The 69,800-nt window shown below is 56.4% G+C and overlaps 2 protein-coding genes across 4 annotated transcripts; both read right to left on the reverse strand.

Moving 5' to 3' along the window:
• Positions 1-8,996: 8,996 nt before the first annotated feature.
• On the reverse strand, positions 8,997-31,082 carry CPZ (carboxypeptidase Z). 3 transcript variants are annotated; one of them, XM_032333702.1, is made up of 11 exons: positions 30,867-31,082; positions 26,242-26,274; positions 24,452-24,856; positions 22,137-22,346; positions 19,189-19,385; positions 18,458-18,619; positions 17,865-18,023; positions 14,847-14,982; positions 12,707-12,846; positions 9,762-9,861; positions 8,997-9,467 (listed from the first exon to the last, which is right to left on the reverse strand). In XM_032333702.1, exons 1-11 carry the CDS (start codon positions 30,961-30,963, stop codon positions 9,100-9,102), a joined length of 2,007 nt encoding a protein of 668 aa, XP_032189593.1. In that variant the 5' UTR covers positions 30,964-31,082; the 3' UTR covers positions 8,997-9,099. The 3 variants fall into 3 exon arrangements, with proteins under 3 accessions (XP_032189593.1, XP_032189594.1, XP_032189592.1); XM_032333703.1 differs by having other exon boundaries at positions 22,137-22,349; positions 24,452-24,826; positions 30,867-31,081; XM_032333701.1 differs by having other exon boundaries at positions 22,137-22,349; positions 30,867-31,081.
• Positions 31,083-35,207: 4,125 nt separating this feature from the next.
• Positions 35,208-39,336, reverse strand: GPR78 (G protein-coupled receptor 78). Its single transcript, XM_032329868.1, is given in 5 exon segments — positions 35,208-35,368; positions 36,027-36,036; positions 38,895-39,050; positions 39,149-39,198; positions 39,201-39,336. Coding segments are annotated over 5 exon segments (513 nt in total).
• Positions 39,337-69,800: the final 30,464 nt, after the last annotated feature.

Consider the following 69,800-nt stretch of genomic DNA (forward strand, 5'->3'; position numbering starts at 1 on the left):
CTGCCTCTGTCCAGGATTGGATGTCTACTAGCATGATAGGATAAGACCTCAGACTGCACGGTGCCACTGGGCCCCAGGTCCTGGGGAAAAGATATGTTCCATATGCCCACACTCACAGAAGTCAGCTGGGCCCCAGTGCCCCAGCTCACTGTTGAAGACTGTCCATACTTTCCTGCATTTAACCCAGTGAAGGAGCATTTTCTCATCGTCCCATTTTCCAGATGAGTAACTGGAGGCTGGAGAGTGTTTAAGTAACTTGCCACAACTGCTTGAGTCAGAGGTGAGGAAGCTGGATTCCCACTCAGGGGTCTGAGTCAGATGGAGACATGTCCTCTGTCCATCACAGGGCTTCTCATTCAGCAGGACCCCAGGAGCCCTGCCAGCCCCTCCACTCTGATCCAGTATGGCTGCTTCATTGGGTGTTTCTCTCCCTGCAGTGTGCCGGCATCCTTGGGAACGTCCGGGGAAGCCGCCATCTTGGGGTGACAGCAGACAGACAACAGACAGACTTCTGGGTGCAGAAGTCCCAGACAGAGTAGGGGGTGTAGGGTTGCTGCAGATGTGGTTAGAATGAGGTCACACTGGAGCAGGGTGGGCCCTGAGTCCAGTAGGACTGGCGCCTTTCTAAGAAGAGACAGAGAGGGAAGACCACAAGGGGCCACCAGGAGCTGGAAAGGTGGGGAGGATCCTCCCCTAGAGCCTTCTTGGGGAATGCAGCTCTGCCCGCCCTTGTTCTCAGCCTTCTAGCCTCCAGACAGCGAGAGAGGATGTCTGTGTCATTAAGTCCCCTGTTGGTTTTGTTGAGACAGACATGAGAAACTAATACAGACCCCACAACCCGGAAGGTCTCTTTGGCATTGTGTGATACCTAACTTTCTGTTTTTCAGCATCCCATATTTCCTGATCCTGAGATTGCCAGTGTTGAGAATGGGTTGAAGCCTCACCTACTCCCCCCTCTTCCTATTCCCTCCTCCACCTACTCCCCCACCCCCAACTCTGCTCACACACTATTCCCACCCCTACCAGGAGCCATAGAAATCCCCCAGCCTGAGGAAGGGGGCCAGGCAGGCTGGATTAAAGGAAGCTCTAATGAATGCCGGTGGGGGGGGGGGGTTGTTCCCTTTCACAAGCTGGTCACAGGCCGTATGGCACAGTGAGGGACCAAGACCCAGGGGCAGCAGGTACTGGGTCAGGCTGGGATTTCCCACAGTGGTCTCTCCAGGTCCTCTGGCAGACAGCGACAATCTGAGTGTGGACACCTGAAAGCCCACAGCAAATGCCCACATGCCTGCCTGTCGCTTATGGGGTAAGTTGAATGCAGAAAACGGCTGCACCTGGAAACTACGAGCTGTGGCTCGTGGCGACAGACCCCCTTGGCTTCATCTCCCCTTGTCACCATAGGATCCCTGGAAAGGCAAAGGCAGGGGTGTGGTATGGGGTCTTCTGCTGTCCACCACCAAGGATCTCACAGGGCAGGTCCTCCTCTGTCCCCAAGATGCCCCCAGGCACCCCCCACCGTGGGGCCAGTGACCCAGTGGGATCCCTCATTTTCTCATCTTTGGACAGGTGTTCACCATCCCTCCTTTCTCTCTATAGGCCTCGGGAGGGGAGTGGGGTGGTAAGTGTTTAGAAATGTCTTTTAAGGAAATGAGTCCTCTCCAGAGGGAGCTGCGAAGTTGGCTTCCTAGAGGTGAGTCTCCCAGAGCCCAGATGGAGAAGGACAGCCTGAGCCTCTGGACCCAGAACAAGGCCTAAAGATAGCATCTTATGTTTCTTGAATGGTCTCTGTTGAGAGTCAGATGGCTCCTCAGACCTTCTCATAGGCTCTCGTAGTGGCTTCTCACGATGACTAGTTGGGTAAGAACCTGAGAGTCAACTCAGTAATTCAACCTTCGTCTAACCGCTAGACCTACTAAGTGCCCCAGGCAGAGGAGCACTGAGGTTGTAGGGGTGCTGCCAAAGCAGAGCTCCGAGTGTGTGCACATGCTGGTGTGCTGCGTTTCCCTTGTTATTCCTTAAAGGACTCAAGACTGTGCCCCCCACAGGGGCCACCAGTGCAGGAAACAAAAGCCTGCAGCAGGGCAAGGTCAGCCCACTCAGGTGCCAAACATCCACAGCCCAGGAGGGAAGGTGAAGAAGCCTTCATGGCTGGCAGGGCTCCTCCATGTGACACTCGTAGCCCTGGGGGTGACCCTCCCTCCAGGGAGAGAGGTGGGAAGTGTGCTGGGTCCCAGCACAGAAGAGTAGACGACAAGAAGAAAAGTCACAAGGGAGACAGAGAAGCAGCAGAGAGGTCATTGGGAAGATGGTGCCCAGAGGCCCCTGGGGAGGCCGACCCAAGCAGGCCCTGTTATGCAAGACCAGGAGGGACCAGACTGGCCCATTTCTACCTGGCTGGCAATGAAGGGCTCTGTGACTCAATGAGCAGGAAAGCCTGGGTGGGGATGCCAGGTGGCAGGGGTGGGGGATGGGCAGGCCCAGAGCAGCCCTGCCCTCCCTCCTGATCCATGAGGACTGCAACCCACTGGCCTCTGTACCCAGGCCAAGTCCCCCAGCAGCCTTGGGGGATGCGGTGACATTGTCCCCCAGGGGACATCGAGCCCTAGGCTCCCAGCCTGGCATTCCTGGTCAGCGAAGCCAACCACTGTAGGTATGGGGTCCCCCTCCCAGTCACCCCAAGGACGCAGGGACAAGAGGACCACCACCAGCATCATCATTAGTGTTTGCTGGGCCCGGAGTTGGGGACTTCCTTGTTTCTGACCCAGGAGTGTGATGTCTGGTGCCAGTAGTAAGCTGAGGTGTTACTTTGTAATAAGGCAAACTCCCAGACCCTGCCCCCTAGGCGGTAAGAAGGCGGGGCCATGCCTGAGGATGCCGCCTGCATTGGCACTGTGCTTCCCAGCTCTCCTCTGAGACAGGAGCAGAACGGAGGTCCCAGGGGAAGAGAGGCTGGTTCTGACTGGATGCTGGTGAAGCTATGGGACAGCACAGAAGGTGCACGGGGTCCTGAAGGACAGGCGGAAGTTTCAAAGGCCTCTTCTCCCTACCAAATGTTCTCCAGGAGTCCCACCCTGGGGGCGCACACGGCCAGCCTGCAGATCGCCCCCGAGCTCCCCGCACCGGCCTAGCGCAATCGGGCTCTCAGGGATCTGCTCTGCCTATGTGGAGAGAAGCACAGCCCAGGGGGTACCCGAGGCCCGGATGGCCAGTGCACAGGGAGGCTGGCGGTGCCCCTGCCCTGCGGGAAAACATCGACATCCTGCTGTCTTGGTCAAATGGCGCAGTTGGGTCTTGGCTGAGAGACGCAGACCGGCTGCCACAGGCCCCGGGTCTCTTTATTGAATTGGGCAGGCGATATTGGATTTATGGGACTCAACTTTCTGATGACAAAAATTATCTGTATGGCCAAATAAAGACGAACGAGGCTCAGAGCCAACTAAGAAGGCAATTTCAGCCACTAATCCACCTCCCGGGCAGCTTATCACGCCCTGGGATGCTGTCATCTTCTAGGGTTGGCATACAAAGTGCCCTTTTGGATTTTTCTTAAGCCGACATTAGAAAATGGTGTATAAATTTAATCTCAGCTAAAAGGTAAAGATAGTCCACAGCCAAAGGGCAAGGCCTCATCACACAGGAACTGCTGTGCTTTATGTCCAATCAGACGCAAAATAACCAGGAGAAAATACGGTCCTCTCATCTAATCAATTACATTTGAGTAATTGATCGTATATTATTATTGATGAAAGCCCATATGATGTGAGTCAGAAGGGACTAGGTTCTCAAAAGATTAGATTTGGATACGAAAATGGAAGGAAAAACACGACTCTCATAAAATCATTTGAAAGTGGTTTATGGTTTAATGTGTGATGGGACATGGAGGCTGGGCCCAAATGGCTTCTCTTGTCTGCCCTTGTGTGGCCGAACTGCGTGGGAGGAAGGGTCACACTCGTTTAGCAGAGAGGACAGTCATGAGCCCACAGGAGCTGTCATGGGGAAGGGAGAGGAGACACCTGGCAAGGTGGCCTCAGACGGCCACAGCCAAGGGACAGTTGAAAGAAGGGAGGGGTCCCATTGAAGGAAGCGCTTTGTTGTGAAAGGAAGTATTGGGATGGTCGTGGCTTCTTGGGGGGCAGCCGGGGACACCCTCATCTCCAGCGACACTGGCTACTCCACACTCCCGTCCTTGACAAGCCTGCCACTTGCATACCACCCAGATCAGAGGCCCACTTCACTCGTCCCCTTCCTCACCATTCACTCTTTCTCACTCGCCCACGGAGCACCGAGGACTTCACAAGGACCTTTGTGCTGCGTTGTGGCGAGCTGGGTGGATGGCAGACCTCGTGCGGCTCACGTGTGTGTCCACAGGGACCACAGATGAGGGGAGGCTGAGCCCAGGGAAGTGTGACAGCATCCCGCCACTGCGGACAGATGAGGGGCTCCAGGCGCTCATAACCCCACACCTGTAGCCTGGAAATCCTCTGAGCCCTGAGGTCCCCGCAGACCCACACCTGAGGTCCCTCAACTCAGCCGTGGGCGCTCCTTCTACCGAGCCTTCTTTCCGACCTGTTTTTTTTTTTTTTTAATTGAGGTAAAATTCACATAACATCAAATTCGCCATTTTAAGCATCTTAAAGTACACAATTCACTGGGTTCCAGCAGACTCACAGAGCCACACGGCCATCACCACTGTCTGATTTCAGAATATTCCCATCACCCGGAAGGACCCCTTCCCTCCCGTCAGCAGGCACCCAGCAGCCTCCCTCTGCTTGGCAACAGTGGCACATCCATTCTGGGGCACACAAGGTCTCTCCAAGTAAGGAGTTTCCTTCACGTTTAATTTTCATCATACACATTTGCATTTCTCTATCTTATATATTGAATTTAGTTTTTCTGGGGAACTACCTCTTTTCCTCTAGGCCTTCAATTTTATGGCCATAGAATTCATTTAAAATTCTTTTAAAGGGGAGCCTGGGTGGCTCACTCTTTGAGCGTCTGCCTTCAGCTCAGGTCATGATCCCGGGATCCTGGGATCGAGCCCCACATCTAGTTCCCTGCTCTGAGGGCAGCCTGCTTCTCCCCCTCTCACTCCCCCTGCTTGTGCTCCTTCTCTCAATGTCTCTCTCTCTCTCTCTCTCTCTGTCAAATAAATAAATAAATAAATAAGATCTTTAAAAAAATAATAAAATAAAATTCTTTTAAAGATATTTTTAAATCTCCTCCAGTTTTTAGTTGAGTCTCTTGTCTCATATTTATTTTATGTGCTTTCTTTGTTTACTAATCGAGTTTATAAGAGTTTTGTCTCTTCCTTTGGTCATTTTAAAGAACCAGCTCTGGGGTCCCTGGGTGGCTCTGTCTGTTAGGCAGCAACCTTCAGCTCAGCTCATGATCTCAGGGTCCTGAGATGGAGTCCCACATCAGACTTCCTGCTCAAGAGGGAGCCTGCTGCTCCCCCTGGTCATGCTCAGTCTCTCTCATTCTCTCTCTCTGTCTCCCTCTCTCTCAAATAAATAAATAAAATCTGTTAACAAAATAAAGAACCCGTCTTGGGGCCTAATAATACTTTGTTTTGGTCCGTTTGCTATTTACTGACTTTCATTTTTGTCTCTAACAGTCTCCTCTTCTTAACTTGTGGGCTTTATTAAAGGTAATGGGTCAGTTCCTTGCTTCTCTGCCTGCCCCATCAGTGGCTGTGTACCTGCCTCACCTGCTTCTGGGTACATACCAGCCACCATGAGGACCTATCCTCATCTCCTCTCCCTGGTTAGCCTCTTTCTTTTCCACTCCAGCAATGTCATGCAGAACATCTCTGTCTTCCAAAATCCATCCTCCCCTTTTGCGATGGTAACTTAGGGAGCCCCCCATTTTCAGGGAATGCCCTCCCACCCAGGACAAAAACTACAACTCCCAGCATTCTTTGAGGCACACCTGCCCATGTGACTGAGCTCTGGCTAGAAGTGACAGGGGCGGGGGGCGGGGAGGGGGGCGCGCATTGAGGGGAGGGCTCACCCCAGGATGGTGGATCAGCAAGTGGGTGGAGCTTGGGATCTCCTAAAACATCCTGCTGTCTGGCCACGCCTAGCCCAGTCTTGTGTCCTGGAAACTCACTTCCACCATGTTAACCCATCCCATGTTGTTTCCGCCATATAGCTAAATCTAAATGGTTCAGGGGGCTTTTAAGGGGGGCCGGGGGAGCTGTCAATTTTTCCTTAATTACTTGTAGTTTGTCTAGGCCATGGCCAGAGAGAATCTCCACCTTTTAAACTCTGCTTAGGGTGTTCTTTGAGATGCAGCACATTATCAATTTTTATAAATGCTCAGCAGGTCTTGGGAAGGACGAGACTCTCCACCTGAAGTAAGCGATGCCTCGCACACACTCATTAAACTGAGTTTGCTGGTTCAGGGACTCCATTTCTCCAAAACCTGGCCAACTGGCTGAGCCACGGGACCAGTCTGATTCTGAAAACGGCACATCACATTTCCTATTGGAATTCTGCTTGTATTTTTAAATGATGTGGCTTTACATCGTCAGCTGCTAAGTTGATTAGTGCCTAGCACAGACTTATTATTTTATCTTAGTCGTAAATTGTTTGCTCCTTTGTCTTTCTCTCCCGTTTCCTGTATTTGAGCCTCAGGCCCGTGTCCTCTGCTACAGGTAAAGCCCTCATCACCCTGATGTCTGCATTTCTCGGCTTCACCTCACGTCCTGTGTCACTTGCTTTCAAGCATGCTTTCCTGAAGTACACACAGCCGTGTGTGTGTGTGTGTGTGTGTGTGTGTGTGTGTGTGTGTGTGTGTGAGATGCAGTGGTCTCTGCATTCTTAGCAGAGGATTTAGCTCATGTGTGTGGCTGGCGGTCTGCATTTTATTCCTTCCATGTTCTCGTGCTTTCATTCTGTCTTCCTCGCTGTGAGTTGGTTGGTTGGTTGGTTGGTTTTGCCTTTTGCTACTTCTGCTGTGGCTCATGATGCTGTTCGTCCTCCTGTTCTCCGCGGGGTTATCTGAGAGCAACACTGGGCCACCTTCCCTTACCCTACCTCCCCATTCAACTGCCAGCTCTTTCCTAATGATGTCCGTGCCAGCATGCTCCCTTTGGAACCCCGTCCTGCCACTGTGCAGAGAGCCGGCCCCCTGGAGGAGAGCTGCATGGCAGGCCCTGGGGGGTCCCCGCTTCTCACTGAATCCCAAGCCCCACTGTTCTGACATCCTCTTCAGTCTCACGGTGAGCCCAGCAGATGGCTCCCTGCTTTTCATCTCCTCCATATGGGGGTCAGTCCTAAGTTCCATCCAAAGAAGAGATCATAGGAGCTACCAAAATGGTCTCTAGCTGGTCGGAAATAGGGAGCCCATCCTGTCCCCACCTGACCCTCCCACTGCCCACAGCCACCCTCACGCCTCTCATGTCACCTCTCTCCCCACCGTGTCACCAGGGCCCAAGCCTCCATTCTGAGAATGAAAAGGATGGCCCACTGAGCTCTTGGCCTTCAAGCCCACTCTAGGGTCTTCTCCGGACGGCTGTGGACAGCAGGAGCCTCACATAGCCCTCCTGCAGGAGGGACTCAACAGCCAGCAACACACTCCGAGGTCCCAGGCAAGCTGCGCAAACTCTCTGGGCTGCACCCACAACTGTAAGGCAGGAAGAGCAGTCTGTTCCATGTAGACCTGGGACACAGTGGAGCCAAATACATGCTGACCTTCAGGACCACTGAACATGGGGCAGAGGTGGGATCAAGAGCCAGGAGGATGTCTGATGAACACTCCAGATCAGGACCGATATCTACATGCCAGCTTTGTGACCCACCATGTCCAGAGCAGACAGGATGTGAGGATGCCCACGCCCCTGCTCCATAGAGCGGAACCCTGCAGAGGGCTCCAGAGAGCCCCCCTGGGGCTGGGCGCACACCTGCTTCTCTTGGCTTGCCCTTGAAGCTTCCTGAGATGACACCGGCCAGGGGCAGCCATCAGATATGCTGATATGGGGTGGGGATCATGGTGGTGTTCAGTGGGGGTCAAGGCAGCACAGTTCACGTGGGAGTCCCCCCTGCCCCGCATGGTGGGGTCTAGTGGCATAGCCAGGAGCAGCCAGGAAGCTGCCGCATTCCAGACAAACCTTCTGTGATAAGTTCAACTGCGTTCCCCCAGAAGGTATATGTCGAATTCACCTCCAGCATCTGTGACCCTGACTGTATGTGGAGACGGGGGTCTTCCTAGAAGTGATCGAACTAAGATGAAGCCATTAGAGTAGACCAGATCTGATGGGATGGTTGCCCTTATGAGCGGGAAAGGGGGACAGAAAGGCAGACAGGCATAGACAGAAGATGGCTCGAGGATGCGGGGAGAACCGGCTGTCTATGAGCCAAGGATCCTTCCTTGGAGTCTCGAGAGAACCACCTCCATCCACACCTTGACCTTGGGTGTCCAGCCTCCAGGGCTGTGTGCCTCCCTGTGTGCCTCCCTGAGATTCTACAACCCCCATACCTGCCTGACCATAGAGAGATGGACCAGGAGCAGTCCTGGGGGCCTGGCGGTGGGTCTCGGGACCTGAGTTGGTGGCATCGTAAGGATGAGAAAGGAGACAAGGGAGATGCTTCCTGCTGGAGTTAGGACCCCATCAAAGCCTGGGAGCCTCCAAGGGTGACCCTTGGGTGATGCTACGGTCCCAGAGCTCTCGACAGCTCCCTTGCCCTTAAGGTCACCTGCTGCCCAGCCTCCGCTCCTCACAGACAGGCTCTCCCGACCTTCCTCCTTTCATCCCACCTCCACAGACTCGCAAACTCTCTGCTCCTGATTGGCCCTGCACTCCCCTCCACCGTGGGCCACCTCCTCAGGAGACTCGGTGCCCCCCTCAGTAAGGCAGAGGACCCCTCCTGCTTCAAGGCCTCGGGCTCCAGCCCCCTCCAGACCGCCTGTGGGACAGCAGGGGCACCTGCCCTTGGGACCATCCAGGCGGACGAGGTCAGCATGCCTCACGCCCCAAGTCTCTCACCATGGCCGACAGTGTATAAAGTGACTTTAATAAAACAGAAACAGCTTTACAGGGTGTCTTCAGAAGACAAAGTCAAGAGCCTGGAGCCTCTGGGCGGGAGAGGGGTGGGGGTGCAGCTAGTACTTGAGAAGCCAGCGAGGCTTGTGCTCACTCAGGGACGTGAAGTAAGACCACCACCACGGCTTGCTCCCGCCCACAGAGGGCTGCCTCCGCCCCCCGAGGGGCTCCTGGCCAGGCTCCTCGGGCTCCCCATACCGGCTGGCACCTCCTAGTGGGTCTCGGAGCCCAGACCCACTTCTCCGTGGCCCAAGGAGGAGCTGCTTGGGTCTGGTGCCAAGAGGCTGGAGAATGAAGTCCACGCGGCCGGCCCTCTTCATCCGGGCAGGGATGGTGACCTTCTTGATGACCTTGGAGTAGCCAGGCGCCTGAGCTATGACGATGTGGGACCCCGGAGGCAGCAGTCTCCAGTAGTCACCATCTGGGGCTGCGAACACACAGAACAGAAGCAATTCTCAGACAGAGGTTCCCATTCGGGCTTGGGGTGCCGAGATGTGCAGGCCCAAGGGGCATCAGCCTGGAGGGCAAGTGGACCCCAGATTTGCATTTGCCTCTGTCCTGGCCTGGAGCACCCTTTCCACCCGCTTCCTCAGCCAAACTCCTATTCATCCCTCAAAGCCCATGAAGGCAGAGTGGAGCAGCCTCTTGGGGCACCAGGACAAGGGACAGCTTGCCCGAGGGAGCCAGCCACCACAGCTCAGGCCCCCAAAAAAGGGCTCACCTGTGGTGATGTCATGGCGGATGCCCTTGACCACAATCCGGGCGTTTTTGACCGGCTTGCCGAATTTGTCCATCACCACACCTTTGATGCCCCGGTGCACCTGAAAAAGAGGAGAGGGAGGGCATGGGTATATGGTGTGTGCTCTCCAGAGGACAGAGCGGCCCAGCCCAGCCAGCTCCTGTCCGTCTGTCCTCAGAGCCCCGCTCTGGGTTCACGCCTGACCCTGCAGTTCTGCTCGAGGGTCCACTGACCCACTCTCCTGGGCCAGGGGTGCTGAGCAGAGAAACCTGGAGCTCATCTCAGCTCCCCTTTCACATGCAGAGTGGGTTGGTGCGGACACTCCTTCTTGAGTGCGGGCACCATGAGGACAGAGGCCCTCGTGTCGGTCCCAGCCAAGGCACCAACCGCTGTTTGGTCTTGGACAAGTTACCCTGCATCTCAGCACTGTCTCCCCCCATCTGTAAAATGAGCCGCTGGTGTTGCTGGGGAACGTGCATCCACACCCATGAAGGCCCATGGCAGAGCCGGGATGCGGGACCTGCCCACCATCCGTACAGACCGGTCCCCAAGCCACACGTTCGAGTGAATGCCTTCTGGTGAGGAAGCTACACCCCATGCAGGTCCCCGTTAGAGCTGCCTGGGCCTGTTCACACTCCTCCTAAAAATGTCGACAATAAACAAGCCAACCCACCCTTGCTCTATGGGACCGCAAACAACTTAGGGCCCACAGGTCATGTCAAATGAGGCCAAGGGGACTGGGTGGGAGGGCAGCGAGACCCTACCCTTCTCTCCCAGGAGGCTGCCCCCCACACCTGCATGGCCACTCCAGGCCTCCAACCCCCACCCCCATCCTGTCCCTCCTTTGTTCGGAACCAGCCAATTCCTCTCCCCCACGTTCCTCTTCTTCCAGGAAGCCCTCCTTGATAACCGGTCACATCAGGGCCTTCCTCCGGGGTCCCCAGTTCCAGGCTTCCACACTCCCAGCCCTGATCTCACTGTAATGTTACGATCTGTCCTCCTCTCCCCAGCCTAGAGCACAGACCAGACACATAGTAGGGTGTCAGTTCATGTCAGCTTGAGCAGGCTAAGCGAGTCACCTTCGGGCTGAGGAGTCACCTTCTGGCCCACCCAGGCACCAGGAGCCCTCCGGCAGGGACAGAGACGTGGTGTGTACGCCCCTCCCCACCCCTCCCGCCCCTGGGAGAAGCAGACACCCACCCGAGGCCTGGTCAGCATCACTGTGAGGAAGGCCTCCATGGGCCATGACAGCCTCGATCCTTATCAGAAGACCCAGCACGGCCTTCCTGGGGCGTCGTCCTCAGGGTCCAGCCACGCCCGGCTGCATGACAGGCCTGCCACCCTTCCGAGCTCATTACTAAATCTTCATACCCTAAAACCTCACATACAATATCCACAGAGCAATCCCAGTCCCACTTAAGGCTCCTTAAAACTAATTTCCACCAGACAGCCGTAAAATGAAATGAGCGAGGGGTCTAGCCCAGACCTATTACTGAAGGGTGACCTGCCCCACGCCGAGAGAGGTCTCGGGCTCAGCCATAAAACAGAAACTCGAACAACACTAAAAATGTCCAGCTCTTATCTGGGCTTTGCTTTCTGTTCTACAGCAGCAGCCGCAGATCCGGAAGGCTCTGCTTGGTTCTTGCCTAGAGGAAGGTCCCTGATCTTTCTAGAAAGGATTCATTGACACGACTGAGGTTCAGGGCAGGCAGATCCGAGTATAAGCTCTGGACAGTTTCTGGGCAACCCTGGGCAGGCGCTGTGCTGTCTGACCCTCTGTCTCCTCCTCTGGTTTTCTTGTGGCAGCTGAGAGCCAGGCTGGGGAGCCCACACGTGACCGAGGAGCCCCAGGCCAGTGCTGTCCTTCCCAGGCACCTGTCCCTCACCCCACAAAATGGGGCAGCCCCTTCAAACACCCAGGACTGGTGTCAGGACTGAATGCCATAGGTAGGAATGCCAAGTGTCCCTTGTTATGCATGTACATCCCATCACCGTCCCCTTTGGGCAACCCTGTGTCTCCCTCAGGGCCTGCTCCTCCTGGGGACATGGTGCCAATGTGTGAGTCACCTGAGTCTTGAGAGTGCTCAGAAGAAAAGTCACTGAGGCGTCTGCAAAACTACACTGGGTTCTGCCCTCCCTCCCCCCACCCCGCCGTGTGCCTGACCCACGGGGTTACTGCCCTCTGACACCCCCCCACCACACCCCTCAGCTGTGAGCCAGGCCAGCAGGCAGGACTGGGAGAGCACAGGACGCGGTTGCCCAGATGCTGGGGGACCGCCTCCGGGATCCACTGATGATTGTTCTAGACACGTTCCGCTTGACTTCTGCTCAGCACCACCACCTACTTCTGGATGAACGTGGCCCCCCACAGACAGCATTTAGCCCTCCCTCCCCCTGCCCCACCCCTCCTCCAGCAGCCAGTGTCTCTGAGCCTGAGAGACAGACATGTTCCAGGCCCTGCCACCCAGAGCAGCACCTGAGGCCAGCCTGTCACCCAGTGCACAGTCCACTCCTGTGTCCACACTCCTCGCTGTGGCCTGGGGACCCTCCCATGCCGTCCCCCTGCCTGAGCTCTCTCATTACCTCGTTCCCCTACTTCTTCACAATGCAGCCCGGTTGTCACCTCCTCCAGGAAGCACCTATGATCTCCGAGGCTGGGTCAGGTGCCATCCCTGGGCCGCCTTGGTCCCTGCCTCCTCCCAGTCCGGTGCTATCCCTTTAGGCCATGAAAGCCTCACTATCCTAGGTCCCCAATGCATGGCCCTGGAGGTCCCAAGTGGCCCCAGGGCTGGCTGACAGGAGGCGGCCAGTGGACAGCCAGAGGGCTAACAGATAAACAAGTGAGGGGCAGTTGTGCCTGCAGTCTCCCCACCAGGCCAGGCCGCGCTAGCTGGCGGAGCTAAGCCGGTGGGTGGGGGTTGGCTCACCGTCTCCATGAAGTTCAGGAGCGGCTCCTTGTTGTGCTGCCAGAGCGTGTAGAGGGCCTCCTCCGGGGGGAACTTTATGCAGCCCAGCTCCACCGTGATCTCGAAGCAGTTGCTATGCAGGTAGTTGAAGTCGGACATGCCTGCGGCACAGGGGGTGGCCTGAGCGTGAGCCCATGCTCTGGACATCCATGCGCCCACACTCGACACCCACGTGCCCACAATCGACACCCACATGCCCCACACCCATGTGCCCGCACTCCCATACCCACGAACCCGCCCTTGACACCCACGTGCCCATGCTCCACACCCACACGCCCACACTCTGGACATTCACGTGCTTGCACTCGACACCCACGTGCCCACCCTCGACATTCACACGCGCCCGCCCTCGACACTCGCACGCCCACGCTCTCAACATCCACGTGCACGCGCTCGACACCCACACACCTGCACTCTCGACACCCATGTGCCCATGTTCAACATCCACGCGCTCGCCACTCCCCACTTCCGGCCTGGTGCGTGGGAGGCTACTGCCCTTATCCCCACTTTACGGATGAAAAGACTGAGGCACAGGGCACTGGCAGCTCTGACCCAGATCTCAAGGGGGAAAGGGGCAGGGTTGGAGTTGCACTTTGAATCCAAAGTGCGTTCTGGCACCTAAGTGCTCAGGCTTAAGCTCCATCCTGTGTGCCCCTCGGTGGGTAAGAAATGAGCCCGCCGAACCAGGCGCCTGGCCTGCTCCTGGCCTGGACCCAGGTGACAACAGTGTCCGTGTGCCTAGCCGGGCCCAAGAATAGCCCGGGGAGGAAGGTTCCCAGCCCCCACTTCTGGGGAGAGCACAGGCTTTGCAAAGCTGGACAACCAGCCAATCCAGCCACACAGAGAGGCTCTCAACCACGCAGCCACTCCTGCCTCTTCTGTCCATCTGCTGTTGGGAGCAGAAGCCACCCCTGCCCTTCAGAAGGCTGCAGCAGCTACAACCAACTTAACCTTCATCCAGGCTCCAATCCATGCGGCCCCCTGTCCTTGGCCACTGGCCCCTGTGTCTTCCCTGGGTCTGTGCCCCTGTGTCCACGAGTCCAGCTGCTCTCCTAGGCTCAGACCCACCTCTTGGGTCCCTTGCAGACCCTGGACATGGGGTTATGCTCAAGACTCAGAGTCAGGGACCCAGGCACCTGGGCTCTAGGAAGGAGAAAAGGTGCCCTGTGCTCCTGGGAAAGGCTCACTCAGGTCCATCTCAGGGCAGTAGGGGCAAGGTGGCCAAGCAGGGGTGTGAGTTGGCTTCAGTGCAGGAGCTGAAGGGGTTGTCCTCTCTGCCCACAGCCCCACCACCTGTGGCACGGATGCCGACAGGCCCTTGTCTTGCCAAAGCCCGGTTTCCTCATCTGCCAAATGTCCCAAATACTGAGTGTCACGCCAGGATGGGGGGAGGGGCAGAGAATAGGAGCAGGTGGGCCTGGCCCAGCAGGTGCTCTCAGGCACACAGGGTCTCACGCACCCCGCTTTGCTTCGTGTGATGTCTACCCGGACACCCGGTTAACGTGGAACTTCAGAAAAAACAGTGAATAGAGTTTTAGTGTAAGTATATCCCATGGAGTATTTGGGACGTACTTATACAGTACCAAAAATGCTTCATGATTTTTCTGAAATTCAGGTTTCACTGGAGTCCTTCATTCCCTCCGGCACCCCTCTTACACTGCCAAGGGGCGGGAAAAATTGGTCACAAGTAGGGTCACACAAGGTCAGAGCTCACGAAGTCCCCAGCAGAATGGGCATGGGGGCTGGCATAGAGCTCTGCCACACCTGTCACCTAGAACCTGAAGGCAGCAGCAGAACCGAAGCCAGACCACGCCCTCACGGGGCTGTGATGCCCCTATGCCCCTCCCCCACCTTCCAGAACTCCCAGAATCCAGCTCCCAGAAAGAGCTGTGGAGAGGAGATGCAGGCCTCCCCACTTCAAGCCCCTCCCCAACCTCTATCTCCCCGCCACTCTCCCAAACCCCTCCCCTACCCATCCCACCTCAGCCCCTCCCAACCTCCCCCTCCCTTCTCACTGCCTCCCTCCCTCCACTCTCTCCTCCCTCCTCCTGCCCAGTCCCTCCCCACCCCCACCCCAGCCCAGCCCCCACTCTGCCCGCACCTCCAGTGAAGCTGTACCAGTCTGCCCCATTGATGATGCTGCCCCTCTTCAGGAAGTTGCCACCACACCTGTTCTCTGACCTGTCCATCATCATGGGGTGCACATCAGCATAGGCCCTGGCCAGCAACTTGAACATCTGGAAGGGAGACCAAGGGATAGGTTTCTCATGAGACCAAGGCCAGAAGGTGGGGCGCCCTGCAAGGCACCCTAAGTGCTGAGGCCAATGGGTTGAGGAGGGGTCTGCAGGACAGATAAGGAAGGGGGGTGCTGTCCTTGCAGATGGCACAGCACATGCAAAGGCCTGGAGGCACAAGAGCCAGAGCTCATGGGAACCTGGCACATTGTGAAGCCCCTGCCCACCTGGCTGGGGAGGGTGGGCTTTCTCCCAGGAAGGGGGTGCACTGAAGGAACGCAGGCAGGGCTCCCCGAGGTCAGCTTTGCAACTTCCCAGGCCCTTCCTACAGAGGGCAAGCCTTGGGATAGGCAAGAGACTGGGGCAGGCCTCATTTTCACTGACGTCACCACTGACTACTCTATGATAACCATCACCCCATGTTCCCCGGGGCACAACCTGTGCCTGTGGGAGCCCCCACCTGTCACCACACGTGTGCAGCGTCCACTGTGGTGGGTGGAGGGGTGCATCTGAGTGCATCCACGGCCCCTGCCCCCAGCGCAGTCCTCCCCCCATGCTGCCCCCACACCAGGCAGGGGCACTGGTCGCCCTATGCCTGTGTCCCAGCACCAGACATGGGGTCTGCTCAGGTGGCAGCTCCTAAGCTGGGGTCATGTGGATAATGGGGCCTAGCGGACTATCCTTGCCAGAGCCCCGTGACCCTGGGAGAAGTCTGTCCTGGCCGGGGACCCCTCTGCAAAAAGTGGCAGGCTGGGCGGGTGGGGTCAGGCCAGAGCAAGGGTCTCTCCGGTGGGGTACCAGGGACATACAAGCCACAGGCTCCGTTGGGAACAGGCCCGACCCGGCAGGCAGGTGCAGGACAAGGATGCCAGGAGAACAGCTGGCTGTAAATGAGCTAGGGGCGGTGGGGGGGGTGCTTTCTCTGCAGGAGCTCAAGCCAGAGGCCACGGGGAGGACTGGCCTGCCCAGCTCTGCTGCCTGGGACCCCGCTGACGCTCTCGCTCCTTCTAGCTGGCAGTAGGCTGGGTGGGGAGGGTTTAAGGGGGAGGACAGAGCTTGAACTGAGCTTGGGAGAAAGATTTTGGCAGAAGGGACAGGTATAGGGGAATAGATGGCCCGAATACCACCAAGAGGTGCTGGCTCTTCTCCACAGGGCACCACGAGAATTTGGGGGAAGAGACGTGGGACACCCTGGCTAGCCCCTCCTCCCACGCCCCTGCCCCGCAGGCCCCCTCCTGGGACCCTGGTTTCCACAGAGACCACTGCTGGCTGTGAGCCTGAGCGTGATCGATCCGTGATTGATGGCTGGTGGGGAGGACTCTGGGTTTTCTGACTCTGGTGGGACTCATTGAGGCGAACTCCTCGCCCCCCCACCCCCGCCAGGACATCTTCACGCATCTGCCTCCGGATTCAGACACTGGGCCTCGCACCAAGGGCTCCTGCTGCTGAGGGGACACAGGCCGTGTCCCACTGTCAGCCCTGCCCTCTGACAGCATAGCGGTCAGGGGCAGGCCCACAGTGGACACCACCCAGCCTGGGGCACATGCTGGGCTCTGAGCATGGACTATGCTAGCTGCAGGGGCGCGTGGTGGGGAGGGAGTGAAGGGATGAAGCAGTGCAAGGAGGAAGGGGCACAGAAGCAAGCAGCCCAGGGGACCCAAAAGTTGCCTTCCCCGCTGTCCTGGAGGCAGAGCCCTCTGCCTGCTGTCCCTGTTCCGCCTCCTGGTCCCTGCTGGGTGCCTGTGGGAAATCACCTTCTCCTCTAGGGCAGCCCTCCTGAAGGCCAGGGCTGGGCTGGGGCTTCACCCTGCACACCTGCATGCGCACACAGAGATACACCCCATCCCGTCCCTGGCCTCCTGGCAACCCTCCATCCCAGTCCAGCCCGCTTCTGGCTCTGCCTCCTGACCTGGACCAGGACCCTCCGTGCGAGGGCCAGTCCTGCTTGACACAGGCCAGCAGTACAGGGTGTGGGGAGCAGGGGGAGGCTGAGCTGACCTGCGTGGCTGAGGGAGGGGAATGGGCACTTGTCCCCAGAGCCCCCTGCTCCCCGCCCTGCCCCGAAGCAGAGAGCAGGACTGGCTCCCCATCAGCCCTGGGACACAGGGGGGGCCTGCTGGATGACCGAGCAGAGAGCGAGGACCTTTCCAAGCCAAGATGGAAAGTGATCAACTCCCACCTCCCAGAAGACCAGCCTGCGTGAGCTCCAGGATCAGGCCTGGGGAGGAGCCCAGTCAGGGCGGGGTATTGGGCGGGGGTGGGGGGGTACTGCAGGCAGCTAGTCCCTAAGGGAATAATGGGGTGGAGAAGGATCTCGCCATGATCACATCCCCTGCCCTGCTGGTCTGACCAGTGAGGGAAACTGAGGCCTGAACAGGGCAAAGACCTCTTCAGACCCAAGGGAACTCCAGGGTCAGAATTTCTTCTCCGATCCTGTGGCAGCCGGGTTCCCATGGAGCTGGTCTGGCCCTGGGGACCCTCAGCAAACCTGCAAGGCCCTGGAGAAGCCCTGAGGCGGCCAGGGTCAGGCGGACACCATGCATGCTGCAGCACTGCCCTCTGCCGGCCTCGCCTGGAACCCCACCCTCTCCCTGTGCCAGCAGGGAGGGCACTGGGCTAAGGTTCTCACCCCAGGGGCTCCCAGTTGGGGACACAGATGGAAGGTGGGACGTGGCCCAAGGAAGGATGAGATGCTCCCAGATGCCTGGAAGGCTTCCTGGAGGAAGAACCTTTAGAGCTGGGCCTGGAAGGCTCCTCCTGCTTCTGTGACTGCGTGCGTCTCACTGAGCTCGAAAAGGGACAAGGCCAGGCCAGCGCCTAGGCCGCCTGGGCCCCGCTCCCCCTGTAGCCTCCCCTGCACACACAGCAGGCCCGCCCCCTCTCACCTTCTCATCGGGCGTGGGAGAAAACATCTTTTCTTCCTGGGGGTGCTTGGAGAAGTCAAAGGGGTAGGACACCACAAGGTCGCCCCCGTGGAGGCTGGCTGAGAGCACAAACGGGGTGGTCCGCATCCACTTCATTATCGCTTTGGTCTCCGGCGCCACCTGCCCAGCACGGGCAAGGCCATGGTCAGGACCAGACACACCCCTGCTGGTTGCCTCCAGCCATCTCTGGGCCCACCCTCCCTGCCACAAGGCCCTGGCTCGGCCCCCACCCAGCCCTCAAGCATCCCTTCAGATGCCACCAGCCTCTCCCACTGGCCCACACCCCTGCCTGAGACTCACTTCCCCACCACCCCGGGCGGTCACTTCCTCTAGGCAGTCGGCCCAGGGAGCCGTCTCTGAGTACCCGCCAGGCCCAGGGTGTTTTCCACACGTCTTCTCTGAACCCCAACAACCCCATGTCCCAGGCAGGAAGCAGAGCTTCAGAGGCTCAGACTCCCCTGCCCTGGGGAGACTGGGCCTGTGGTCCCGGAATAACGAGAGACCCCTTGAACGCAGGACGATGCGCGGGGGGCAGGCTCAGGGACGGCTCCTACCTTACCCCACCAGTAGTGCTGCGGGATGGGGATGTGGTCACTGCGCACGCTGCGGGACTCAGCCAGCCGGTAATACTCGGACGTCAGGTCAGGGAAGTTGCGGTTCAGATCCAAGTTCTGCGCATTCTGCCTCCCGCTTGTCCACCCATTGTAGCCGGCTCCCTGGAAGCACAGGCCACCCCCACCTGGGGGTCAGCACACCCCACCCCAACCGTTTCTGTAGGGAGGCCACGGGGCCAGACTGGGTCGGAGGCCAGGGCTGCTTTGTGTTGTGAACTTGGGAGCACGTCCAGCCAAGCTGTCCTTTAGCTCCTCTGCCATCCATCCGGCTCCTCCATCCAGCCTCCTAAGTCTCCAGCCTCAGGGCCTTGCCCTGGCCGTTCCCCTGCCTGAATCCCCCCAGTAGTTACGTATACTGCTTGCTCCCCACCCCTGCTGGGGCTCTGCTCCAAGTCACATGGGTGAGCGTCCGGGCCTCCAGCTACTGTGAGATCTCCCCTGCCCCACCTTTCCAACAGATCTCTCTAGAGCATATCCTCTCATTCCCACACCTCAGAGTTATGGGTGCCTGCCCCTGATCCCAAGTAGGATTGTGCCGATGCTGATGTCTGCTGAATGCCTGTCACCCAGAACGGCGGGTGCACACAGACCTCTGATCACTGCTAGTGAAGGAGCAGATGGGAGGCTGTCTAAGGCAGTAGCCCATGGGATCTGGTATAGAGGACACTCACCTCAGCAGCCGCCACCTCGTACCCGTCGGGGTTCATGGAGGGCAGCAGGTGAATGCGCGTGGTGTTGAGCAGGCGCTGGATGCGGGCACTGCCCAACAGGTACTCGGTGCACAGGTACTGGGCCAGGTAGATGAGCATCTCCCGCCCCGCCACCTCATTTCCATGGATGTTGCCGATGAGCTTCACCTCGGGCTCCACTTGGGGGAGATATGGGGACCTGAGCGGTCGTCTCAAATCCTAGGGTCCCCAGAGACTTGAGGGCCCACGTGGCAAGGCTGGCTGGATGCTTTGGGACCTAGTCATTCTTGTTTTGACCCCAACATCTCGGTGACTCATGAGGTCTCATCAAAGTCACGACTTACTAAGCTCATTCCTTAAGTTTAGCCACAATTATTAGCGAAACACGTCAAGGGTATTAATAACAATGTAGGTTATCATTGCTCAGTGTGAATTTTATTCGTGGCCACTTTCTATATTTGTGTAGTAAATTAAGGTGTACACTGGTGCTTAGATGGGAAGACGGGCCTCAAATGGAAGGAAGGAAGGAAGGAATCTAGGAAGGGAGGATAGCTGAAAGGATGGATTAATAGGTGAAAGGACGGAAGATGGATAGAGGGTTGGATAGGTGGGTAGGTAGATGAGTGGTTACATATTTCAGTAGAAGAGTGGAAGGATGGATGGATGGAAGGATGGATGGATGGATGGAAGTATGTATGTATGTATGGATGGATGGATGGATGGATGAATGGATGGAAGGATGGATGGATGGATGGATGGAAGGATGGATGGATGGATGGATGGATGGAAGGAAGGATGGATGGATGGAAGGATGGATGGATGGATGGATGGAAGGAAGGATGGATGGATGGATGGATGGAAGGAAGGATGGATGGATGGAAGGATGGATGGATGGATGGATGGATATTTGGATATTTGAACAGAAGGATGGATGGGTGAGAGATGGAAGGATGGATAGTGGGATAGAAAGATGGGTGGAAGGATGGGTAGAAAGATCGAAGGATGGATGGATGGGTAGATGGATATTTGGGTATTTGGATAGAAGGATGGATGGGTGAAAAAATGGAAAGATGGATGGAAGGATAGAAGGATGAATGAAAAGGTGGATAGAAAAATTAAAGGATGAATGGAGGAATAGAAGGACAGATAGATGGATAGGTAGGTGGATGTTTGGGTATTTGGATAGAAGGATGGACAGAAAGATGGAAGGATGATTGGATGGAAGGATATTTAGATATTTGGATAGACAGATGAATGGAGGAATAGAACGATGGATGGATGGATGGATGGATGGATGGATGGATGGATAGATGTTTGGATATCTGGATAGAAGGATGGATGGGTGAAAAGTTGGAAGGATGGATGGAGGGATAGGAGGATGGATGGATGGAAGGACAGATAGAAAGATGGATGGGTGATGGATGGATAGGTAGATGGATGTTTGGTTATCTAGACGGAAGGATGGCTCAATGGAAGGATGGGTGAGTGGAATGTGAATAGAAAATAAAAATAGACCGGGGTCAGGAAGCCTTACTACTGTGTGACCTCAGGCAAGTCAACTCTCTTCTCTGAGTCTCACATGGCTCATCTGGAAAATGGCATCTCTGTCCCTGGTTGTGCGCAGCCCAAGGACCTGTAGTCATGGGAGCAAACACTCGTGTCCCTCCTGCCTTCTGAGGGTACAAATGACCCTGAGGCTTCCCACAGTGGTCATTTCCTTTGACCTTCTCACAGGGGACATCCCTCACCACGGTCTAAAGCTGCACACCAGTCTGAGATGGGAGGAGTCCTATCTTCATCCCAGAACGTACCATGAGCTGGAGGGACAGGGGGCAGAGTGGGACAAGGAGGCTGGGGTGGGGCCAGGTGATCTCTGTCATGAGCTTTGGGCTCATGACATCCATGCTGCCCAGACTACGAGGATGAAAATCAGGCTGAGTGTAGCGAACCCAGCAAAAATACCAGAGCCACTTAACCTCAATGGCATATTTTTTTCCAATTAAAAAACCAAGAGTCCAAAGGGAACTACTTCTGGATTGACCCCTGTTCCTCCTATGGTCATGCGGATAGACCAGCTGAGGACGGGGCCAAGGAAAGGCTCCTGGCAGAGGTCAGAACTGGGCCCCTGTGCCCCGATGCCCTCAGTGCCAAGGAGGAGTTCACAGTGGTCTTCAGTTCACTACCTGGGACAAAGACCTCCCAGACAGGGGCTGAGACTTTGCTAGAATCACTTGGATTCTCGAGCCAGCCCCCTGAGACCCAGCCCCTGCTCTGAGATCCAGCTTCCTGGTGAGCTCTGTTCAGCACCCCCACAATGGAGGGCAGTGAATGGGGGGCTGCAGAGGGGTCTGACCTCCCGCTTTGTTGACACCAAGCCGATAAAATCTAGCATTTTCCACGTCGCTCTGCCCCATCTCAAAACAAGACCACTTGAGCCTGATGAGTTGAAATGGACTTGGTTTTTGAAAAGGACGACGTGCTTCCTTCAGATCATTCTGGGAGATTACGTTCACCAAGCCACTCCAAGGAGCCAATGTGGAGTGGCCAGGACCAAACGTGCACATACTTGCCTCGGTCTGAGCGTGCCAGGGAGAGGTTGCGAAAAGGACAGAATGCGCAGAGCACAGTTACATTTCCCCAGAGACAGACAAGGGTCCACATGCCCCCGGCCACCAGGAATCCCCTTGCTTCTCTTCCCCCAACTTGTGGGGGTGACGCTCCCCCGGATGGAGCCCCCAGCTCCCATCTCCCCATTGTGGGATGTGGCCATGCACCCCCAGGGCAGGCAGCAGAGCACAGACCCTGCCTGCTCCCTGTCCCCCACGCCTGCGGTGCGCTGGACCTGGGCTTGCACGCCCCAGAACCCTTTCTTGGGAGCTGGCCTGCATGCAGACATCTCCCCTGGGCCTCCACCAGCAGCAGTGGCTTACTCAGTTCATGCTGGCCGGGCCGGGCCGAGAACTCGATGACCAGCAGCTCCTTGCCATTGAAGCTCCGGCCAATGCTGTAGGTCTTGGCGATGTGGGCGCAGCGGGCCGCAGTCCGCCGTAGCACGCGCACCATCTGTGCGTAGGAGTGGTGTGTGAAGTGGATGAAGGTCGGCGGGAGGCCGGAGGGCAGTGCCTCCTCCACGTCCAGGCCTTCTGGGGAAGAACGGGGGTGTTGGGGGGGAGCCGCCAGCTGCCCTCGGTTTCCCTCACCACCCAGCGTGGCTGTGCCTGCCGTCCACCCCCGGCTTCCCCACAATTCCTGGGACCCTGGCCACCACCTGCGCCCTCATACCCCCTCCCCTGCCACACTCGGAAGCTTGGGGGTCAACCCGTTTCTGTCTTCCGTTAAAATCCCCTTTATGCTGCCTATTATCTACAGCTGTAAGGACACCGGAAGCTGCCACGGTGAGGACTACAAGCAGTGGCTGCGGAAAGCGTATGAAATACGAGTCAGGAGACAATAAAGGCAAAGACACAGCCACAGAAACCACGACCCCTGGGGAGACCCCCTGACTCCAGAGGCTTTGTTTTCCACAGGCACCTAGCTCTAAACCTGGTGCCAGTGGAGGTTCCTGGTCGGCTCTGTCTACGCAGCTTCCTGGTGGAGGCGGCCTCAGTGCCTTGTCAGTCTAGCACCCTCGGCTCAGAAGGGCTCCCTAGAGTCCACCAACCGTGACTATGATGACAGCAAGGGTCATCACTGATTACTAACCCAGCAGTGAGGGTGCTGGTGCAGGGCAGGGTGGGGAGGGGAGGGAGAGAGGGAGAGTGGAGGGAGAGGCAGGGTAAGGGAAGGGGGAGGGAAGGTGGAGGGAGGGGGAGCAGGGGACAGAGTGGGAGGTGGGGAAGGAGAAGGGAGTTGAGGGAAAGGGAGGGGAGAGGAGAGGAGAGAGGGAAGCTTTACTCTGTACTCTAAAAGGTCTCCTTCAGAGGAGCCCTGGTCTTCCCAACCCGGCCCCATCCCTCTGACTAAGGCCCACCCCTCTCCCTGTCTCTGGACTGAAGATGTGGCTCCTGCAGGCTGGTTAAGGGTTAATCCTTGGCCCCAAGCCTCTCACTGGCCCTGTGGTTTTCTTTCTGCTCAAAACGGTTTCGAGGGAGGAAGAAAGCAGACGGAACCAGCAATTTGGTAGCAGAATTGCCCAAAATAATCTCTCTCGGGCCACCTCCATGGGCTTTCCCAGGGCAGTTAGGCTCGGCCCCATGGGGATGTCTGGTTCCCTTCCTCTGCACTCCTGCCCTCTCCCAGTGCAACCACAGCCAAGTCTCAGCCTCTGCGCATGCACACAGCTCCTATCAGCCACCGGCAGAACATGGCCCATGGGCACCCCCCCACCCCGCCCCACACCTGCACACACGCCTGTGGGAGGCAGAGTTTCTCGGCCCAGAGCCTGCTCCAGGGTCACCCCTGCACCCCCCCCCACAGCCAGTGAACCAGGGGGCCAGCCCAGATGGGTCCCAGATATACATCCCCGTCCTCCCCTGCCATTGTCAGCGTCCCAGCACCCAGCATGGAGCCATGCACACAGCAGGCGCTCAGTGTATGCACAGACCGACCAGACCAGCGGTCTGACTCCACCAGGTGAACCCTGATGCCCCTGCTGTCATGTGCATTCCCAGGGCCCCCACTTTGTCCTCTGTAGTTGGGGTAAGAACCCATATTCGGGGGTGGCACCCAGCACTAGAGCTTGTGAACCCGACCATTAGCGTGGTGATGTGAGGGCAGGCCATGCTGGGGACCATGAAGTCCTGCCCTATCCAGGGCGGCCCACACCAGCCACGCCTGACCCCTTCCACTCCATCTTCCATTCTTTCAAGTCAAATAAAACCAAAAGTGAGATCCTGGGCAGCCCGGGACCCATTCCAAGCACCCAGCAGCCACGAGTGACCGGTGGCTGCTGGCTGGGATGGGCTCAGGAGAGAGTATTTCCATGGCCATGGAAAGTTTTCCCAGCCAGGCCTGCTCGGGACTGCGCTGTGTCCCCGGAGGGCTGGCCTCAGGACACCTGTCCTTCCCACCTGCCCTGGAATACCCTACCACCAGGAACCTCCCTGCATGCCTGCTGAGATGAGTGGCTCACCACTGCCCAAGACTGCCCATTCCCCCTCCCGAGATACCCAAGTCTGACAGCCCACTCTGGGGAGGCCGGCTCCCTGCCAGTACCTTCTGTGCCACCTCTCTGGCCGGCCGCAGGCAATCCTGGCAGGCCCCCTGGGGGATGCACCCTTCCCCCAGACCTCGGGGGCCCACGTACCTCGCAGCTTCTCCAGGGGGTCGTAGCAGCCCTCCTCCACGCTTGCAAAGTAGCGGCCGCAGTCCAGGAAGTAGGGCCAGGCCATGTCGATGGCGTCGAAGGCGGGCTGGCAGGCCTCCCGCAGCCCCTCACACACGTGCCGGCAGGGCCTGCGCACCCGGCCACCCTCGCAGCGGGGGGCCAGCACGGCACAGCCCAGCAGCCGCAGATCTGGGTTGCACTGGCCCTCTAGGAGGTGGTGCAGGACACTCAGCAGGATGTACTCGGAGCTGGCCTCCACCGCCTCCCGGGACCGGTGCTCCAGCAGCGTGGGGAAGGTCGTCTGGTTGTAGGCCACGTCGCTGCAGGTCCTGAGTGGCATGTCCACGCACGTGGCTGGGGGCAGTGGGGTCATCGCATCACTCCCTGCCTCCGGGACCCACATGGGCATCCGTCAGGCACGGGCATTGAGGGCCCGCCCTGCCCCAGCAGAGTCCCATGGGGCTGGAGCCCACAGGGACAGGGCTACCCCCAGGGCTCCTGGGGAAGAAGCCACAGCCCGAGGGGGACCCAACAAGGCTCCCGAGATGAAGCAGGCTCCACTGCTGCTGGGTAGGTGAGCCAGGGCCGGCTGCTCTAGGTCTCAGCAGCCATAGCTGCAAGATGGGTACAGGAAAGCCAACCTTGCTGTCACCACATTAGGGATGTGGAAGAAGCCAGCAGACTCTCGGTTGGGCAGAAACAGGTGCAGACCCTCCCAAACTCACAGCCCTGAGGCAAACCAGTCCCCAAAAGTGCTACTGGCTTCGACTGCCTTTTGTCTCCGGGAAAATGGCGGATCGCGGAGTGCTTAGCTGGGCTCAGGGTGTTGAGAACAGGGCTGGTTCACAGGATGCCCACAGCTCAGCCCGGCTTGATCCAGCTCTGCATCTCACAGGTGGGTGTCTGGAGTATGGGGATTTCACTGTCCCCGGGCATTTTCAGCTGTGATTGTAACTCCTCTCTCTCCATACCCGTGTGGCCAAGGGTGCTTGCCGGCCCCACTGGCCTGCCCAGCACGGAGCTGAGGGCAGAGTCATCCCCACGCTGCCCCTTCCCGTGCCCTCAGGGGCACCTCCCACACACGGCAGCTCACAGCACACGTGACAAGATGTTGCCACTTCTCAAAGTTTAAAGGGATGGGGTGACTTCTCTGCTCAAAACATTTTATATATGTCGTTGACTTTTGCATAGAGAGAATATTCCCTGCCTTTCAAAGAAGTCTGGTCCCTCCACTTAGAACCCACTGGATGCCCAAATCTGGCAGGAGGGGACTTGAGGAGATGCATCTGCTTCTGAGCTCGTCAGAGCTGTCAGAGCCCACCTGATCTTCAAGCCCACCCCCTGAGGTCAGCTTTCCTTTCCTTCTGTTACAGAGCAGAGGGCCAAGGGCCAGAGAGGGAAAGGGGCTTGCCTGGCAGGGGCCAGGACAGACCCAAGACCCAGGAAGCTCCCAGGAAAAAGAGCGGACATGCCATGAACCTACAGCCACATCATGCCCCAACCAGCCATGGGGTGAGGGGAGCAGGGAAGCTTGAAAGGAGCATTTCTGGGGGACCCGGGGGCAGAGCCAGGGTGGTAAGCCCAGGCTGCAGAAAGAGAGAGTTCCTCCTCTTTTGTCTCCCTTCCAGCTGATTAAGAAGGGGTTTGGATTTGAGTACTGGGCCTTGTTACTAATCAGCCCCTTGGGACCTTGGGGTTCGGGTCTCTAAAGGGTTCAACAGCTTGGAGGGGCTGCCAAAGCAAACAAGAGAGAAGTCCGTGCATCGTACCACTGTCTGCAGCCCATGGCCCGTGACAGTCACCTGGGAAGAGAAAGGACAGTGCGGTTAGGGGTGCAGACCCTGGTCATCCCATCGTCCCGAGAATGCACACTACCCAGAGCAGGCCCCCGGCAGGGCTACACTCCAACCCTCCGGGTTTGATGGAGCCCTGCTCCCGGCTCTGCAGCGGGGGAGCCTGGTTCCCAGGAGGTGCAGTGATTTGCCTAAGGAAAGACACCCAGAGCATGGTGTGGGTGACACCTGCCCCCACCCCAGCCATGTTTGTCAATCACCGTGGTGTAAACACCCCCATGGGGGCCCTTTCAAGCTTCTAGCAGTTGAACAACTAGTTCTGGCAAAATTCCCGAATATTTAACCAGCCTTTCCTGGAGACTGTACCACATTTGGTTCTACCCCCACCAGTAACTCTGACCCCATGTTATTCAAAACCCCCAAGAGTCGATGGACACCAGCTCCCCGCCCCCTTCCAGAACACTCTGCAAGAGTTGTGTTCCACGGTCTCCTGAACTGGAGAGAGGAGGACCAGCACGGACAGTGCTCCTTGCAACTATGGGCTCCCACGACGGCCCGCCTCGAGACCCACGCAGGTGGGCCCAACAGTGAGAACGATGGGAAGACAAGGAACACCAGGCTAACTCCGCACCACCCGCCAAGTGCCCTCTTAGAAGGTCCAGAGGGCTCTCGGAGCTCCAAGAGCAGATCAGGACAGATGGAAATCAGCATGAGAGGGCCTTGGCCTGGCAGGAGTCTGGGGAGGACAGGCAGGGTGAATTGCAGAAGAAGTGGGAAAGAGGGGGAAGGGGTTGCAGAGGGGAGCTCAGAAGAAGGCAGAAACAGAGGGAAAAGCCTGTGTTCTAATCCTGTCCCCTCACACAAAACCCAGCCCTGATCCATGAGTCTGGGAAGGGTGGGAACCCCGTCTGGCGACACGCCATGAAATCTGGGTGCTGTGAGATCTTTCCTGAGAGGACAAATGTGAGCCCCAGAGCGGAAGCAGCTGGAGGGTGGGCTCAGGTCCTGTGGGCCCGGCCAGGCAGCTTCCCCCCTGCAGGACCCTCTGCACATGGTGTGCCCTCCACAGGCGAGGCAACCACAGCCCCTGATCCTGCAGCAGACCGGCTCCCAGCGTCCTCCTGGGATGGGGACAAGGCACCCCCTCACCGCCTAGATTCCACTCTCAAAACTGGCAACTGAGAGAGATCTAGGCAATCTCTTGACCAGGTGCCAAGGCTCGGCGGGACCGGCCTGCTGCCTGAGGACCTGCTTTGCCTCCCTGCCTGAACAACACGGCAAGGGCCTCTGTTTCCTCGTTGCATGCGGGCTTTACTCTATGCCTGTGGAAACAACATGAAGGTCCTACCGGACGACCCACAGTCAGTGCCCAGCACATCTCTGTTACTGTTATGTTTTCTAACACCCCTGAGACCACAAGCCAAGGGTTCCAGGCTGTCCTATGTGGCTAAAAGCGATAGACAAGAGGGTAATTTTCCTAAAATAATTTTCCTGAATAATTTTCCTAAGTTCTGCAGACTCTAATGCTAACAGAGGGCTGTTGTGTGCCCACCCGCGCCCACCTTGGACCCCTGGTGATGCGTGTTGGGATGAGCCCAGTGGCAGAGGGCAAGCTCGAGGGACCCCAAGCAGCAAAAGTCACCTGCTCCCCTAAGCGTGCAGGGGAGGGCGTTCCTGGGCATGCCACCCGACACTCCGAAGTCTCTAGGGTCTAATGTGATCACTGACCCACGCCCACCATCCTCTGCAGCATGAGAAGGGCGTCAGGGTGAACCTATACTTGAGGGAAAAAAGGGAATCCCAGGAGACCAACCCAGGACCCTGCTTGGAACAGCATGCTCGTCTCTGCAGCTAACGGCACCGAGTTAATGACAGGACAATGGGTCAAAGCATCATATTCATGCAGGGTCCTGTGCACGGGTGTCTGTGTCCGACGCTGACTGCTCAACCCCAGGGATAGATGTCGTGACTCAGAGGGTCTGTTCTGGAGCCTCCCTGACAGAGAGCTGGGCTGGGGACCTCCAGCTCCTCTGCCTGGAGTGTAACAGAGCCCCCAAGCTGGTAGACAGACAGTGACCATCCCATACCACTAGAGGATGGCAACCTGAAATCAAAGGCTGGCCGGCTGGGCCCTTCCATGGGATCTGAAGGAGGGTCCTCCCTGCCTCTCCCAGCCTCTGGGACCCTGACAAACCCTAAACTTGTGGCTGCACGTCCATCATCACGTGTCCTTCCTGGTGGGTCTGTGTCCCAATCTGTTTCTCTCCTAAGGACACCCGTCATGGGATTTAAGGCCCACTCTGAGCTGGTGTTGACATCCTCATGCTCCTACTTTACCTGCAAAGCCCCACTTCCCAGGAAAGCCACAGCCACAGGTACGGGGACTTCATCATCCCTTGGTAGGGGAACACAATTCCACCATGACAAGAAACCAGCACCAGTGCATGCGCCTTTGGGGAGCCCAGGGCTGGGGTGAGGTCGAGGGGGGCATTGCTGCTATGGCCACAGGGGGCTGCGGGCCCCACTGAGCACTCCCGGTGGCCAGTCCCTGCCCACACCTGCTGGATGGATGACGTCCTCACCAAACCCCAGACTTAGTACTAAAAAAAGAATGCAAAATGTTTCATTCGTAGTTTTTATATGGCCCCCGGGCGAGTGGGCACCGAAACAAGAGACTGGCTTTCATAAAACTGGTTTTTCAGGTGAATTTCCCCTGTGCTTCATTCCCTCTCCAGTGTGGCCACTGAAAAATGTAAAAGTGCCACAGGGCTGGCATCCTTGGGTTTAGAGACCCCGATCCAAAGGCTGAGGCTCTTTGATAGCCCGCACACGCCCGTTCCACCAGGTGACCACAAGGTGTCAGCATGTCTTCAAAGAGGGGCCCAGCTGACCTGGGCTGGCCGGCTCCCTCCCCGCCTTCCCTCTTCAGCCCAGGTTAGGTTGTTGGTCCCAGGCCAAGGAGACCAACATCTCTTCTAACAGATGAGAAACCTAAATGAGGCCAGAGAGGGTGCCCCATCTGCGCAAGGCTACATAGCAGAGAAGAGAGCCCAGGATTTGAACCCAGACTTGCCTGGGCCCTTGGAGCATGAACCTTGCCTCGGTCCATAGGCTCGAGGTGGAGGCCTCAAATCAGGCAAGGGACAAGGGAGGAGGAGAGGGTCCAGGCTTGCCCTGAGGCTCTAGGATAGGTACAAAAGGGACAGGGATAGTGGTCTCAGACAGAGCAGCGTGGACACCAACTGTCCAGTCCCCACCCGCGCCAGCCTGCTGTCAGGAAAAGCCATTTGGCTTCTGTGGACCGCATGTGGTCCTCTGTCCGGAGGGAAGACCGGACTGGAGCAAGGATTTCTTCTGGAAACAGTCCCCAATGCCACCTCAGGGCCTCAGCCAGAGCTCCCCCCACCCTTGCCTCAAGGTGAGGAAGGAGTGGTCTGTGCCAGCCTCCAGGGGATAGCTGCCTTTCTCCCTCCGAAAAGGACAGGTTGGGGGGATTTCCTGGAGGAGGAGACCATGGTCCCTTTTGAAAAGCCTGATTCTAGACATTTCCTGCAGGGGAAGGTCCATCTGTGACCCAGTGAGAGTTCAGTCCACATCCCGCCTGTGCACCTGTGCACACATGGGCACACATACATGCACACGCACACACACATGCACACGCACATGTGCACACGCACACACTCTGCCTGGGCCTTTCTGCAGCAATAGGAAGGAGGCAAGGGGTGAGGGCAAGGGCTGGAGTGGGTGGCGGTGAAAACCCAGATGCGAGGGAAGAAAAAGGAAAGACGCATCGGTGCATTTGAGAGGGGCGTTTTCTCCTGGCACATGCACTTGGCTGTGCCACCATGTTCTCCGGTATCCCCAAACCCTGGCCTTTGAGAGATGTCCAGACCCCGAGCCCAAAGGGACCCCCACCTCTGGGGACAGATGTCTGCTGCTGATAAGGACCCTGAGCACAGGCGACTAGATGCACCGACAACTCTGAACATGAGGGGAAACTGAAGTCCGCTCCAGGAGGGGCCAGAGCCCAGGACTCCAGGTCCCCAGCCTCCACACCACACTCTCAGGTGAGATCACACAGACAGGCACACCCCTAAGCCCTTTCCCAGAGTCCTCCAGGCACACCCACTCCCTCCCCAATGACCACGCCCCCTCCCAGAGGACTAAGCCCCTTCCCAGGCCCTCTGAGCCCATTTCCAGAGATAGTGTTGTCCACATCACTGGCCCAAGGTGGCAGGGAGGGGTTAAGAGTTTGCTGCCGCCCATAGCCTTCCCCATTCCTGGAAGGAACAGGGACCTTGGATGGCCTGTCCCCTGCAAAGTGCTGGCACCTGCTCCCTCGGACCCCACGGCAGGACACCCCACCCACTGTGTTCTGTCCTGAGGAGGACTCCCCTGGACAGCGCACGCACTGAGCCCCTCTGCTGTCCCAGCTGCCTGCTGCACTCTGCCCTGAGGTTCCAGACTTCTTGTACCCCTAGAGCCTGATGCCCCCTTTCCAGCCCACCAGGACGTCCAAGGTCATGGGCGTGCGCAGGATGTGTTCAGGCCAGGGGTCGCTGGCCGCAGTAGAAAGTTCCGGCGCGGGGTGGGAAAGTTACCGGTGGTCCCCCGGGCGAGCGGGCACCCAGGCCGGGAGGCGGCGGCCAGCGCGGCGAGGAGCAGCAGCAGCAGCGGCGGCGGCGGCGGGGGCGGCATGGTGGGCGGCGGGAGAGCTGCAGCGCAGTGATGTGGCACTCAGGCCCGGGGCGAAGGCCGCTGGGCTCCCGCCCCCCAGGAGCGCAAGCGGAGTCGGGTTACAGCGCGGCCCACACTCTGCGCTGAGGGATGCGGGCGGGAGGGAGCAAGCGGAGCAGCCCGCTTCCGGCCCAGGGCCCGCCCCCAAAGAGGGCGCCCCCACGGGGCTCGGTCTCCCTTGGCCCACCTGAGGCCCCAGGGGAGCTGACCCCTGGGGATCCCGCTGAGAAAACCCTCTTTCCGGACAGGGCGGGTCTGGGGGCCAGGTGCTGACCCCGCTGGCTGTGCACCAGGCCAAGTCACTCCTCTGTCCCATGAGTGGAGGGAGGCGTGACCAGCACCCCCACCCACAGAGCCAGGCTCTGGGGGTTCCAGAAGAGCCTGTGGGGGGTGATTAGGGACAGGAAAGGCAGGAGGCTTCTGGATGTCCTTGGGCAGCTCCTCTCTTCCCAGGGTGGGTCTCTGAGCCCTGGGGAGAAAGCCGTTCCTGGTTGTTCCAGCATAGCCTGGGGCAGGCTGGCTCCAGGGTCCTCAGTGAAATGTGGCCGGCCTCACTTGGCTCATCAGAGAGGGCAACAGACCAACCCAGCTGTGGCATAAAGTCTCATAGGGGTGACCCCCCCCTTCTAGTTGAGGGGGCAAAGGCAATTGGGGGCGCTGAGATGGTCCAGTGCAGACAGCCCTGCCTGCGTGACCCCACAGCCTGGGTGTGTGGAAGGACTCCTTCCCACTATCCCCAGGCCATGCCTGCATCGTCCACAGCCATCCTGGCAGGAAATCGAGGGGCCTGGGAGGAAGGAAGCCCAGTAGAGTGGCCCCAGAGCCCCCAGCTCACTGTCTGTCTGCCCAGAGCCTCTCTGTCTTCCCGGGACCAGGACGGCTTTGGGATTCAGCCAATGCCTTTGAAGCACCCGGTCCATGGAGCTCAGCAGGTGCTGACTCTGCCGTCCAGATGTGCACACATCTGCCTGCCAGCCATTTGTCACAGCGCACAGCTGCAGTCCAGCCCCTGGTGTGCTTGCACCCTGAGCCCTGGGAACACTGCCCACTAGACACCTGGGTCCACATCCCAGCAGGGTTCCCTGGACCTGTCCCTCCCCTGCTAGGCCATCGGCCCAAATAATTGTTAGCATCCATGTGCCTTTATGGGACTCCTTTACCAACTGTCCTGGGTGGCCGGGAGGCCTGACCCTGTAGCCAGATACCACTCAGCCCCAAGACTTTGGACAAGCCCCTTAACCTGGAGTCCGGGACTTGACGTTGCCTTCTATGGGGTAAACATTGGACAAGAGCTTCAATCCATCCGTGGTCCCAAGAACGAGCAGCTCACTCCCACTTATTAACTCGAGGTGCCCTTTTCTGCATCTGATGTCCCATGCCGCCCTCTGTCCACCCAGACCGCAGCTGGTCCTTCCAGAAGTCTCCGGGCTTGCTGCAGCCCAGGCGTGTTCCTTTGACTTTCCCGTCTGGGGTCTCCACTCCAAGCTGGGAGGGCGAATTCAGACCCCACCCTTCCTGAGTGCCAGCTGGTGGGAGCCCATTCTCAGGGAGGGTTTTGCCCTCCTCCCCCATGTGCCAGCGGGAGGCATGTGAGTCTCCTTGCTGTCCTCTCCCGCGGGCAGGTCAGGTTCTCATGGATGTTGAGCCTGCAGCCCCAGATGTGGCCAGATTTGTGTGGGCATCTCCTATTACAGCCTTCCATGTGGGTTTGTTTTTCTGTCTGAGTGGTATATAAAATAATGATACTGTTTCAAACCAGTGGTTTCTGAGATTTGGGAAAGAGATAGGGTCATGTTAAGCTATTGTTATTTTTAAGGACCCGGAGGGTAGAATTCAGTAATCCCCTCTGGGACCTACCTCTCTCCTCCCCCAGTTAAGTTGGCAGGAACTGTCTCTCACCCAAGGCCTCTTGTCCCAGGGAGGATGAGGTCACGATGCCACCAAGTGGTCTGGCAGGGCAAATAGTCAGGTTAACCCTTTCCCAGGGCCAAGGGCTGTTCAAGTCCTCCCTGGCCCCCAATCCCTGTCCTGCCCAGCTGCCCCTGGGACAACTGACCAAGAGGGGCAGGGCAGCATGTGGCTGGACCCAGGAGAACCAGCAGGTGCAGACACAGCCTGAGCCTGCAAGAGCTTGGATGCTTGGGTGGGTGGTAAGGGTCAGCTTACAGCACAAGTCGCTGGGGGAGAAGCCTCCGGGTGTCATGGAGAGAACATGGACTCTGCCATCCGGCATAGGTCACTTCCCCAGGTGGCTCAACCCTGAGCCTGTGAGCCTGGAGACCTCCACGGAGAAGATGCTGTTGCCCATCTCAGGGTTCATGATGTGGGGAATCCCTCTGCAGCTGGAGATGGTTCCCTTGGCACCTTTCCTTTGGTGCCCAGCTGAAGGGTCCAGGCCCATGGGCACAGCACCCAGACCCCACCCCTCCCCAAGCTTCTTCTGGGACAGCACTCATCTTCCTGAACTTAGGGGGCTTAACTCCTCCAGAGAGTTCTCCAGAACCTGCTGGGCGCTAGGGAGACATTCTCATCATGCAGCCCCAGGAGGACCTAGAGTTGCAACTCTGCAGGATGGGAAGTGCTTCCTGCCCTGTGGGGTCTCAGGCCCTCTGGGAATCAGATGGGAGCTAGAGACCCCCCCACCTCCTGTCCCACGGAAGAGCATGTGTACTGTGCTGTTAGCCGCTGGCTCATGACCTGGGAAAGCAGAGAGTTTGCAGGAGGACTGAACCCCCATGGGGTGAGTCTAGTCCCACTCTTCTCGGAAACCCATCAGGGACCCACTTTCCTGGTAGTTAGACAGCTGGCTTCAGGCTGCTGCAAAGACAGCACTTTTCCCTTCGCAGAGAAACGAGAGACCTTTGAATAAAATGTTTATTGATTCACACAGCGCTTGGGACATGACACCATTTTGCAATACATTTACACGCACATGGAAAGGATCTTTCAAATATGAAAAAAAAACCCCACATGCCAAAGGTGAAAGATAACATGGGGAGTGAGAGAATGTTCTAGAATGCCCAGCATGAACACTACTAGTGGCCCTTGCCCAGGAGGCATCTGTGCCTGAGTGGTTTTCTGGAAAATTCCCTGGTGGCTTCAGGGAAGGCAGAACATGAAAGAAACCTTCATCCCCTTCAATGAGTGTTGTCTTGTCCCAGCCGTGGCATTTTCTAGGGGACAGGGTACAAGTAGTCCTCCACATGGATTTAGGACTTCCTGGTAAGTCTGTGATGGTGGGCTCCAGCCCAGCTGCCTGGCGTGCTTCTCCCCCCAAGAGAGGTTCCCGTGAAGGAGAGAGGGTTCAACCTGCGGGTTCACAGCCTGGCTCTGAGTTACATGCAAGGCAACAGAGACAAATTTCTTCTTAGCAAGCACTTGGGGGTGCCCGGGGGACCCCAGGCTCCAGGCCCACGTGCCTCCTGTGAACCAGGTCAGTGAAGCCCAGCCACCCCCTGCCCCCCGCACCTGCAATGGCCAGCCCAAGGCTGGAATGTGGCTTTCCTCGAACTGCCTGGGTGGGTATTTTTTTAACTGCTTCCTAACCACATACTTAGTTATTATTATCCCTAAAAATAATTTGTTTCCTTTGAATTGCACTTTATAATTCTTAAGAACTTAAATATATCCTACTGGCAGGGAGGCATTGGAGAATCGGCCCAAAGCAGCCAAAGGACCCCTCCAGGGGGTGGGAAGAACTTGCCAAGCTGGGTGCAGCAGGCTGTAGACTGTCCCTGCCGCCCCGGTGGGCCCCAAGGAGTCTGTGTGTGTGTCTGCAAGGAACGGGCTCAGGACCTGGGCTGGGGGAGCAGTGCTGTGGGCTCTGCGGCAACCCATGGGCAGGGGCCTCCCAAGCATCCATCCTACCACGTGCTGGGCCCCATCCTGCAGTCCAGCCCCGGTTCTGCAGGGGACAGCTGGGCCCCAACGAGGAGAGCAAATGGCCATGGAGAGGGAACGGTGCCCATTCACCCCTCATACAACACGCCCCGATGGAGGACCTACAACACGCTGTGTGCCATTCTAGTTTTGAGCCATGAACTGTAACAGATGCACACGAAGGCCCCGGACACTGTCCTGTGGGCCCATCTAGTGACAGGGACTGGGATGTCCCCCTGCCACCGACAGCCTGAGGGAAACCCCAGCCTCTCTTGGCTCCCCCCGGTGTGGAGCAGAGTGGCTGCCGTGGGAAGCAAGCCCCACTCTTAGCAGCCAGTTGGGATGCCGGCCAAGACCCACAGGAACTGCTGGTAGAGCTGGGGGTCCATGCAGAGGTTGGCCATGGCCCTGCTGGAGCTCGGGTACTCGCTCAGAAACCCCCAGGGAGGGCTAATGGTGACAAAGGGCACACGCTCCACTAGCCTGTCTGGTGGATGAGCAGGTATTTTAGCAGCAGTGACCACGCCCACATACATACCTGGGCTCTAGAGGTTTGGAAGGCTCTAGAACCACAGAGAGTACAGACGACAACCCTCACCAGCTAAGTGGCTCCGTGCACGCTCTCTGAGCCTTATGCATGTGTCTCCAGTGACGGGTGTTGGGGGCGGAGCTTGGGGACAGCACAGCCGGGTCAGCGTGCAGAAAGTCTTGCCTGGTGGGCACCTGCCACGTCAGACACAGGAGCCAAATCAGAGCCTCAGGGCCCCTCGAGTGGCTGGCGATTTAAGCCGTGAGCGTTCCTACACAAGGCCTGTGCTGTTGCTCCCGAAAGTCTCTCTCCCCCTGCAAGGCGGTGCTTTTGTTCTGGTCTTTTTGTAATTGCTGCAACTGTTTTCGAAATCTTTTCTCGGGAGTTGTTTTCAGAACTGTGACCCATTCTTAGATTCTTCCATGGACTCCTTGAAGGTGGATTTAACCCGGTTAGAAATAGCACAGAGTCCCCCCGAGCCCCACCGTGGTGGTATGGAGGGTAAAAGAGCTGGGGATTTGGGGACTTTCCTCTTCTGGTGCTTGGCCATTGGCCTTGGGTTGTATTGAGTCAAACGCTGGAATGGATTAAGGTCCCAGGTGTTCAGCATACTCACCTCCAGGAGTCTGCAGTCAGGGGTGGGGATGGGGATGCAGATGGACACAGACCCAAGGTGCTGCTCCCCCAAACTCAGTCCCTTCCTACCCGTCCCTCTCTGGAGATACCCACCTGTCCCCACTGACCTGCAGTTCCTATCAGAACAAAGAGCCCAGTGAGGCGGGACTGAACCTGGCCCAAAGCCCGGCCCACAGGAGGTGCTCACCAAACACTGAGTGAGTGAACTAGAGGCACCCCCTTCGTGAGCACTCCTGGCAAGCTGAAGAGGTTCTCTTATCTTATGCATGGTTCCCACAAAGGGCTTGGGGACGTGCATCACAGACAAGAGGGTGTGAGCTGCCCATGTCCCCCACGTGCACACAGCAGAAACCGGCCTTCCAGTGTGTGCACTGAGGCTCTGCCTCTGCAGCTCTTCTTGCTGCACACGTGTGTGCCCATGCACATGCACGTTCCCATATACACACAAGGGTCTCACAACCAATATGACATGAAAGTGAAAGCTAGCCATCGACATAGAGTGGCTGGCTCCCTCATTACTCATTCCCAATCTCAAAGCAAACACTGAAGCCAGGTCATGGGAAGGAGCTCTTGAAACTCCAGCATCTGCCTTTGCAGGTGCACACACACACACACACACACACACACACACGTGTGCATGTATACGCATGTGTGCACACAGACACTGTACCAGATCACTTTGCCGGCTCCCGGGAGAGCAGCACGATTGGCTCTGTCCACAACGGCACACATGAGACAACATAAGAACATGAGACTACTGGCCAGGCTTCATGGGATGAAGCATGATGACATCTATGGTCTGTGAGAGATCCATGCTGTGCTGGGGCCAGATGGGTGGGGCTGGGGCGCCAGGAGCCATGTGACTCCACACTCTGAGCATTGATTCCAAGGAGCTCTCAGCGGGGGCTTGACCAGGAGGACGGAGCTCACCTCACTTGGCATGGACAATCCGGAAGCCTCCCCCACCCGTGGGAAGCTTGGGTGCCCTCCCAGTCATGCCTAACAACCCAAATGACCCGAGGGGGCGGACAGCCTGAATAGACAAGTCAACTGCCCAGGGCATCCTAGAGCTGCCTGTGGATGCTTGCTGGAACAAAACCAGGAGCCTGGCACCATGCCCAGTGCCCCCCTGCCCCTTGGGTGGGTGGCCTGGGCCAGAGGCTGAGGATCTTCAGCTCCTTCCAGGAGCCACTTCCCTCAGGCTGTCCTTCTGCTTCAACCCAAAATAGGGTGTGGGGAATGCCCGGGGAGGTTGACTCCAGCAGGAGCCTGGCCACGGAAAGAGAGTGCCACGAACCCCAGAGGCAGGAACACAGACCCATCACACTGGGCCCCTTACATGTGGTCTCCCCCAGTCTCCTACCAGCTCCAGGTCAGGATCTCCAGGGAAAGGGATGGGAGGAAGAGCAAAGAAAACACTGACTCGGTGTGACAGTGGCCTTGGCCTGGCCCTTCCCCCAGCATCTCTGAATCCATGCCCAGGGGATGGTGAGTCTGAGTCCTGAGTTGATCCCAGACCACCTAACTGACTCTAAAAGCTTCCTACAACTGAAAAGAGTCAGACCCTAGCTCAGAGACCCCACACTTGCCTGGCCCAGCCTCAGCCTCTGGAGAGGGGCAGCTTTCTCATTTACAGCAAGGGCGTGGGACTGCTGCTGTCTCCGTCCTGGGGCCTTTGACAAGAGCTCAGGTGAGGCCCTGGCTGTCTCAGGTGCAGAGGAAGGGCAGCTTCCCTCCAGGTCCCCAGTGGGGAGACTTCAGAGGCCTGCCTGCCTGCCTGCCTGAGGTTGAACCTACTTCCCAGCAGCTCCCAGAACAGGGGCTTGAGGGCCCAGATCCACGGGGTCACAACTCATGAGGCAAAGCTAATGATGACAGACCCGCTGAAGAAGCCGATCTGCCTGGCAGCCTCGGGCGGGGGTACTTGTGCTCACTGAGGCAGCGCTGGGGGCACGGAACAGAGGACAGAAGTTAGAGCACCCGAGGGTGGGGGTTAGAGCTAGCACAGATCCGAGAGTCAGCGTGGGCAGCTTCCAGGGGGACGTCCAGGCCAGAGAGCCCAGGGACGAGAGAGAGGAAAAACAATGGAAAGAGCTGTTTTGTTCGTAAAGGTGACATAACGGAGGGCTGGAGACCTGGAAGGAAGGGACGATGCCCACCTCCTCCATAAGCTGCTGCCCTCCCAGCCCCACTAGCTCTCTCTTTCCCGGGGATAGAGGGTCTAAGTCAGTCCTGCAGAGGCAGGAGCACAGCTGGATCCTCGAGGAGAGAGAGGACCTGTGTCCTAAGGCAGTAGACTGGTGGGGAGATGGGGGAGGGGGCAAGTCGGGGGAGGGAAGGTGGGAGGAGAGTCCTTGGGCAAATGCATGGCAAGCCGTGAGAAGACAGAACCCGGCAGACCCTCCCCAAGACCTAGACCCCACAGCAGGGAAGGGCAGTGGGTAAACAGGGCAGGAACTGGAAGGAGTGTTCAGATCCACACCCATCTGCCCCAGAAGAGGAGAGACTGACTCCTCCCATGGTAGGGGGACAACGTTTGTTTCTCCGGTGGCTCAGACCTCACAGCTGGTACAGAAGCTCACTGTGGACACAGACTCCACAGTGACTCCACAGGCAAACACAGACACTAAGAAGCGCCTGGTCCTTCCAGCGTGTGGACTCACGGAGTCCAAAGAAGCAGGTGCAGAAACCCGGTAGCAGCGTGCCGGGGAAGGCACACAGTGACAGAAGCCCTGGGGCAGGTGCCTTGCCTGCAGGCTTCTGGGAACTGGCCGCCAGTGGGGAGCGCAGGAGCCGGGTGCAGCCCTCTGGATTGGGTGGGGTGCAGGTGCAGAAGCAGCACAAGCACCTGCATGGGGACGATGTCGAGGCGCTGGCAGTGGTCCTGTGCCACCGGCAGCATCCTGAGCCTGGGGAGGCCGAGCACCAGGAGCAGCAGCACAAAGCCAGCAGCGTGGAGCTGGCAGGCCATCGGTGGGAGAAGCAAGCAGGACATGAGGTTCCCCTGTAGAGGAGCCATGAGCAGGAGAGCACTGCAAACAGGAAGGCCAATGACTGTCCCCACACCTAGGCCACCACAAGCCACTGTCCTGCACTCAGCACCTCTATGCTTGGTGCGGAGTTGGACTCCAGGAAGGTGTCCAGGAAGCCCTCAGCCTAGTTCCGCTGGGCCCAGAAGACAGCCGCCATCTCAGAGTGCTCAGCAACATGAAGGGCCTGTCAGACGCTGCCAGCAGCTGGTGGCCCAGGGACAGGTTCACCAGGAAAGCGTCCAAGATGCACGGGCGCATGTGCAGCCGTCTCTCTAAGTGCCACGGAACAGCCCCAGCGACACAGTCAGCGGCGCTTTTCCCTGGCCCCTGGCGCTAGCGGCTGGCCAGGCTCCCAGGGAACAGCGGCGGCAGGTGCCCGCGCTCATGGTTCCACTCCAGGCGCAGGCGGGGAAAGTGGGGCGGCGGACGGGCACGTTCTTGGAGTCCCAGAGATCCACCGCACAGGATCACGGTACCACGGTACCGAGCGCCGCGCGAAAAGCGGTGGCAAGCAGGGGGTCCCCGGCAAGTACGCAGCCAAGCGCGGTGCGCTGCAGAGCTGGCGGGGGGCGGAGTGCAACGCCCTGGTCACTTCCTGAGGCGCTGTCCAGGGTGCTGAACGCGCTTGCCGTCCCCCTGCCAAGGGCCAAGTTGCCTGCAGCACCATCCCGCAGCGAACCTAGCGGGGAGGGGTCCTGGGGTCACGGAGTTCTCTGCAGTCGCCACATGCAGCGGCTGGAGGAAGCTCCATGCCCTTCTGTCCCACACCAGGACGGTCCTTACAAGGGTCACACCTCCTCCTAATCCGGAGCTTCCTGGCCCAGCTGAGATGCTTAAAAGCTGTCCGCTTGTCCCTAGTTGTGTTTGCCTTTTTCAGCGCACCTCCCCCTCCCCTGAGCTGGCACCAAACTGGAGTGATCCAGCAGTCTCGGGGCAAGGGGAAGCAGGAAAGCCAGCGGCTGAGGGGCAGGAAAGCCAGTGGCTGAGGGGCAGGGAACTGTGTTGGATGGGCAGACAGAGCTACAGGAAGAAAGCCCAGGTGCACCTGGGTGGCGGTGCCCTTTCCCAGCCCCAGTTCAGGGCCAGGGATTGGATCTCTTGTTTGCTGAACAAGAAGGGCAGCAAGAAATGGAAATGGCATGGGAAGAGAAATGAGGGAAGGAAGATGAAGAAGGAAAAGTAAAGAGGAAAGGAAGAAGAAAGGGAAGGAGAGGTAAGGGAGAGAAAAGCAAAGAGGAGGAGAGAAGGAAAGCGGGACAGCCTGGGAGGCATGACTCCCTGCTTGGTGCAGTATGGAACCCCGTTTGGAGCTGAGCTCTGCCTCTCCAGGTAGCTCTTGGAGGCCCTGGGAGATAGGGTCTGTCTCTCTCTCCCCCTTTGCTGCTGCCTTTGGGCTCCTGAACCTGTAGGAATCTTCCAACCCCTTCAGTGGTCAGTTGGCAGGACAAGAATGGAGGGAAGACACTTGGAAGCTGCCAATTTCTGGGAAGCTCTTTGGCACCTTCTCTTTTTGGCAGCCCTGACATGAAAGGAGCCAGAAGGCAGTGGCCCTGCTCTGTCTTTCCCCACTCACCCACTCTCACTCAAAGGTTCTGCAAGCCTAGCCCTCTCCCAGGGACAGAGTGTGGCTAGTGGGGAGGAGGATCACCTTCATGGGGGTTTCCCTGGTGCCATTGCTATAAGGACTGGAGAGAACACAGGTGGCTGGGGGAATAGGGTGGACAACCTGCACTGGTCCCCTCACCCCAGCCACATGGCCTTGGACAAGTCACTTCTTGGGTCTTCTTTTCTAATATGTATAACAAGGATATTAGTAATTATCAATCACACCTGACTTATGTGGTTGCAATTAGGATTTAACTAATAAATATATAGAGAAGGCTTCAAAGAGTGCCCGGCACGCAGTGAGTAGTCAGAGAAATGTCAGCTTTTAGCATGATTCCATTTTATAGTTTGGAACAGGGAAACTTAGATAAGTCAAGTGTTTCTTCCAAACTCACATAACTAGAAACCAAGGGCTCTAAGAACCAAACTCAGTCACCCAACCTCCCGTCACCCTTCCAAGTGACCTCCTACAGAGAGGACATCACACCAATTCCAAGCCCAGTCTCCATCCTCCAAAGGCAGTGACTTCCTCTCTCACTCTCTCTCCCACTAAATGCATTCAAATCCAAGAGAAATTCTCATCAGATCAGACCTTGTCTGACACCAGAGCTGTAACAACAAAGCTGTTCCTCCTGACTTTCCTGGGAAGAGCAAGCAGGTCTACAACCCCAGATGTCACCTGGGGCAGTGAAAGTGGCCATGACAACATGGCCGCAGGGGCTCCCCCAGTCCCTCCAAGGCTCCTGAGTGGCCATCTGTGGATCAGCGGGTCAGTGGAGACATCAGATGCTCCGTGGGGAGACTTCAATCCAGCCAGTGATAGCAGCTCCTGTGCCCTTTGAACATCTCCAAGGAGAGACAGATTCCAGGCAGGTTGCTTGGGGGGTCAAGAGCAGCATTCTGAGACATGAGTGCAGGAAAGCTTTGCCCATCGGTGTTACATAAAGGCAAGCCATCTGTTCACCCACAAGGATTTCTGGGTACCCCACATGCATAACGGACTATGTCAGAGAGGACACAGACTGTGGAGATTAATAAGATTTGATCCTCACACTTTGATGAGCAGAGAGGAGATTGGACAACATAAGACCTGAAACACAAGCTCACTGACCGCCTATAAGAAATAACGATTTTGGGGTGCCTGGGTGGCTCAGTCGGTTAAGCGTCTGCCTTTGACTCAGGTCATGATCCCAGGGTCCTGGGATGGAGCCCCACGTTGGGCTCTCTGCTCAGCGGAGAGCCTACTTCTCCCTCTCCCTCTGCCTGCCGCTCTGCCTACTTGTGCTCTCTCTCTCTCTGTCAAATAAATAAATAAAATCTTTTTTAAAAAGAGAAATGATGATCTTATTTTTTTAAGATTTTATTTATTTATTTGAGAGAGAAAGTCAGTGAGGGCAGAGGGACAGAGAGACAAGCACACTGATCACGCATGTTCGGAGCTGAAATCAAGAGTCAGGGGCTCAGCCCACTGAGCCAGCCAGGGACCCCACTGATCTTATTCTTTTAAGACAAATGAATTGTTTCAATTATAATGCTGTCACTTGTGAACCAACTCATTTCCACAAATGTGCACTCAGGGAGGGGGAAAAACATGTGTAAGTAGAGAAAAGAGCAAGTACTAACTGAGGGTATTAAATTTAACCTAATTTTAAGCATATTTCGTGATTGCGCTTATCTCTTTTAACTGTATTTAGCACCACCACAGCCCCCCCTCCCAAGGGATGGGTATTCCTGTAGAAACTGGTACTATGTTGATAAGATCACAGGGCTCAAACCCAGGGGGAAGGGGCAGCCCAGGCAGTGAGATCTGAGCCCTGAGGCTCTGGGGGACAGGAAGGAGTGCAAAAGGCAAATATGGACCTCGATCCACCAGCATGGTCCCTCCAGTCCTCAGCCTTCCAGGCAAGCATCCCCAAGGAATAATCTGAAATATCAGGAAAAGTGCGGGGAATGGAAGGCAGGAAAGAAAGAGAAGTGGAGGAATCAGTGCGCAGCAGGAAGCCAGCAAATCCTTACTAGGTCCCCCCAAGGCAGAGCGGGCTGCAGCTGCTCATAGGCATCCGCAGGGCTCAGCCTAGTGTGTGCTGTTTGGTGGAAACCATGGGAAACACATGGCCATCTCAGCCCTAAGCAATGCCTGGGAAAGCCAGGATGCGATATGCCCACCCACCAGGGCGGTCAGAGAAATGGCAGGATTATGAGCACCTGGGGTTCGTTCTGCTTCCTCATACTTTCCTGTAACTCCTGCATTTGCTGTTGGAGCAGGAGCTGCGTGACAATAGGAAATCGCTCAGGAAGAAAGGTCCCATTGAAATCCTCCGTCAAAACTCCACACGGTGTTTTCCCTTTTTCAGCCCAGACTCTGCCCTCCATGACCGACTGGTTGGTCAGCTTTGGAGCATCTTGGTTTTATAAAACTGTGGTAGACATGATTGTCGCTGGAAGGGTAGGCAGGGAGCAGAGAGAGGAAGACGTGAGTTGAAATTCCCCAAGCTTGCAGAGGGGTGGGTGACCGGATGGGCACGCTTGGACACCACGCTCATCATCATAAATCAACTTTCCAGTCAGTTCCTTAGTGAAGCACAGAGGGTCCCAGAGCCCTGGGGAGGTGGCATCTGTGCATGCAGGACAGAGATAGGAACAAGTCAGAAACCGAACATGACCCTGGTGGACAGAGGCTGTGGCAGAGGGAGACCCAGGCCTCCCCCAGGACCCCCAGGTGGCTCCTGACACAGCCTGGGTCTCCCCAAAGTCAGGACGACAAGACTCTGGCCAAGAAGGGGCATGTACGAGACAATTGGATAACGCAGACAGGTTGGTGGGAAGCTCATGGCTGTGGACGGTGACAGGGACAGATGTAAGGAAAGCTCAATGGCAGACTGTGTGAGCTAGGTCTGTCCCCAGGGCTGTGGGACAACGGCCGAGGGCTGTGGCTGGCCCTACAGGGGCTGTTTGGATCTTTGGTCTGGCGGCCCTGGAGGCTTTTGGGGTCTTAGCCTGTGCAGCCTGGGTTCCTGCTGCCTGGAGCTCTGGGCAGAGAAGAGCCCCACCCTGAGTGAGGAACTCGGAGATGGAGGAAAGGGAGTCTCAGAGAGGTCCCGGAGCTGGCCTGGCTCCCCTGCCTACCTGGGCCGCCTCCATTGGTCCAGAGACCCCAGAGCCTTTAGACCACACCAAGCCCTTTGCCTGGTTTTTCCGCTGAAGCCCTTGAAAATCAGGGCTCCCTGCTCAGATGCCCCTGCTCTCCCATCCCACCCCTCCTCCTGCAAGAGGCAAAAGGAGAGCCTCCTCTTTCCTAAAAACACAGGAACGGAAGGATTTCCGGCGGGGCTGACAACCTGACTCAGTGTTAGCCGGGGCCAAGTTTGTCTTCCGACAGCGGGCGAAGGCGCCGGGGAAGGAGGTTTCTGCTTTGGAGCCATTTGAGCCTGGGCTCAGATCCCTGCTCTCGGGCCCTTCCGAGCAGGGTGAACTTAGACTCTCTGAACCTCTGTCTCCTCATCTGTGAAACGGGAACATGACGGCAACGCCCTGAATGTTCGTGTCTCCAAAAGTCACGCGTGGAAACTCTACTGCCCAGGGAGGTGGCCTCAGGAGGCGGGGCCTCTGGGAGGGGCTCAGATCCTGGGGCGGAGCCTCTGCTGTATTTCACATTCACTGGCACAGCTAGTCCCACCCACCCTCCATCCGTCTCCCAGAGGCCCCGCCCCCTGAGGCCATCACTGGGGCGGTAGGGTTTCCACGCATGACTTTTGAGGAAAAGGACGTTCAGAATTGCGCTCCCAATTTATAGATGAGGGGACTGGCCTCAGGACGGCTCAGGGTTCCCTGCTCTGAAGGGACCGAGCCAGGATCTGAGCACAGATGATGAGCAGCCCCAGGCAGGGCTCACCTTGGCAGACAGCCAGGTAAGCCCCAGCCCCCCTTCCGATGGTAAAAGCGGGGACAGCGAATGCCCAAGAGCTGCTCTTTCCACCTCTTCCTGGTGGTCCAGGGAGGTGAGGGGCCTGTCCCCACACTCCCTTTGCCCACACCTGTTCCCACAGGGCTTGCAGATCGTGACCAGGGGAAGGTGCAACAGAAATCACTTGAAAAATCGTTAATGCACTTTACAGACAACAGAAGGGTCTTCTTTTCCTTGTTTTGGCCCTGGACAAATCTAGTCCCAGAGAGGCCAGGGCACTGGCCTTGGCCCACCTAGCTGGGAGGGGCCAAGTGCTTGGACCCTGGGGCCATGATGCCGGCATGGCAGGCCCCTCCACTGCTCTGTGCCTGGTGGCCAGATTAGGGGAATCCTGCTTGCAGCGCAGTCCAAAGCTTGGCCCCAAGAAGAGACCTCAAATTCCCTGCCACTTTGTACATCATGGATCCCCCTGTTCCTTCTGTGGTGGGCATGGCTAAGCAGGACCTGAAATCCTGAAGCCCTTCACCAGGCAGATACAGGCCCCTGCCCCAGGCATCAGCCCCCACTGGTGACAGAGAAGGGCACAGGTCACGAGCCCCCAGAGTGTGATGAGTGGTGTCATCAGTGATCAGGACTGCAGGGGCTGCCTGAGGGGAATAAGCATCCGGCAGAACAGGTGAGCCTGGCTTAGACACTTGGTGCCTACGTGGCCTCGGAAGGAAGGAACAATGGGCAAAAACTAATAGAAGCACAGGCCAGGTGCTTCCTAACTGTGGGTGCCCCATTCCCTCCCCAAGCCCAAGGGCGAGCACAGGGAGAGGTCATCACCAGCACATCCCGCGATGGCTTGCGTTGCTGAGGAGGGGCAGGGAGGGTGGGCTTCCCACGCCATGGGAGTCAGCAGTGGCCTATGGACCCCTGGAAGAAGAAGGGCCAGCTCCCGCCTACTGCTGCATCACTGCCTCATCCATGGGGCCCAGCGGCCAGAGTCCAGGAGGGGCAGCCAACAGACCCCTGTGCCCAGTGAGGCCAGGGTTGGAGAGGAGCAAAGAGGGGTCCCCCAAGCTCTTAGAGGGGATCACATCTAAGCCAAGAGCTGTGCTCGGATGGTTAGCCAAGTGGAGACCATGGAATGTTCTCAGCAAAAGGGATCGTGTGCATGCAGGAAACGGAGAGGCACCCTACCTGGTAAGAAACTGGGCTTGATTCCCAAGGTGGGGGGCTCCTTGTGCTGCTCTGTGTTGCTGTGCTGGCAGGGCTCAGGGCACAAGCTACCCCACTTGGCCCAGAGAGGAGACAGCAGACCCCAGCCTGGGCCCCAGCAGGGAAGGAAGGTCACGAGTCCCATTTCACAGATAGGAAGACTGGGGCCAGCGGCGGCCTCCTCCTTCCTCATGTGGCTTCCTTTGGATTATATCGACTTTGAGGCAAGTCATTTCTTTGTTTTCATACCAGAAAGAACCCTCTTCAGATTGAAATTCCTTCCAGGATCCCTGCTTTCTGCTTCCTCAGGGAGAATGGTCAGGCCACCCCCGTGCTGAGAAAGGACCCTGCGGGCTTCTCACCGCTGTCCCCAGTCCCCTGCACCACTCGCTCACCCCGGGCCTCCCTCCTGGCCCTTTCGACCAGCCTGACGGGGAGGAACTCTCACAGGTGCTCTAAAGGAGAGAAAAGGTCAGGGCAGGGAGCTGGAATTGCCGAAAGGGGGACTGGGGGCTGTGACTGTACCGACGCCAGCAAACAGAGGAGGTGACACGTTGTTCCAGCCTCCCAGCGATTGCGGTTACACGGGGAAGAAAGACAACTGAGTTCTGCACCCTTAGCTGGGAATGCAGCTCCTGGAGATCGAGGAAGGTGCCCCACACTGTTGTGGGCACTAAAAAATTGGCAGATTCGTTAGCTGGGGGACCCACGGGGTTCCATTTGGGTAGGTTTGGATCTATGCACCTGAGAACCCAGGTGTCCAGGCTTCTTACTGAGCTGATGAAACGGAGAAGACACATGAGATGGTGTAGCCCATGTTACGTAGGGTCTTACTCTGAACCCGTGTGTGTGCACGTACGTGCATGCATGTGCTGGTAGGTGTGGGTGTGGACAGAGGGGTGTGGAGGTGAGCGTGTGTGCATGTGTGCATGGAGGTGAGCCTGTGTGCAGGTGTGCATGGAAATGAGCATGGTGCAGAGGTGCATGGAGATGAGCGTATGTGCAGGGGTGTGTGGAGAAGAGTGTGTGTGCAAGGGGGTGTGAGTGTGGAGGTGAGTGTGTGTGCAGGAGGTGTGAGTGTGAAGGTGAACATGTGTGGAGGTGAGCATGTGTGCAGAGGGGTGTGGAAGCAAGCATGTGTACAGTTGTGCATGGAGGTGAGCATGTGTGGAGGGGGTGTGGAGGTGAGTGTGTGTGCAGGTGTACATGGAGGTAAATGTGTGTGCAGAGGTGAGTGTGTATGCAGGGGCACATGGAGGTGAGCATGTGCATGTGGTGGGGGGTGACTTGTGCGCCCAGAGAAAACATGACATGACGTTCACCAAAAGATTCAAGGTCGACTTCTCTAGGAACAGGATTTTTGGCCTGATTCCTAAACATCCTATGTGATCTCCTGCCTGTATCTTTCTCCTCATTGTGACGTGCATGTCCCATGTCAAAAAACAAAAACTGCTCTTTTCCAGAGACTCCGCCGCAAGGCTGCCCTCAGTGGAGCTGCAGAAACACACGTCAGCTGTTTGTGGTGTTGTCGGTCTGGAAGAGCAGCCAAGGTCCCGTCCACTGGGGTCTGCGTTGTGAGGCTGGAGGACCCTCTCCCTGCAGCCTCCCTCCAGGGGGCAGCCCAGCCAGGGGTCCCAGCCACCCCATGCACAGGGGGAGTTCTGAGGAACATGTTAAAAATTCATAATTCAGCCCACACTGTAGAGACCCTCGGCGGGAGCAGGGATGGCCTCTCTGAGGAGGATCCAGAGGGACCTGACAGGGAGCAGACGGGGAGCGGGGCATGCTCTGCTGAATGAAGGAAGTGACATGGCAGGGCGAGGGGCCTCGGGGGCTCGCGGACGACCCGCAGGCCCAGACAGTGGCCTTGCAGTGTGTTCTTGTCTCTTTCGCAGGACACGTCACCCACAGCAACATTATTTGCTGTTTGTGGGTCACAAGTCTGAGTGGCGCTCACAGTCCTACGTGGCGGGGGTGCGACCCACCTGGAGCCTAGTCCCCTCAGCATCCAGGGTCACTCTCAGGCCTGTCCCTGGGACCCTCTGCCTCCAGAGCCAGGAGCATGGCCCATTCCCACAAATAAGCCCTTTGGGAAGAAGGGATGCTCCTGATGAGGTCAGGCCCACCAGGATGCCCCTTTTGTTAAAGTCAGGTTCCCGGCCTCGCCCGCATCCTGGGTGAGAGGATGATCCCGGCATGCATGCAGGGGCAGGACCCTGGGACCATGTCTACATGTTGCCTTTCACCCCAAGGCAGCCGCCCTCTGCCAGAACAGTTCTAAGCACTTAGCCCAGATTAGTAGGGCTGTGGTCAGTGGTCTCGGTGTCCACCTCCGGCCAGGCCAGCCAGAGCCTGAGGGCGGTGAGCCCAGAGATCAGCAGGGGGCATGGTTGCAAAGCCACTAGCCTCCAGGCCCAGCCAAGGAGACCACGGCCCAGCGCCCTCACGGCTGACCGCCCGAAGTCCCAGGAGCACAGGGTTGCCTGAAAAGCTTCCAGGCCATCTATTTGCCACCCTTCCCTTGCTGGAGGCCCTCCCGGGAGGGGCAGCTAATGTAGGGAACAGCTGGTGGAGAGGCTCATCCGCCCTGGGCTTGGCCGCTGAGGTGTGGCAGCCTGGCTCTGGGCCGTGGGACCCAGGCCAGGCCCCAGCTCAGCAATCCTGGGATGCCACAGCCTGCCCTCGGCCACGCTGGATCCTGTCACTCCTTTCACAGCTGAGAAACCAGCGCCTGAGGGTTCTAGACTCTCCGTGCATTTCTCACTCGATCTTCATGTCCACTCTGGGAGAAAGGGGGTATCGTCTGCTTTCACAAACATGAGGAAACCAAGCCTTCACTCAGAAGGTGAGTTAGGACAAGCTTCTGGGTCCCTGTTACATTCAGTCAACATGCGTGGACTGGGCACTGGCTCCAGGCTGGCCCCAGCTGGGCCTGGGGGCATGGATGCAGATGTGCTCTGGTCCCTGACGTCCATGGCCCACGGCGGTGACGCAGGCACAGCGGGGAGAGGGCAAGGGGGTGAAGGGGGCCCTCGGCCTCACAGATCCTGTTGCCTGCAGGCCACATGCAGAACACACTGGGAGTTTCCTGGGGACCCCCAGGGATCCACCTTTTCTCACACCCCCACCAGCCTGCATGGACCTGCCAGGAGTCTGACTGGCCGAGGCTTGACTCTGCCCAGTGGCCCTGCTCAGTTACCCATGCCCCCAACCCCCCTTGTCCCCTTGCATAGCTCTTCAGTCATGCTCACTGGGGTGGCTCCTCCCCCTCCTGCTCAGCACAGATGCAGGTCCTGTCTATCTCCTTGGACAACAGCCTTCACTTGGATACCTCCAGGAATGGTAAGGTGACCCACCCCCTATTCTAATGTTTTGGACATTCTTCCTCTTAACCTCAGGTCTTTGTGTAGGCCATTCCCTCTGGCTGGAGTATTGTCCCTGGTCCACCCAGTGTCCGCTGCTCAGGCTGGCTCTGACCCTTCTTCAGGAAATCTCAGATCCTTCCTCAGTCGGGGGGACATGTCCTCCAGGGACCCCAACAGTCCCATGTCCTGACTGTGATGTCACCACTACATAATTACCTGCTTACATTTAGGGTACCCCCTCTAAGCTCTGGGGGCAGGGACTACATCATGGCACCACCATGCCCCAATGCCAGGCCTTAAGCCACACCCCTGAAGTCCCCATTATTAACTCACATTCTCCCCAAGAAAGCCACACAGGAAGTCATTATTCCCAGTGGGAAGAGAGCCAGCTTCCCTGTAGGCATCCCCCTCCCCAGTGGAGTGGACATCAGTAAGGCAGGGACAAAGCAGCTGCTGGCCGCCAGCAGTGCTGTCCTTCCAGCCAGTGTACTGAACAGTCCTTTACCACCCCAGCCTTATAGATAGAGTACTTGAGTCTCGGGTTTTTAGTTGATAATGGAAATCAGCAATCAGGATTTGGCTCAGCTAGATGGGAGAGAAAACCCAAACGAGCAGAGAAATAAGGAAGAGTTTTGTCTCTCCCATAGTAAAGTCCAGAGGGGGAACATCCATGGCAGAGGCAATGGGCAGTCACAAGATCATCCAGGACCCTGGCTCCATCCTTTTGTTCCGTCATCCTTACAGAGCAGCTTACATCTTCAAGGTCACCTCCTGGTCCAAAATTGCCACTGGAGCTCCAGCCATCACATACAAATTCCAGGCAGAAAGGATAAGGAAGGGGAAGAAGGCAGAAGGGATATATACAAATAGCTCAGTCCCTTTGAACATTTCTCGGTAGCCTATCCAAGCAACTCCTGTCACCTCTCTTTGACCACTCTGGGTTACAAGGGAAGCTGGGACATGGAGTCTTCCAATGAGCGCATTACCACTAGGCTGATTGCTCACCCTTTTGCTCTCAGCCTCATCCCTGCTCTGTGTCATGGGGACATTTCTCAGGCTCCCAGGCCAGGTGACCTTCAGGTAGGCTCTAGCGGTGGGAGATGTGGCTGGGGGAGGGGAGAAGCAGACTATCTGCTCTTTCCAGGGTCACGTGGGATCTCTGGACCCCTGCAGTAACAACTGTAACAGCCTCGGTGCTGGTCCCAGCGGGCCATGTCTGCAGAACTCCACCAGTAGGCATGGACATGGGCTCAGCCACCGGAGCGAGCAGCCCTGATCTCGGGGCATCAAGCTCCTGCCACTTGCTCCCCCAGCCTTTCCAGCACTCAGTGACCAGCACCTTGTATTAGATCCTGTCTGAAGGACCTGGATGGGCTTCTGTTTTCCAGAACAACAGTGGCAAGGGATGAAATCAGTTTGTATTGGGAAGAAATCGGGACAGCAGGCAGTGAACAGGCAACTCTCAGTGTCCTCCAGCCGCACTGGGGAAACAGGGTCCCCACGCCCAGCGCCCTGCAGTCTCCATTCTGACTCACTGCCTTATTAGGACAGGAGGCCGCACATTGCATTTCATTTTGTTCAATTTATGGCTGGACCTAAAACAAGCAGTTTCCCTACCGTCGCAATTTCTGGTGTTCTGTGTGCTCACAGACTCTCAGGCCACTGCCCCTGCCCATGATAAAGGAGGCAAGAAAAGGAAAAGCTTTTCCCAGGCTCGTCGGCAGAGAAGGTGGCTCGGGCTTGGGAATGCCATCCTCGCAGTGAATTAACCAAGAACAGAGAAGTTTGTTTCTTCACAAGATGCCAGGCTATGTAATCAGGCTCTGGGTTACCAACAGATTTTGAACATATCACAAGAAACCTCTACCTTCCGAGAAGATCTCCGATTGCCTGTAGATCCTTGGAAACCCCGCAGCCAGCCCAAACAGATGGGGGACTGTTTTATTGGTTGGATGCTCCCAGGAGTAACTGTCACCTGCCCATCAATCAGGCAGTGCCAGCACGAGCTGAGCTCTCCGCCCTGCTGCCCATTGAGGGACAGGCTGCAACCCTCGGTAACTGCACTGCTAGGTTCTTCTGCTACCTCTGGGGTGGGGGTGGGGGCAAAAACCAGCCACTCAGGCTGCTGAACCCACAACACATTTGGACTCAGACGTGCAGGCTGGACATGGGGTGGGGGACACGGGGCGCCTTGTCATCATCACCTGGCCACCTCCCCCTGCCAGGTGGGGGAGCACAAGAGAGAAGCTGAGGAAGAGAGAATTGCAGGGGAATTAGGGAATGAATGACTGCTTGTGAGAGCCGCATTAGATAACTGCCGGTGCCTTCCCGTGCCCCGGGCCTCCTGCTTCCAAAGGTGCAGTGGGCCCAGTGGGGGCTGTTTGCCGACGTTGGGCCCAGGGCCATGCTGCCTTCAAGACTGGGATTTCTTGAGGGCCTGGAAGAGCAGCTGGGGACCCTTTCTGGAAGGGGTCCGTTCAGCCATTTATCCTGCCGTTCAATACCCCGTGTTGGGTCCCCGGGGCAAAGTAGGGTGCAGGAAGGGCACAGACTTGGTGCTCCCCTGTTCAGCAGTGGGGTTCCGGGTGCCTGTTCCATGGGGCTGTTGATTGGACGAATGACAAAACCTCCCATTCCTACAGGGGTGTTTACCATCTGGGCCTGCACATCAGCTGTGCTCAACACGCCGACAGAACACAGCCTAATCTGAGATGAGCAGGTGGTCTGGGGGCAGAAGCTGGGGCCGGGGTGGGGGGGGCAAGCAGCACAAGGCCCAGCTGGAAGACAAGGTCCTAAGGTGTGGGCGGGCCACCTGACTCCCCTCCCTGGGTGGTGTGCTGGCAAACCTGTTCCCAGGAAAACCAAGAATGAAGAGCCCTGATCTGTAGCCCTTGTCCGTTTCCTTGGCGCAAACCCAGCTCCCTTGGCTGATTCCGAGCTGGGGGCCATTTAACATTTCCTCCCCGTGTTCCTCAGGACTTAGCATCTGTCCTCTAGAAGATGAAGGCCATGCCCCCAGCAGCATCCCCCAGCCATTTGTCCAGACCATCCGTCCACCCGACCCCCCAACTCTGTGACACACAGCCCTCATGCATCCTCAGCAGCCAGGCTCCTAGCTGCCTCCAGAAGGCTTTTCCAAGCCATGAGATGTCCCAGATTCCTCGAGGGGCCCATGTCACCAGAGGGCTGGGACCTCTGCTCAGGGCAGGACCCCCCCCAAGAGGAGACTGTTTCCTTTGTGTCCCTCCTGGGTCCAACGGAAGGAGGAGACGCACCTGCACCAAGTCCCCCCATGCTGTCCCAGGCCCCAGGTTGCACCCTCGCCCTCAGAGCCCATTTCACAGGTCAGGAAGTAGAGGCTCCCAGGAGTGAAGGGTGTCCACTTGGCCTTGATGGCAGAGCCAGGATCCCAGCCTGGGGCTCAGGGTCTTTCCTGCACCCCTCCGCCTCCCAGAGGGAGAGGAGAGCAGAGCCTGGGAGTGAGTGGTCCGGTTCTGGAGCGTAGCCAAGATGCACCCCATCCTGACTGCGCAGCCCTCGGGCTCAGCCAGTCCCACAGTCCGACCCAGCCACCCCACCAGGCAGCTACCTCCACTCTGGGCTGCTTGGTCTCGGCAGTCGCTTAGGTTTCTACTATCATGCTGCCACCCCTGCCCTGACAAGGGTCCCCAGACAGTCAAAGCCCCTGTGTCCGCCACAGGCCAGAGCCTGTTGCGGGCAGCCCTGTTAAGCTACCTGCTTCCAGCCATTTCTGTGATGACCAAAGCCCTGGATGGCTCCTGGAAGCCCTCCTGGCTGAAGGTCAGCTTCCCTGACTCTGGGTGTCTGTGGAGAAGAGGGACCCGTGGCACGGATGCCAGGGCAGCAGGGGTCTCATTGGACACATCGCCCAGGGTTTACGGGCTCCGTTGAGACTTTAGTTCTCCCTCACGAGCCAAGAGGCAGTGTTGCTGTGTGAGTGACCTGTTTGAAAAGTGTCACAGAGAGACAGGGCTCAGGGGAGCAGGGAGGTTGACAGCGAGGCAAGAGTGGGGAGCAGGGCCTCATGGGCAGGCACAGCCGCAGTGAGAGGTCGGGAGGCTGGCTGCAGGATGTCTGGGAGTAGAGCCGGACACTGTCGTGAGGATCGGGAATCGCACGAAGCCGTGAGCAGGTAGTGGACTGTTGTCCAAACATCCACTCAATCCCCCCGCCGCGCCCCAGGAAAGGGTTACCACTCTTGCCATCCACACAAGGCTTCGGGACAATTTCAGCCCCTCAGTCTGCAGGCCTACCTCCTTTGCTGTGACCTAGGCTGGTGGCCTGCTGCTGGGACACACCCAGCATGACCCCATGGAAGTAGGACAGGAGAGGAATCCAGACTCCTGGCACTGTGACCTCCATGTCAGCCACGGCAGGTGCCTAGGGTCTGACGTGGAGATTGAGCCTGGAACCCCCACTGCCCAGCCTCAACCTCCAACATTCCCTCTGCCTGGCTCCTGCTGGGTGTCCTTTCAGGGCTCACGTGCTGGCCCTCAAATTCTCGGGACCCTGTTGCCGCCTGCCCACCCTGCACATCTCCTCCTCCCACCAGCCTCCCCCTGAATGTGTTCTGGGCTGGACTGTTTACAAGGGCAGGTTTGCTGCAGCAATGCTCCTAGAGGCCAGTGCTTCCAGAGGTTGGTGCTCCGGGAGCGCTGTTCTCCTGGAGGGCAGTGCTCCCAGAGGTCAGCGGCCATGCCTGCTCCCCTAGCCCAGGGCACCCTACAGAGCTGCACTAGGGCTGGCTCACTGAGCTCCAACCGTGGAAACTGCCCACTGCTTCTGTGCAGAAAGGGACAGAAGGCCTTGGAGCATCTCTGCTTGGCCATTGAAGAGTCACCTGAACTGCTGTCCATAGCTTTTTATTGAATTCCAACATAATTAACGAACAGCATTGTGTTCATTTCCAGTGGACAATATGACTACTCGATTCTGTACATCGCCCCGTGCTCACCACCAGTGTGCTCTCCAGTCCCCAACACCTCTTTCAGCCACTGCCCCGCCCACTGTCCTTGTGGTGACCATCTGCTTGCTCTCTTTAGGTAGGAGTCTATTTCTTGGTTTGGGTCATTTTTTTCTTTGTTCATCTGTTTTGTTTCTTAAATTCCACAGATGAGTGAAATCACATGGTCTTTGTCTTTCTACGATTAACTTATTTCGCTTAGAATAATACCCTCTAGATCCATCCACGTTGTTGCAAATGGCAAGATTTCATTCTTTTTGATGGATGTGTAATATTCCATTGTGTGTGTATATACCACATCTTCTTTATCTATTCATCTGTTGATAGACATCTGGGCTCTTCCCTTATCTTGGCTATTGTAGATAATGCTGCTATAAATATAGGGGTGCATCTGTCTTTTCAAATTAGTGTGTTAATGTTCTTTGCATAAATACCCAGTAGTAGAATTGCTGGGTCATAGGGCTGCTCTATTTTTAACATTTTGAGGAAACTTCGTACTGTTTTCCAGAGTGGTTGCACCAGCTTGCATTCCCACCAACATTGCACGAGGGTTCCACTTTCTCCACATCCTCGCCAACATTTGTTGTTTCTTATGTTTTTTTATTTTAGCCATTCTGACTGGTGTGAGGTGGTATCTCATTGTGGTTTTGATTTGTATTTCCCCGATGCCGAGGGATGTTGAGCACTTGTTCATATGTTTGCTGGGCATCTGGATGTCTTCTTTGGAGAAACGCCTGTTTGATACCTTCTGCCCATTTTTTAATTTGTTAAAAAATGATTATTTATTTTGGGGGTGTGGAGTTGTATCAGTTCTTTATGTGTTTTGGATATTAACTCTCTCTGGATATGTCCATTGTAAATATCTTCTCCCATTCAGTATGCTGCCTTTTTGTTTTGTTGATTGTTTCCTTTGCCATGCAGTAGTTTCTATTTCGATGTGATCCCAACAGCCTGACTAGAGACAGAGGTCACATACCTCAGTGGTGGCCCTACCCCACAAGCCATGCTGCACTGGGGTTGGAACCTGCCATACGGTGAAAGCACATGGCCAGTCCTCCTGTCTGGCCCACTTCCTCCTAGTACCCACCTGACAAAGTTCCCAACATCTGGTTTGCCTCAAGCATTGTTCTCAATTCCTCCAACAACCCATTGGGACAGGGATGCTCTGAGTCATCTCATGGGCTTGTCCTTGGTGCTGCCTGACCCCAAGACCCCTGTGTCCTTGAGCAAGGCACTCCCCTCCAGGCGGGGATGTGAGCTGGGCTGGACGCCCCCGTCCTGCCTGCCCAGCATCCAGCCCACAGTTCAGGCCAGACTTTACCTGGTGACTCATCCTCGCCATTGGCTACTACCTTGGTGGGGTACGGGTCAGGGACCTCCTCTTCCCTGCCTGGCAGAGAGGGCTCACAAGACCAAAGCCAGGTTACTCGCTGCTCTCCCAGGACGGTACTCCCGGATCTACAAAACACTGTGCACTCATAGTGAAACTGTCTCAGAAGTCACACTGAGTCACTCCCACCCCTGGGGTCCCACTCCAGCCCCGCCCTCCCACCCTCTTCAAAGCGGGGATCCTTAGCATCTTCCTGGCTTCTATTAATGTCTTGATATGCTTCCAGTACATTCCACTTTGACTTAAGTTTTCCAGAGCAATTCCCACTATTTGTATTTTTTAAAAGATTTTATTTTTATTTATTTGATAGAGGGAGAGAGAGGCAGGCAGAGGGAGAGGGAGAAGCAGATTCCCCACTGAGCAAGGAGCCTGATGCGGGCCTTAATTCCAGGACTCTGGGATCATGACCTGAGCTGAAGGCACTTAACCGGTCATGATGTCTTCTCTGTGGGGTCTGTAGCTCTCATTTCAGCTTGCTCAACACCTCACATTGGGCTTGGATCTGCAGCTGCCAGAGAATGTGCCTTCTCCAGAGAAAAGGAGGGGGAGTAGGGCTTTTGCTGTGCCTCAGAGCCCTTGCCAGCACAACCACAGTCCTCAGGGGGCAAAGTCGGTCCTGAAAAAAGATGAGGAAGTAACAGCCTCCCTTTCCTCCCTATCCCCCTGCCTGCTGCTCAGCCCTGGTCCCTGGCCCTGCTCCTAGAGGCTCCACGGGGAGGTGGTCCTGGGGAGCCCCAGAGGGATGGGGAAAGGCCCAGCCCAGAGCCTCTCTGTGGCCTTAAGCTCAGCTGCAGTCAGGGCCCACCCATCTGTTCAAGTCTCATCAACCATGATGCATCTCCACACACCTGACTACACAGACTTTCCTCTTTCCTGTTCTCAGCAGAACAACTTCTCTGTCAGGACCTTCCAAATGCAGTCCACCTGCAGAGATGGTACTGTCTTAACCAGCACCCAGGGAGGGAGGGGCCAGGGCAAGTGGCTGGTGGGTCTGAACAAAACAGAAAAGCTAGAAATTGGCCCCAGACACTCAGGTTCCAAAACCTTTAACCTTAACTAACTCCCATGGATGAGGGAGCCATGGGACCCAGGAAGCAGCAGAGCCAGTCCAGGAGGGGAGCAAACACAGTTGCAGAAACTTGCAGTGCAGCAGACCTGAGGGGCAACCTAGGCAGGGTGGAGCTGTAGGTAGAAGGCCCCAGGAAAGAGGTTTTTAAAAATGACCAGGAGGTAACCGGATGCACTTGGCCACAGTGTAGGGAGTTTAGGGATAAGTTAGTGATAAGTACGTGAAAAAGCAAGCAAATGAAAAAATGCAAGGCAAGCACCAACTCCAGGCAAGCGAGAAGGCTGGAAAGTCAATATAATCATGGCCTATTTCATGTCCATAGGTGAGGGGCATTTTCTAGGTCATCACACCAACAACACTGAACACTGGCTAAGCCAAAACTGTGCCGCAACTTCTGGGAGAGGACGTAGAAGGGAGGGAAACGAAGAAAAATACCACTCTTCCATAGGAGGAAGCCAGGAATAGTGTCTACAGTTAGGAAACTGAGAAATAGCAGCACTTTTCAAGTGGGGGAAGGAAGATGCCATGGCAGACACACAGCTAATTTTGACAATACCCAGCAAGACTGAACATTTTGTGAGATTTTTACCAAGCAAAGCATCAATATTTTCCATAAACAGGGTGTTTCATTTTCCCTGTTTGGATGCTCTGAAGCCCCAAGAAGGAAGATGTGTCCTAAGGGTGCCAGACTAAAGTCAATAAAGAAACGGACAGTCTTAGCCATGAGCACGGCTTTCCTGGGGCCTCTGGAATGTTCTTCCCAGCATCCAGAGAGCCATGGCCAAGGGTGTGGACACCTGGGGACCATGGCAGGGCTTGGTCGTGAGAAGTTGGGTCTGGACCTGCTTCCTGATGACCTTAGTCTCAGAAGCAGACCTGAGAATTGGCCCTTCCCACAAACCGAGACCCTGCCTCATCCCACCTATCCAGGTTGCCCCTAGCAGTAGAAGACAGGTGGCAAGCTCAGAAGAGGCTCTCAGCTCCTGGACCTCACAACTGGGTGGAGGGTGTGGGTGAAGCAGTATGGGGAGTGGAAGAAACGTTTGCAGGTGGGCAGACCTGGGTCTAGGCCTGGCCCTGCTGGGGGCTGCCATGGGTCCCAGGCAACACTACTTCCTTCTGAGCCTCTTCTTTTCCTGATGTGTTATGGGTGCCCCCCGAGGAAGCTACAGAGGACTGGAAGGGCTCATATGGGTAAAGCCAAGCCAGTCCATGAGGAGCACGCAGCCTTTACGTCTCTGCATCTTGGGTCCATCACGTTTCTGAGTTTGGCATCTGGAGGAACTTGGCAAATGTCTAATAAGCGAATGAATGGACAGGTGAGTGAATGAATGAAGGGCTAGAACCAGGCAGCCAGGCTCCTGGTCCAGGAATCTTAATGGCATCCTTGCTGCTACCTCAGAAAGAACCTCCAAGTGGCTTTCACTTCTTTGATTGTGAAATTCTGTAATTTCAATGAGCACCATCCTTCAGAAATTGCCGGAAGGAAGCCAGTGCTCCCTGGCCCTCAGCATTTCCCTTGCACTGTATGGCTGACTGCATCCAGCTAACTCCAATCTGAGAAGTGTGGGAAGATGCATGAGTTGTCAGTGTTCTGGATGAATCATCTGAGACCCTAGGTTGGAAGTGGGCAGAGCTCGCAAAGGCCCCAAGTCTACGAGCCCTGAGCACCACAAGCCATCCTGCTGTCGCGGTCCCCGCCCTTCTCTCTGCTCAAGGCCAGGAACCGGCTGAGGATTCACTCCTGCACTGAGGGTCTCCCAGCCAGCTGCTAGCACAGAGCGTGCTTCTGCTGCCTGGCCTCCCTGCCTGCCATGGAGGGGGTCTTTGCCTGGTGCTTGTGCCCATAGCCTCCTCTGCTTGAGGAGGAGAGAACCTCCCTGCTTCTCTTCTGAGTCGTGTTTTCCACAAATAGGTCTTTCACTACACTCTTCAGAATATACGGAGGTTTCAGGACTGGCTAGGTGCCTGTCTGTCCCTTCTCCTTTAGGCCCATGACCGTGCTGTCCACACAGAACTCGCTGGGGATTTTCCCACTGGCCCTGTTCTTCCTCTCACCATTTTTACCTTTTTTTTTTTTTTAAAGATTTTATTTATTTATTTATTTATTTATTTGACAGATCACAAGTAGGCAGAGAGGCAGGCAGAGAGAGAGGAAAGGAAGCAGGCTCCCTGCTGGGCAGAAAGCCCGATGTGGGGCTCGATCCCAGGACCCTGGGATCATGACCTGAGCTGAAGGCAGAGGCTTTAACCCACTGAGCCACCCAGGCGCCCCCCATTTTTACCTTCTTATAACCTACAAGTTTGACCACGTATCCAAATTCTTTTCCAACTCATGTTGAACAACTACACAGAAAATCTTCCCTCCTTCTGTCCTGGGACCTTGGTGTCAGTCTGTTGCCAAGAGATTCCTTGAGGGATTAACTCGGGCTTATCTTATCTTTTTTCCTTCTCCCATTTTCATATTTTATTTCTTCTTTACAAGCTGCTCTTACATCCCATGGCCAGTGACTTGTTTAGAGTCGTATTAGCAATCAGACCCCTGATCCTCATCTATCAGAGCACACATTGGGTCTCACTCTCCTGGGAGCTCAGCTGGGGGCCAGGCAGGGGCTGGCCTCAGCACAGTCACCCGGGGTCCGGGGCTTGGTGACGTGTGTGTCAACACCCAGCTGGTGGAGGGAGTGAGAGGGATACACACAGCTCTTTCCAGCTGCTCAGGCCCGACTTCCTGGAGCTTTCTTGTGCAAAGGGCAAGGAAGGCAGAGTCTGGCGGTGCAGCTTGCAAACCCAGCTCTGCCATTGTGAGTCACTCCCTTAGATTCTCTTGAGCCTTGGTTTTCTAAGTGTTCTTTGGTAAAGACCGCAGACCCTGAGAAGTGATAGGGACGGAGGGTGTGAACTATGGTCACATGTGACTGAGTGCCATGTGGGCATGGGGAGGGGGCCAGGGAGAGAATGAGTGGATGGGTTGGAGGGAGAGGAGGGGAGAGAGGATTTGTGATGGGTGGGGCGGGAGGGAACAGATCCTTCTGGAAAGAGTCAGAAGCTCAGCCTGTCTCAGAAGGCCCACAGGTTGGGCTGCGGGAGGGAAGGAGAGGTGACAGGAAGGTAGGGAGTTTTAGTCGGGGAAGGAGCAGCTCCTGGGGTTGGGCACCTGGCTGAGGGAGGCGGAGGGAGAAGGGGGTGCTGCAGAGGGGCGAGCGCCAGGCACCAGACCCCCATCTGTGCTGGCCTCTTGGGCTGTTTCCTGCTGTCTCCCAGGTGACAGGATCCACTGCACTAACAACAGGCCCCAGGAGCCCACAGGTGTCCACACCTCCCTCTCCCTGTCCAAGGAGCCTAAGTCTCTGGAGCAAGGGACAAAGCTGATTGCTTGGTGTCCTATCCTCCCACAGTCTGGCCCGCACTCAGCGTAGCTCCAGGAGATGTGCAGCAGGTCAGGCAAACCCAGACTGAAGAGAGGGCCCCTGAGAACCAGAAAGCCCCCAGAGACATCATAAAGAGGAAGGAGCTTGGATTCTGACACCAGGGGCTGTTCCTGAACCCCCAGGCCCACTCCTGAGCTGCTTATGTGTGCATCTGTGTAGACACTGTGCTAGGACTGAGTACTTGGCTGAGTGGAGACCACCTTTCCAGAACCAGACTGGCCACTGGGTGGTGCACGCAGGACAAGTCACGTCCAAGACTGGAAACGGAGCCCATGTTAAAGATATTAAACCTTGACCCAAAGAAACCGTGGGAGACTGTGGGCTGGACCCAGCTAGATCCATCCCCAGTTACTACAAAAATATGGACATTCTTCATAATATTTAAATAAGACCCAGAGTCATATAACGTAATACTCTAAATGTCCAGGATGTAATCCAGAAGTACATGGCATACGAAGAACCAGGAAAATTTCAATTTGGTGGGAGAAGATCACCAGCAGACAGGAAAGCCACGAAGACTCAGATATCAGCACTGTCTATGACAACTTGAAGGCAGGATCACAAAACTAACCCAGGAAGAAAGCATGAACAGGACTGAAATGAAAGAAACGATTTTTTTTTTTTAAATCTCAGCAAAGAAAGACAAGATGTAAAGAGGAACCAAATGAAAAAAGTAAGGCTGAAAAATACAGGAATCAAAATTTAAAACTCATTGTAGAGGCTCGATGGTCAGAGAGAAATGACAGAAGAAGAAGCTGGTGAATTTGGAAATGGAGCAACAGAAATTACCCAGTATGAACAGAAGAGAACAAAAGAGGTTAAAAAAATGATTACAAAATCCAATGCCCTTTCATGAGAATAACACCCAACAAACTGGGCACAGGAAGGAACTTCCACCACCTGATAAAGGGCATCCGCAGAACGGTAACCCACAGTGACCATCACGCCTAACAGTGATAGGCTGGCTGCTTCCCTGAAAATCAGGCCACTTCCATTCAAGGTTGTACAAGGGCTCTAGCCAGGCAATGCAAGGAAATTACAGGCTCCAGCTTGCAAAGGAAGAAGTAAAAGTCTCAGTTGACGTGTGACATGAACTTATGTAGAGAAAACCCCAATAAATAAATAAAAGCAGAGCTAAATAAACAGGAAGACATCGCGTGTGCCTGGACTGGATGGCTTTGCTATTTTGTTCCGAAGGCAATATTCCCCAGACAGAGCTACGACTTCTGGGAAATCCCTATCAAAAGTCCAATTGCAGAGATGGATATGCTGGTTTTAAAATTCATCTGGAATGGAAAGGGAGCCCAAATAGCCAAAGAACTCAGAAAAGGGAGAACAAAGCTGGAGGATGCACATCCCTGATTTCCAAACCGAATAACAAGCTAGCTTCATTGAAATGCTGCAGGGCTGGCGTCACAATAGACACAGAGCCGGGCACACGCCTACACAGCTGGGGCCAGCTGATCTTCTACACGGCTGGTGAAACTATTCAATGGGGAAAGAACTGTCTTTTTAATAAATGGTGGCTGGACAATTGGATAATCCATGTGCAAAAAAAAATCATAAATTGGGACCCCTACCTCACACCATATAAAAAAATTAATTCAAAATTAATTAGAAGACTTTAAGGTAAAGGCTAAACCATTGAACCCTGGGGAGGAAACACAGGTGTAAGACTTTGTGAACTCTGATTTGACAAGTTTCTTAGCTATAGAAGCAAAGCACAAGCAATAAAATAAAGACTAGATCAATTGGACTTCATCAAAATTAAAGACATCCACTGCAAAGCATATTCCCAAGAAAGTGAAAAAGAAAAAAACCCACACAGAATGGGACAGACTATTTGCAAATCATGTATCTGATCAGAGTCTGGTGCCTAGATTATAACAATAAAAACACCAATGATCCAATTTTGACACGAAATAAGATCTGAACAGACACTTCTCCAAAGAAGACATATGGAGGGCCAGTCGGCCCATGAGAAGGTACTCATGTCCCTTGTCACGGGGGACATGCGGAAGCTCACACAGCATTACTCCCTGTAGCCAGGTGGGGGAAGCAGCACGCATGTGCACCAACCCACGGACAGAGCTTTTAAGTGTGATGCGTCCGTACAAGGGAATGCTTCTTAGCCACTGGAAGGACACAGGCTGCGGCCTTGAGGACTCCAAGGGGCTCCAAGGAAGAAGCTGGGCACTACAGGCCATGTGTCCCTGGTCTCGTCCACCGGCAATGTCCACACCAGGCAGATCCACAGAGACAGAAGTCAGAAAAGGGGCTCCAACTCTGGGAGAGGGGGCTGGGGTGGTGGATCACAGGTATGACATTTCTTTCTGGGGTGGGGATAAATGTTCTGGAAGCAGACTGCTGATGGCTGCCCAACACTAGGAATGTACTAAAAACCATTACACTGTACATGTTCCAACAGTTTAAAGGGTGATTTGTGTTACATGAGATTCGTCTCAACAAAAAGTGTAATTTAAAAAAGAGAATTAGGGGTGCCTGGGTGGCTCAGTAGGTTAAAGTCTCTGCCTTCAGCTCAGGTCATGATCTCAGGGTCCTGGGATCGAGCCCCGCATTGGGCTCTCTGCTTTCTGCTTCCTCCTCTCTCTCTCTGCCTGCCTCTGTGCCTACTTGTGATCTCTCTGTCAAATAAATAAATAAAATCTTAAAAAAAAAAAAAAAGAGAGAGAGAGAGAGAATTAGTGGTTCAGTCGGTTAAGCGTTTGGCTCTTCATTCTGGCTCTGGTCGTGATGTCAGGGTCATGAGATCGAGGCCCAGATCGGGCTCTCTGCTCAGCAGGGAGTCTGCTTGAGACTCTCCCTCCCTCCCTCTGCCCCTGCCCCTCCCTCCCTGTGTGTGCACAAGTTCTCGTTCTCTCTGCCTCTAAAATAAATAAATCTTTAGAAAAATAAAAAGAAAAAAAGAAAGATGTGAGTACCACTTTGGAGACCTGGGGAAGAGCAGAAGGTCTCAGGCGTGATGGGAGAGGGGCTGGCAGGCGTCTGGAGGAACAGCGGCTGACAACTTGCCACACTCGGCGAAGGACACCCATGTGAAACAAGGCACATGTCCTCCCCTGGGTGAACGGAAAACCAGCCGGACCATGTCCCCCAACATCGCCCACCAGTGACAAATGGGAGTGGCCCCAAGGGTCTCACGACGGTGAAGGAAGCTGCCCTCCGAGGCCCACTTTCTTCTCAGGCGAACTTCACGGAAGCTGCTGTGAAAAATTTGTCGTGTCTCATTCCACTCACGGGATGTCCTGGGAGGACAGAGCCACTGGCGTGGGGTGGGTGTGGGGGGGCATGGGGGCGGGCGTGAGTGCCGCGGACAGGGTCCCCCATGGCATCTGAAGGGGTTCTTCGGGGGGCGTGCTAGTGCACTCACACAAATCCGCACGCATGTTAAAACCCACAACAACTGCACCCAAACAGCCACATGGCCTGTGCGAGAATTTGAAAAACAAAACATATAAACTTAACAACAAAATTTTCATAACAACCCAGGCTCAGAGAAGAGACGCCCCTGGGACCCAGATCAAGAAAAAGTGGGCGGTCCTCCTGGTCAGTATTTCGTCCTAGGAAACATCATTTACACACACAGGGGACTGCGCAGGTCCAGAAGCCTGGCCTCCGCACCCACGGAGTCAGGTTGCTGCATCCCAGAGCACAGAGCAGAGCACAGAGCAGCTCCCAGAGCACAGAGGCCCAGACACACAGCCACACGCATGCAAACACACTCACACATGCATACACTCGCATGCATACACATTCACATGTATACTCACAAGTGCACATGTACACGCACGTGTGCACACACGCATAGTCATGCATGCGCACACAGTCTCATTTGCTGGGACGTCACTTTTGTGACGTGGCTGCAGAGGGCTTTCCCTGGGGTGAGGGGAATGAGGGGGAGCTTGGCTGGGTTGGGGGGAAAAATGGAATCTCTAAGCACAACCCAGTGCCTCGCCCACAAAGCCACCCCCAGCCCCCGCAGCCACAGGCTCTCTGCACGCCTGTTTCCTCAGCTCCAAAACTGGGAACAGAAAGTCAAGACAGAAAGAGGAGGTGTCCAGGCCGCAGCACCCAGAGGACGAGTATCAAGCCTCGGTGCCTGTCCTCACTGCGCTGTGCACCCTCACGCCCCCCAGGGGCAGCTAGACATGACTCGCAGGAGCCTGGTCCCCACCCCTTCGCGTGCGTGTCTGCACAGAGCTGCGGGTCTGGCACGGAGAAGAGGTCTGCGTTCCAGTTCCCTGGGAGTGGTTTCTCCCCTAGCGGTCTGCAGATGAGGAAGCATCTCGCAGAGGACCATGTCCAGGGTCAGTGGGGGTGAGGCTCCCTGGATGTCGCCCCCCCCTGTGCTGCCTGGGGCTCCCTAAAGAATGAAGCTTATCCCAGGGGCGGCCACATAGACACAGCCCGAGCAGGGGTGAGTGGCAGGCAGATGGAGGCCCGCCCCAAATGTATGCCACGTTGGGTGACACTGGCGCAGCACCACCACCCCGCGCACACTCCCCCAAGCACGCCTTCCCAGCGCTGACCTTGCTCCTCCCTGGAGGCCTTGGCCTCGCCCGTGAAAGAAGAGTCCAGATGGGCTGACATCCCGGGAACACAAACCTTCCTTCCTCTGAAACTTGGAATATTTGAGATTCCACAGGATGCCCCAATGAACTTTTCCAGAAATATTTCCTGAGCAGCAAATTCTTCACCCTCCTTTGAAATGCGTCTTCCTTCTGCCCTGCTTTTCTGCTGCCCTTTGCCAATTCCATGGCCCAGAAACCTCTCCGGTTCACAGGGAGGCCTGCATGCTTTTCAACTGCCTTTACTGGAGGGCCCTCGATGAAAGGCAGAGTTTTCAACCTCTGTCAGTCCCGGGGCCTCTATGGAAATGGATTCTGAAGGTGTTACCCACAAAGCACCTCCCACTAGAAGCCCTCCTGATTACCACCCAACCCTGGGGCAGAGACCTGGCTAGAGACCTGAATTGCCCTCTCCCTTCTCCTCCTCTTGGACAGCTCCTATTCATCCCTCAATACACAGCTGTGTTCTCACGGCTACCAGGCAGACTTCTCCCAGGCAGGCCTGTCTTTGGTGCCTCCTCTGGGCTCCCCCAGCCTCTCTTCTCCCCTCTGTCACAGCAGAAACCACCCAGAAACACCATCCAACAAACTGGGGTCAGTCAATACAGTTCAAAACCCTGCTTCTCTTTTACTGGGTGACCTTAGGGAGGTTCCTTAACCTCTCTGAGTTCAGTTTCCTTGTCTATAAAACAAGACGCTAACATAGCCTCTAAGGATGTCTCAGGTGTTCAATAAGGTTATCTTTACAAGCTTCCTGGCACTGTAGAAGGACGCTGTCGCTGACCATTGTCACGGCTGCTGTGTTGGCCATGGACGTGTGGCCTTCTCTCGGCTCCCCGGCTTCCCCGCTGCACCCAGTGCTCCTGGGGTCAGGAACCGAGTGTGGCCTGTGGGGCTATTTGCATCTGCTGAGCAGAGCGCAACTGTGCTGCCCAGAGACAAGTCTAGGACACGGGGAGGATTGCTGGAAGGAAGAGCAGCTTGGACTTGGCGGGGAAACAGGGCTCCTGTCCACGTGGCTACCCTGTTCCTTCCAGAGCATTCCTTTTCACAGTGGAAAGTCAGCCCTGGCAACCTCCCCTGCCGGAGGCGGAGGCACAAACACCGGCCAGGAGAGGGCTCCTCCAGATGGGCTGGGGAACATCTCAACTGCATCCCGGCCCAGCGTGCTCTCCAGCCCACTGCAGCCGCCCAGACCCCAGCACGCAGGATGGGACTGCTCAGTGTGGGAGGCCAGGTGCGCGCCGGGGACACAGCCAAGCAGGCTCTATGGGGGGGACCCAGACCGGACACTTCCTCTCCTGAAAGTCAAAACGAGGTTGAAGACCTCTTTAACCCTTGCTAAAGGGATTGAAGACCCAGCCCCTGCCGTCCAGCTGGAATACCACCCACATCCTGCCTGTGATCCCATCGCTAAGATGGGAGCCGACGGGGCACAGGGGGCCCCCAGAGGGGTCCATCCTCCTCACCTGCACACCAGGGGCTGCCCTACCCCCAGCCTGCCACCCCACCCAGCCCTTTGTGTTGAAGGCAGGGTATCATACGGCAAGGAGCCTGTCTATGAATGCACATGGTCCTTCCGTTCACTCTTTCTGGGCCTCAATTTCCTCATCTGCACAATGGGGAAATGAACATTACCCACCTCGCAGGGATGGTGTGTTGATTATCTCTGGGAGCAAAGAAGTCTTAATTAACTGTGCGTTTTTGCCCTGTCCGAGATCTGTTTCAGCCAAGCCGGAGACCAAGGAATCAGGCAGAGGAGAATGGAAATGCATTATTAGCTTGTTGGTTAAAAGAGAACAAAAGGTTGGATTCAGAAGAAGGTAGCTTGATTGTGCAGCAATAATCACTTCCTAACAGCAGGCCCTGGGCTTAGGCTGCTGCCCGGCCAGCAACAGCAGGGACCCCCAGCAAGCCTCCGCTAGGAGCTGTCCCCAAGCCTGGCAGCTGGGAGGAACCACCACCCTGCACACCTGGAGTGGCCAGAGGGTGCAGAAACTGCCTGGGTGTGAGGTGTGCTCCCTCGGGGAAGGATGCTGTCCTCTGGAGGGGGCCCAGCGAGGCTGGAGGCCAGAGCCCAAGAGGATCCAGGAAAAGTCCCTCCTTAGAATCCTGGGTGTGGGAAGCTGCATTCTGCCACTCTTGTCCCGTCCATATATTCACACACACGGACAGGGTGTAGACAGAGCCAGGTGGGGACTTGGGGCACAGTGACGGCTAGCCGTCATAGCACTGGCCACTGGTAATTTGTCAAGCCTAAGTGCATGTGTGCCAGGCATGGGGCTGGAAGCTGGAGACACAGCGGTCCTGCCACCTGGGCCTCCAGCCCCTGTGCTCCCAGCTGCAGGTATCCGGTGAGCCAGTAGCTTTCTACACCCCAGTTCCCTGCAGGGTCCTTGAAGGGACGCTGTGAGATAGTGCACAGCCCCATGAGCATCCCTTCTTTTTCGCCTACCTCGTCCAGTCCCCGGTCCCAGAGAATGGTGGGTGTTTGCAGATGTCTTCGATCTAGAGGAAGCTCCCCTCCACTCCTAGTCCGCTGAGAGTTTTTACCAAAAATAGGAACTGGTTTTGTAAAAGGTTTTTTAGCTTCTATTGAGATGATCCTGTGTTTTTTTTTTTTTTTTTTTCATGTTTTGCTTGTTAATGTGGTAAATTACTCTGATTGCTTTTTAAATGTTAAACCGACCTTGCATACCTGGCATAAATTTGCTTCGGTTGTATTAACCTATTTACATACTATGGGATTCAATTTGCAAAATTTTGATTAAAGATTGACACCTACATTTATAATAGAGATTAGCTTCCAGTCGTCTTCTTCAGACGTGAGGTCGGCTGGGACCCCGGATCCTCCTGTTTCTGCTTTGGCGTACTCCGTGTGCTGTGCTGTGTGTGTCTTCAGAGTCACAGTGCAGCTGCTACAGCTCCAACTAGCAGATCTGCATTCCAACCAAGAGGAAGGGAACAGGAAAAATTTGAAGGGGCGAGCATCTGGGGTCTGCCTCCCCCCATCATCCCTTAAGGAACATTCCTAGAGAACCCCTGGACCATGTCCACCTCCCCCTCATTGGCCCATGCCCGCAGCTCCAGCTGACCCTGCTCTTCCCCCCAGCCTGTCTGCTGGGGTCACCCCAAGCCCACCCCTTCTCCAGCTCAGCTCCACACCTGACGCCTCACCTCCCCACCAGAGGAAGCCTGGCTTCTTCCCTAATCAAGGTTCCCCATCACTTCACACATGGGGAAACAGAGGCCTCCAAAGATGGGGGCCCACCCAGGGGCACTCACAAAGTTAGTGACCCAGCAGGGCAACCAGGCCAGCCAGAGCCCTTGTAGGCACATTCCATCTGGCTCTCTGAAGATGACATTTGGAGGGGATGATGGATGTCTCTAGGACCACCCAGAGAGTTGTCCCATGGCCAGTGTGCCAGGCGCCCTGAGCCCTCCGGAAATATGGTTATTGTCTTACTTATGGTGAACACTCTCTTTCCCTCCCCACACGTTTCTCTGACCCGACGCAGACCAGATGTGGCTCTGAGCCTCGGCTTCTGTGAAGGTTCCTTTTATCTTCCCAGAAAGCACTGTCTGCCCTGCTGGGCTCTGGGAGTGCAGCCAGGCCACCCACCTCCTCCTCACCTGGGGCACACTTGGACACAAAATGGGACCTGAGGGCAAATGACATGATAGCATGGGCAGGATCCACCCCACACCCCTTGTCAGGGTTGCAAAGAACCAAAGGAAGCCTTTGATGCATCCGGGGCTGCCCTGTCTCCTGCCACCTCCTGCCCATTTGAGAGATGGGCAGCCTGAGGTCCCGGCTGGTGTGGCCACAGGGGCCTGACTATGAAGCCAGCTATGAGAAGGGCCACCTGCCCCTGGTGGTGCTCTCCTGGGCCTGGCTGTCCCTCCAGAGCCCTCACTCCCCCAGCCATCTCCCCTCCTGGGTTAGGGCCCCCCAGTAGGCCCTCTGCCCCCTGCTGCCCTTACATGTGACTGAAGCCAGGTTGGCAGAATCAGAGCCCTTGCAAACGCCAGCCGGTGCAGAGAAAGGGTGCTTTCAAGGCAGAAAGTTTCCTGAATACGACTCAGTTCTTGGAAGTCACTTTTTCCTTCTCAGTCTGAGGAGAGGAAAGCAGCTCCCTGGGGGCCTGCTCTCCCTTGCTTCCTGCCAGAAGCCTGTGCCTCGTGGAAACCCAGAGAGCACAGGCTGCCTCCCAGGCCAGGCCTGCTGCTGACGTGGCCTTGAGCCTGGGCCACCATGAGAGAACTCGGGAATCTTGCAAGAAGCCCGTGCTGGGAAGGGGCCGTTTAGGCCCAACTGCCTAGTCCCTTGCGGCTGGCCTCCAATAGGTCATCTTGGGGAGCTTTCTGGGCGGGGGGCTGCCCTGCCCCTACTCTCATTTGGCCCTTCAGCCCACAGATTTCCACCCCAGAGCTCCCCAACAGCCCTGCCAGCCCCTCCTTCCTTCCCTGCAAAGCCCAGAGGAACTGCCTTGGGCACCCACCTGGTACAGGTCAGAGCAGAAAAGTCTGAACCCAGTTACCCAGGAGTGCGTGGCTCAGCCCACAGCCTATACTCCTGTGCAGGCTGCTCCCTCCTGTAGTGGAAGACAGGCTCAGCGAAGGGGCACGGCCCAGCAGACTGTCCATATCAGGGGACTCAGGGCACCTGGCCCATGTACAGGTCTCACGTGGGGACTCAGAGGCCCAGGCTCTGCACACAGAGGGTTGGTGACGGGGCTGGGACATGCCTGCCACTGCCTCTAGAGTAGGAGACCCCGCATTGCCCTTCCACATGGGGAAAGAGCCGTACCAGGCTCTGGATTCAACACGCTACAATCCCCACTGGAGAGAAATGAGTTTTGAAATAAATTTCTGGGTGGAATCAGAGCTCCGGGAAACCTTCAAAAACTTCCCGGGTCTGCTGGAGGCTTCTGTCCTGTCTACCCTGTCCAACGGCTTCCTTCTCCCTTTGTCCTGAAAACCTGAAATAATTCAGGGGCTCCAGATTCAGCACCAATGCTGCCCCACGGACGGCTGCCTGGTGATTGTGACCGATCACTGAGGGCATGGCGCTTTGTCTTGTCTTTGTCTTGAAGTGGGGGTGGCACCTGCATGGAGAAGAGGCTCGATCTGCATGCCAGTCCCTCGCTCAGGGTTTAAAGATTTTTTTTTAAATTTCTTT

Source organism: Mustela erminea, chromosome 2 (genome assembly GCF_009829155.1).
Source record: "Mustela erminea isolate mMusErm1 chromosome 2, mMusErm1.Pri, whole genome shotgun sequence".
Classification (NCBI taxonomy): Eukaryota; Metazoa; Chordata; class Mammalia; order Carnivora; family Mustelidae; genus Mustela; species Mustela erminea.

Excerpts from the sequence above, each read along its gene's own strand:
- CPZ (XM_032333701.1), bottom strand. The coding sequence starts at position 30,963 with ATGCCGCCCCCGCCGCCGCCGCCGCTGCTGCTGCTGCTCCTCGCCGCG. Across the intron at positions 24,857-26,241 it reads GCCATGGGCTGCAGACAGTG|GGAGTGATGCGATGACCCCA; the intron begins GTACGATGCACG and ends TCCCGGAGGCAG. Across the intron at positions 9,862-12,706 it reads TCCTGAACTTCATGGAGACG|GTGCACCGGGGCATCAAAGG; the intron begins GTGAGCCAACCC and ends CCTCTTTTTCAG.